We start from the raw sequence: 72,089 nt of genomic DNA, 5'->3' as shown, positions 1-72,089 counted from the left end.
ACCTGGCATTCATCATAAACTTTCTTTGTCTGTTTTATTTTAATCTTTATATCTATGGCCATCCAAGGAAATCTAGGCTTGGATGCCTTTCCTTTCACTTATCGGATGTGTGTCTCACTGGCAAGGCCAGCATTTATTGCCCACCCCTAACACCTCTTGAGAAGTTGCAGGTGAGATGCCTTCTTGAATACCACTGAGTAGCTTGCTGAGCTATTTCAGAGGGTATTTAAGAGTCAACCACATTATTGTGGGTCTGTTGTCCCAGATACACCAGACCAAGTAAGCAAGGCAGATTTCCTTCCCTAAAGAGCACTTGTGAACCAGTTGGGTTTTATAGTACAATACAATAGTTTCAGGGTCACCATTAATGATACCAGCTTTATTTTTTATTCCAGAATTAATTAATTAAATTTAAATTCTCCAATTGCTGAGGTGGAATTTGACCTCATGTCTCTGGATCATTTATCCAGGTATCTTGATTATTTGCCCCATAACATGACAAGTATATTAATGTACCCTATTTATCCACTGTAACTCCATATTCCTTGATACCATTACCTAACAAAAACTTATTAATCGCAATCTTGAAATGCTTGAGTGATCTAGCATCTACAGCCTCCTGGGGGAAGAGAGTCCCAGATTTCCGCTTCCCTTTATGTGAATAATTTTTCTTGATTTCAGTCCTAAATGGCTTAGCTCTAATTTTAATATTATCCCCCTTTTTGTGGCCTCCCTCACCAGAGGAAATAGTTTCTCTGTATCTATCTCATCAAATCCCTCTATCTCTTTAAGTCAGATCGCCCTTCAAATGTCTAAACTCAAGATAATACAAAGTAAATTTATAAAACATGTCCTCAACTCTAAGCCCTGGTATTATTCTGGTGAATTGCCAAGGCCGATATATCTTTCCTTAGGTTGGTATCCAAAACTGAATGCAATGCTTCAGCTGGGGTGTGACAAAAGCTCTGTATAACAGAAAAATTGGCCCAGATCTTCCGAGCATTGGATTGTCATCGTGCATGAAATTTCCCCGAATCAATGTTGCCGCGCATTTCTTCCAGGACCTTCCAAGCCCAGCTTTCACAGAAATGTGCAGTGCAGTGCCAATTGGGGAACTCCGTCAGCATGGAGTAGAGTCAGGGGAAAGACAGGACACACCCCATTTTTGCAGCACTAGCTGCCATGTAGCAAGTTTAAAGGTCCAGTTTGAATATTAGTGAATCGATGTGTGAATGGGTGAGTGGATGAGTGAGTGAATGGGAAGGTGGGTAGGGGGTAGGTGGGTAAGTGGGTAGGGAGTAGATTGGTGAGGTGGGTAGTTGGGTGAGGTGGGTAAGTGGGTGAGGGGTAAGTGGGGGAGTTGGTAGGTGGGTGAGTTGGATTGGTGATTGAGGTGGGTATTTGGGTGAGGTAGGTAGGTGGTTGAGGTGATTAAGTGGGTGAGGTGGGTAGGCAGGTGAGGTGGGTGAGTTGAACAGGTGGGCAGTTTGGGCAGGTGGGCGAGGTGGACTGGTGGGGTAAATTGATAGGTGGTTAAAAGGATAAGTGGGTATTTGGGTCAGGAGGCCAGTCAGGTTGGGTTGGGGGTGTAGTATGGTCGGGTCGGGGGGTAGTTAGGTATTTGGGAGGTAGTCGGGGGGGTCGGGGGGTGAGTTGGTGGAGCAGGAGGGTGTTTGAGGAGTCAGTTGTGTAGTTATCCAGGTGTTAAACTAGGTTATAATCTGTCTAACATTTCCTGGGTAACTATCCAGGTATATCCCGTGGAACTGTCCCAAGTTTCTGACTCTGATTCAGAGTTGGAGATATTTTTGGAGCGTCCTGGGAAGCAGGGGAATTGCCCATTGGAAGTTTAAAATTTCCAGGCAATGCCTACGAAAGTCCGCATGTCGGGGTTTCTGCAGAGTCCCGATGTCGGGGTTTCTGCAGAGTCCCGATGTCGGGGTTTCCGCAGAGTCCCGATGCATATTGTCCGTCGTACGTCCAGTCTAACAATCCAGAGACCTAATTTTCCTGACTATTGTCAGGAAACAATGATCCATGGGGACACTAGAAGGTGCGCTCACTTCTCACAATAACAATAAAATCAATTTCCACTAATTACTATCAGAAAGAGAACAATCTGCTAGTGAGTCAATATTATGATTAACTTTACTTCTTAGCTTTCTGCTCTCACTTCCTTTCCACTCTGTTCTCTCTTTGTTTTAGTTGTTCTCCATGGTTTGCCTTTGGTCTTATCACTGCTACCTCTCACTATTTGTTCTTCTTTCTCTGCCTGTACTTGCTTTTCGCTGCTCCCTTCACTCTGAATCATATTATTCTGCCTTGTGTTGCTCGTCTCCTTGGTCTGCCTGCTCCATTCATCTTGTTTTAATTGCTCTGCCTGATTTGCATTGTGCTTTGGTACTTTGTCTTCAATGTCTTCTCCCCTTGCTAAATTCCATAAAACATAGATCACCACAAAAACATATGAAATGGCAAAAGGCACCTACTATTAATATTTTATCAGGAAAGAAAGAAAATAATGTACATGTGCATACTTCCTTACCCAAAAATGGAACTTTCTGTTGCAATGGTTTTTCAGTAATGATTTTACTTCAACACAATGAGCAACATCACACATGCATTATATAATTTATGTTAGTTAATTTATGCAGCCTAATGCCACTTTCTGTAGTATTCTGCATCATACTCAATGGATACTAAATAGGATGTTTTCCCTTGGCTGGGAGATGGTGGGCAGGACGGTGGGGAAGAGATGTGGGGGAGGTGGGGCAGTGTGGTCCAGAACCAGGGAACACAGTCTCGGAATAAAAGGCAGGCCATTTAAGACTGAGATGAGGAGGAATTTCTTCACTCAGAGGGTGGTAAATCTTTGGAATTCTCTGCCCCAGAGGGCTGTGGAGGCTTAGTTGTTGAGTATGTTCAATTCTGAGATCGATAGATTTCTACATGTTAAAAACATTAAGGGATTTGAGGATTGTGCAGGAAAATGGTGTTGAGGTAGAAGATCAACCATGATCTCATTGAATGATGGAGTGGGCTCAAAGGGCTGGACGGCCTACTCCTGCTCCTATTTCTTATGTTCTTATAATCACTTAATTGTGTGCTTCATTTGAGTTAGTTTCTTAAGAAGACATGGCATGCCTCTTCCCAACCTCTCTGAAGCATCCACAACTCTAGCCTCCGTGTGCTAATAGCTTTTCAACATAGTGAAATGCTTTTGACTCCTCCAGCTTCCCCTTCAGTTAAACACTCAGTGTGATCTAATTTCTCTCCTGTTACCTTAGATCAGAGTTTAATTGTTCCCAGAGGCTCAGAGCTGTGCTTTAGAATTTACTAGCTGGGGACTGGGATGGAAAGGAGTGCTCAATTATATAATCTCAAACATAGATCAAAGCATCACTTAACATGGACGAGCTCTCCCCTATCAGCCATGACCTGACTACATCATGTAAAGGAAACTAGTAAATTATTGTCCTGACTTCTAACCTTCAGAAGCATTACTCAAAAGTACTGAATTAAAAGAAGCTGAGAGAAAACCTGTTTGGTCATGTGGAGAAAAGGAGAAAGCGGAGCAGAACAGTCAAGGTTTCTGTTGTCGTGAAGAGTGCTTACAGCAGAGAGGATTGCAATTCTCAGTCCTATCATACAGGGGATATAGATAGAAAGGAAGAAGAGGCTGCTGCATATCTACTTTTGAAAATGGAAAAGACTGAATTTGTTCCTTAACTTGACAAACAACGTGAGCTAGCACTAGTTAACTGAATATACAGCAACCTCAAAACACAAGCTAATGGTTCTAGAACAAGCACAAGCAAAGAGGTCAGAAAGAGAGCTATGGATGGCCAGTGGGGTCAAGGCAAAGCAAACTGGAGCAGAACTAAAAAAGAGGATAAAATAAATCAACAGTCAAAAACGGCAGAGAAGATGCTCCTCCGATCCCACAAGAAGTAAACTTTAGACCTCATCTGCCATAGACATCTCCTCCCCAATCATGAGGCCTTTGGGGATTGGCCGTTGATCCCTTTGTTTGCCTGCAGTTGGCTGGCCATTTTGCATAGCCTTTTGCTGATTTTCCATTTGGAATGGATAGGTGTGGTACAGTGAGGTACCCTGTCCCTTTAAGAGACTGCAAGTGTACTGATCATCTGACAGCACTGATGAATCAGTGTACAACACGGGCAACTGGGAGCTGTAAGTCTAGTTCTGGAAGTTTCTGAGTGAGCATGTATGATCTGGTGCTCTGCCCTATGTCTCAATAAACCATCACTGTTTATTCTTACATCAGTCTCTCCCTGTTATTGATTGCAAGCAACAATTGGTGAGAACATAGAAAGGTGTGTAGTTAGAGTTTGGTTGGCCAACGAACTCATTTACCCAAGGCATAAAAATAGGAAGTAGACCAGCAGAGTTTAAATAAGACCTGAAATAATGCATATCTCATTTTTGGATCAGTGGGTGAGTTTCTAACTCATGCTGATGTTCACTCGCTGAAAACTAGTCTGGAGTTAAAATCATTTCTCAAGCCCTGTCTACTCCTAAGTAACTAATGGACCTCATGTCTTCTGAAGCCAATGGAATGCTACAGGCATTCTACCATTGTGATTGACCTGTTTGTGATTATTGTGGGCTGCATTATCCGGTTTCCAATTTAACACTGGGTTGGTGCTAATGCAAGGCGGCAAACCAATATCCTGCATATAATAATACTCATTATCTTGCACTCTCAATTTTCAGTAGAGAACAATGGCACTTCATTGACTGAAGCCAGTGTTAGCCCCCTCCTTCTTAAGCTATCTACCTGGCTGTCATTTTCCTGTTCTTTTCCTCTACTTTTTAATAGCCTTTTTCTCAAATGCTTATCCAAATCCTTTTTCAATGATTTGATTGATTTAACTTTAAAAACCCCTTACCATAAGGAATTCGATATTCTGAAGGCCCTGAAAAATTCCTGCCAGCTACTCCCTTCATGATCCTATTACCTATCTTGAGTTGATGCCCTGATACTGATCCATTGCCAGTGGTAATAATCTTTCACTCTATGTCTGCTCAAAATCTTTCAGAATTTTGAACACATAATTTCTTCCTCCCCACAAAAGACCCATCTCAGGTATAATTAAATACAGTCCTGCTTTATCTCTCATTCCAGCATCCCAGTTAGAGCTTGTAGAACAATAGCATCATTCTCACCTATCCCACTCCCTTTTGGGATGCTCCATTTGGGGGGGATCTGGTAAGCTCCCATGAACTAGTCAAGCTGGCAGCTGCTGACGTTCTATTGAGTATCCACCACCACTGGGACTTCAAGCTACTACCAGTTAGTTGTAAAACCAGCATGTTAATAACATCTGTTCAACCAGATCAATTGTCTCACTCCTAATGGATGAGACTACAGTCAGAGATAATCCCTTTTAACAGAGGACTTGTGTTACATGAACCCCACGTACTGGCCTGTCTGCCATATTCTACTCTACAATCCCCTTCCTTATTTAACTTGGTCTCAGCTGTTGGAAACTAAGGTGTTTCTTCCAAGTGCAGCACCAGTAATTTGTGCACAGGCAAATCATTAGGCCAGCCAGCCAACCTCAGGGGGCTGTGAACACCGAGGGGATCACTGCTGCTGATAAATCTAGTCGTGAAGCGATGGCAAATTAGCTCAAGGAGTGTGTTATACGATCCAACCGTCCAAGCATCTTGTTAACCTACCAGACAGCTGGCTGCTTGACAAACAATTGTACAACCAGTTAACATTTATTCCAAAGAAACATCCCCCACAGAGATGTCAGCAGAACCACTTTGATATAAATTGGCAGTTTCCATTTTCATTGGCTTTATTTGGGTTATACTGTACCTCTGACAAACAAAAAAGGCAACTCCTAACTAAACTGCTACTGACACATATTAAACAGTTGCCTTCAGATCTGAGACCTTGAGCTCAACACCAGAGCTTTGAAATGAAATGGTCTAACATCTCAACGTTATTCTCTAAACTGAAACTCAATGGCGGTTGACATGTTATTACAATGAGCAAGACAGTGACACTGGTGGGCTGCTAAACACAAGCGCAGAGTTTATTATATTGCTGGTGGTGTTACAGGAACACTCAGTCCGGGTGCAGGGCCAAACTGACACATTCCACATGACTCAGTGACCTAACAGTTAACTTGCAATGTGTTGAGGAACTGAGCCACATTCCATCAGTTTCATTATTATATCAATTCCCATAACTCAATAATTTTAGGGCTTTTTAAATGTAAAATAACCATTTATGTAATAATATAATAAGCGCATTAGTCCCATGTAACTCCTCTATCACATTTTGTATCTCTGGTATTTCATCATGTAATGATGCACATCAATACACATTACAACTGTCAGGCTATTGTGAGAGCAGAGCTCTTTGTATTAATGTAATAGTTTGTAAGATTAACTGATCTACATTCCTCCTCCTTCTTTAGGTACCATGCCCTAAGAGGGTGTTGGCGACCATGGACTTTCATTTGATTGGTCCATGATTGTGCTTGGCAAAGTACTGCAGCGGGTTGCTGTTGCATCCTGCATATGGTTGACCAGGAAACTCTTCCACTCTTACCGCCTGCCATCAGGCATTTCAGAAGGATTTACAGGCTGATGATCAAGCTATTTGATCACATTATGAACACACCTTCCGTGGCCTTCAAGTCTTGAAGTGGGACTTGAACTGGCATTTCTGGCCCAAAACTGGGACGCTACCAATGCGCCAAAAGACCTTCACAATCTACGTTATAACTTCCTTTGGTGGATATCATTGAATGTTGCATCAATGCAACCGGAATATTCCTGAAAATATCCTCACAATGCCAGTGGGTGGATGGCATGAGTGAACTGGCTTGCTACTTTCTATTTCTGAGGAAAGGCGGACTGATAACCATTTTAGAAATAGTGGTGGGATGGAGGAGAAATGGAAACTTTTGTACCGTGGAACTTAATAATGTTCCCCAGTGAAACAGGCAACGAAGGCCATTCCAACCATCATCCAGCCTTACCTTCACTCAAAACATCCAGCTGTTCCTTAAAATGATTCCAGGGCTTTTGCCTCCATAATTTTACCCAGAAATCCTTTTCATTTATTGCTCATTCTGTATGAAGGAAAACTTCATGGCATCAATCCTAAAATTGCCTTGCATGAATTTGAATCTATGCCTCAATGTCCTACTCTCACATTTTAACCTGAAATATTCTTTCACTTCTGCACTATTTCCTACTTTGTATGAGGTCCTCTCTTATGTTGGCGCTGTTTTTTTTTAAAAGGCAGATTTCTCATAAAGTAGTGAGTTCCAACATGCAAGTTGGACATTATAACATTGGAGACAGAGAAAGGCTGATTATGAATATAAAATGATCATACGTTTTCATGTTTCACTTCTGAAAGGCTAGTGAGTAAAGTGGAGTTTCCCTTTAACTGTGACTCTCTGTAATGCCATGAAAACAATCGCAGAAGCCCATCCCTTTAGCTGTGACTGTTTTACAGTTCCTCAAAAAGCTATAGGAGAAGCAAGTCAGGCAGATTACAGCACGCTTGTGACAGCTGGGGAAGTGTGCACTATCCCAGTGGGCTTTGCTGTCTGTCTTAGCCGCGTTAGCACCACAGCTGCGGATCATGCAGTCTCGGGAAAGGTGTGGGTGAGATTCGATAATTAATGTGCAGCCTTGGTCGTCAGCACAGATTGTTGCTGGCCTTCTGAATCACCACATCGTGTTGTCGCTGAAACAGTGGCGACACGTTACAAAGCCAAACTTTCAGGGGCGGAGGGGAGTTATTTTTTGGAAAAAGCACAGTTCACATTGTTAGAACCCCTCAAGACACTTAAAATTAGATAGGGGAAGAAAAATGTGTCCTGTGCATAAAACTACATTCATTACCCAAGTTCCACCCTGAAGGTTCTGTAGCTGCAACAAAGGGAACATTAATCACTTTACACCCTCTTTCAATCCTGTTCTGCATACAAATTGCTGGAACAAAAAAATGCAATTCTCATTATAATGTTATGATTTCTACTTCCTCTAATTATTTTTTCCAGGCTGTCACTAGTATGAAATGTTCCCCTGTGCAGTCATTTCCTTAACCCACAACAATGTAGGTCGAGTCTTTCAGCCTGCAGGCAGATGATTGACCTCTTCCACATGCTCCCTAGGTCCTGTAAACTCTATCTTGGTTAATACTGGTATTGGAACCTGTGGAATGTGACTGAGGAGAGAGGTGACCTGTGAACTTTTCCTGCCGTTTTTGTCATTTTCTATGGATTGAAAATCTCACATCTATTTTCTACCAACATTCAATAGATTCATGATCAGTTGCTCAAAACAGTTATTCATGAGAAGGAGACATTTTTTAAATCACATTTTATAATTTTTATTCTGTTTGCACCACTATAATGCTCAGATTCCCACCCCTGCACCGCCCCACCCCCATTCGTCTACCCACCCCAGCTCACATTGTGTAACATCTTGTGACTGTTGGCAGAGGGAATAATACCAACTGCCCTTTGAAATTTTAATAGCCTGGGTCTCCCAGGACAAAACTACCTTGCCAATTAAAATTGGGAAGTACAGTCTTTGAAATCCCTATTTCCCCAATTTTGACCTTTTGTGGATCCCCTCCCCTTTGTGCCTCAGGTTTCCCAGGCTGCAATCTCTGAAATTCCTTCAATTTTTCTTTCCTCCTTTAAAGACCCACCTTAAAGCCCACCTCTAGTGACTATTCTTTTCAGGACCCCTTCTAACATCTCCACCTTTGGCTCTGTGAAGTTGTTGTTGTTTTGGGTTTCTTGAGCTGAAATTAAAAGTCAGCATTCTGCAAAACAGCAGCCTTGTAAACCTTCTGCCGCAGTTTGAAATGAGCCAGAAACTATCCTGCAAAACCAAAATAAATGTTTTGTAAAACAGTTACTCAAAGTCACAAATAGCTATGCCAGCGATGCTGGTCGGCAGGTGTTGCTAGTCACACAGGTTTGCGAGGGTTTTCTCACATACGGCAAATTTTCTTATCTGCCTGTTGTGTCCTTATATTGCTCCAAGAGAGGTGTTGAACTTGATCTAACGGGACAATGGTGGTCACGAACATCACCACCTCAGTAACCAGCCTGAGGGGGATGCCAGTATTAAAAACAGATGAGGCTAGACACAAGATGGTAGGGTGACAATATTAGTCTACTACACAGGGAACATTGTGCCTCTCAGTTGAGCTTCACCATTTAAGGTTACTGGCAAACCAACATTTTAAAATTGTCAGTTGAAAGAGTTCCCCAACAAAATGTACCAAACATTCAACACTGCCTTCTGCGCTTATCACAGGCAGCTCATATTCAGCTGCATTCAACAAAGCTGTATGTTCAAAACAGCTGCCTGCATCCAACACTCCAGTCAGTGGTCGGAGGACCACAGCTGGCCTGCAACAAATACAAGACTGTTGCTGCACCTCAAAGACACGCATTCACCCATGCTGCTGTATTGCTACTTGCACCCAATGCAACACAACTAAATGTAATTGGCACATTATACTATTGTCCACATGGGTCTTGCACTCAATACTCTGATGTTCTTGCCTGTAATTAGTGCATCAAAGAATATACTCATTATATTCTATAATCTATAATTACAATGCTTCCTGCCATACCATACACCTTAATGAATTTTACAGTGCTCTGCACTCGACACTGTTCCCTACGTTAGTCGCAATGCACAGACACATGCAACTTCACATTCACTTGCATCAAACCATTTCCAAACTGAAAATGGTTTCATCTGTGTGCAGGGATCCTTGTACTCACCATTGTACATTGTACAAGGTGATTTTGCATGTAATTGATTGCCTTCAGGTTTCTAAAAAAATATCAGACAATTTCTAGTGACAGCTTTAGGCCCTTTTAGTTTATCAACTGGTTTCCAGGAAAGCTATTCTAAAGTGACCTCTACATATGCCATTCCACAATTTATATTGGCACCTGGGACCAGTACAAGCCCAATGGTGGCTGATTCAACAACTGGAAACCTGTTCACATGCCTGGAAATTGATGTGGCACCAGATGTTCCCATGTGTCCCTGTGATTATATCATGATCTGAGCATCCATGAATCCTTACATTTATATGGTGCCTTTCTCACTCCTATGGCATCCCAAAGTGCTTCAGGAAATACTTCTGAAATGTCCTGTAATATTGCACAGAGCAAAATTCCACAAACATCTGAGGCACCAGCTCAACTTACTTAGTGAGCCAGCAGAGAAGAAAATGCAGCAGATTGCAAGACCTACAAACAGTGAATTTATAATTCCATCCATTTTCTAGGACTCTGATTGTTCCTTTATGGGAGTGTAGAAGAATCTGCAGTCTTCGGCCTCCATCAAAGCAAGAACCCCTCATGAATTACAAAACTATATCATAATTACAAAGGGAAACCATGCTGGTGCATTGAACACACTCATGTCAGTAACATAATGCGCAATCTTAGGGATTATGCATAACAGAAGTGTTGGCATAGTGGAACAATGCACTGCATTACTGAATGAGCGTAAATGGATTTGCATCTCTAATTTCATTTATTATATAAAAAAGGACATGCATGTGACTGGCATAGGGGTGGTGGGGAAAATGCCAGGGGCTTCCACACAGTGCCGGAGGAGAAACAAAGGGACCGTTTATTTTTGACAGTGAAATGCACATGTTGAGTGCCATTGGCAGAGGATTACCACCAGTTTACCTGTGTAGACACTCTCTTGACAGGTGAAGGATGTCTCACAACGAGACTGGGAGATAGAAAATAAAATACAGAAAAAATAAGATGCCAAGAAACAGACAGATTTTTGATAAAGGCAATATTTGACCCTACAGAGTTATTGCATTACATTTATTACTGATTACCAAGCAATGCTGTGTAACGTATGTAATACAGGCATTAGGGTAACAAACAGATGTTAACAAAGCTGTCAGACTTAACGATGAATAATGATGTCTTCACACAGATGAATTCCACCCTATTGTGAGAGACTACATTAGAAGGATTATGTCAATTGACTGCTAAGATTAGGCAAGCACTTTGAAGCAGGACCTGCTTCAAAACACACATCAAATCTGAGTGTTGACCATTCAGTCACTATCAAGAGAGAGGACTTTGCCCTGGAGCTCCACAGGTGTAGAGATGGGCCGTGAGGCCTTACTTTGGGGTGAAAAATGCATTTGTGGCTTTTTCAAATACTTTGCATAACTTTCAATGAATAAATCCTGAGACAATGTCACTTTTCACCGAGGGGGTGATTTTGAAGGTCCAGCAGTGTTTGCAATTCATTCACTGTTAACTTTTAAAGAGTACAGGAAACTAATATAAAAGCAAAAAACTGTGGATGCTGGAAATCCGAAACAAAAACAAAAATACCTGGAAAATCTCAGCAGGTCTGACAGCATCTGCGGAGAGGAATACATTTAACGTTTCGAGTCCATATGACTCTTCACCAGCATATTAGTGTACCAACGTGTTGTGTCACAAAACGTTAGATTACACTTTCTATTTTGGAGCTGGCATGCAGATATCAGCTGTATTCTGGAGCTAAGGTGAGAAGATCAATGGAGAAATCATTCAATCAGTTAATCATATCTCCAATGCCCAAATGCAGTACAGCACAAGTAGAGATGGAAAAAATACCTAGAAAAGACAGAAAAGAGTGAGATGGAATATATAAAGGGGGAAAATGTCAATAAATAAATAAATCCATGCTTTGGAGCTTTTTTTTAACTTTCATTGGATGTGGATGTCACTGTCAAGGCCAGCATTTGTTGCCTATCCTTAATTGCCCTTGAACTGAGTGACTTGCTAGGCTATTTCAGAGGGCAGTTAAGAGTCAACCATATTACTGTGGGTCTGGAGTCGCATGTGTGCCAGGCCAGGTAAGGATGGCAGATTTCCTTCTTTAAAGGACATTAGTGAACCAGATGGGTTTACAACAATAGTTTCATGATCACTATTGCTGAGACTAACTTTCAATTCCATTTTAAAATAAATTTAAATTAAAATAAAATAAAATTGGATTTGAACCCATGCCCCAGAGGATTAGCCTGGGCCTCTGAATTATCAGTCTTGTGACTAAACCATTACACCACCATCTCCCATAAGATAAAAGCAAAATATTGCAGATGCTAGAAATATGAAAAAAAAACCCAGGAAATGCTGGAAAACTCAGCAGGTCTGACAGTATCTGTGGAGAGAGAAACAGAATTAATGTTTTGAGTCCTCTCTGAAGAAGTCATGCGGACTCGAAATGTTAGCTCTGTTTCTCTCTCCACATATTCTGTCAGACCTGCTGAGTTTTTCCAACATTTCCTGGTTTTATTCCACCATTTCCCCTAATGTTTTACTAAGCTTGAATTTAGAATACTTTAATTGCAAGTTATCGTTTCAGGATGATGACAGTGAACAGAGACTAATCCAGGTTCAGGACATCAACGTTAAAACAATGGAGCTAACCATGTAGGACAATTCACAGCAGTAAACTCACTCACATCCTGCCACTGTACATTGCTGAATCTTCTTCAAATATTTTGAACCACTTGAGCGCTGACTCATTGTTTTCACACATTGTCACCATCCCAAGGTTGTAGAATTCTATTAGCAAACGTTAAAGATACACTTGTATTTTTTTATATAAAACACAACACCAAATGATTTCAATTCTGACAGCCCTCTCCCACCTTGAAAACATATTTACAATTGTGACTTTATTGGGGAAAGAACGTCCAAGAATTAAAATAATTTGTCTTATATTGTACACAGGACTGCAATCTTAGCCTGTGCACTGAATAACTTAGCAGAAGTGGTCATTGCAAATAGGTTGATGGGGGGAAGCTTAACCAAAATAAACCAGAAATGATTACATCAGAATGTTCTCCACATTGGAATCAGAATGATAGGCAGTGTCTGGTTTTGGTGTAGCTTGGGCTGGCTAGACCCAATTGTGCTAGGAACATCAATGACTATTGTACTTACTCAGATATAGGCTGTGATTTCTAATGTAAAAAGGTGGGGGGCAGGGGAAATCACCTAAAGTTGGGCAGTGTGGCTTACACAAAAGGGGCAACTTGAGCTCGAAGGTACCTTCCCTGTCCCAGTCAGAAGTTAGTGGTTTCAAATTCAGTACAATACAGGGGATTGCTGCATTGTTGGGTGTGCCATCTTTCACATGCTACATTAAACTGGGGTCTCATCTGAGATAAAAACAAAAAACTGCGGATGCTGGAAATCCAAAACAAAAACAGAATTACCTGGAAAAACTCAGCAGATCTGGCAGCATCAGCGGAGAAGAAAAGAGTTGACGTTTCGAGTCCTCATGACCCTTCAACAGAACTGATTGAATATTAAATATTAGTCTACTGCATTCGTTGCTCCCAATGCGGTCTCCTCTACATTGGAGAGACCAAACATAAACTGGGCGACCGCTTTGCAGAACACCTGCAGTCTGTCCGCAAGAAAGACCCAAACCTCCCTGTCGCTTGCCATTTTAACACTCCACCCTGCTCTCTTGCCCACATGTCTGTCCTTGGCTTGCTGAATTGTTCCAGTGAAGCCCAACGCAAACTGGAGGAACAGCACCTCATCTTCCGACTAGGCACTTTACAGCCTTCCGGACTGAATATAGAATTCAACAACTTTAGATCTTGAACTCCCTCCTCCATCCCCACCGCCTTTCTGTTTCTTCCCCCTTCCTTTTGTTTTTTCCAATAATTTATATAGATTTTTCTTTTCCCACCTATTTCCATTATTTTTAAATCTTGTATGCCCTGCTAGTCTTTCCACCCCACCCCGACTAGAGCTGTATCTTGAGTGCCCTGCCATCCATTCTTAATTAGCACATACATTTAGATAATATCACCACCTTCAACACTTCTTTGTTCCTTTGTCTGTGACATCTTTTGATTATCTGCTCCTATCACTGCTTGCCTGTCCCTACAACCACACCCCCCCCCACTTCTCTCCCCCCACCTTAAACCAGCTTATATTTCACCCCTCTTCTAATATTCAATCAGTTCTGTTGAAGGGTCATGAGGACTCGAAACGTCAACTCTCTTCTTCTCCGCCAACGCTGCCAGACCTGCTGAGTTTTTCCAGGTAATTCTGTTCTTGTTTTGGGGTCTTATCTGACTGTTCAGATGGACATAATAAATCCCATGGCATTGTTCTCCCTGATCGATATTTATCCTTCAACCACTAAAACATATTAGTGTGTAGTTGATTTTGGTGTTTTCTGTGGGACTTTGATGTATGAAAATCAGCTGGAGAGGATGTAGACAGAGAGGCACATTATAATAAATTCTGGTGCTAACTCTCAATCTAACATTTTGGGAGGTGATTCAGGATACCAGGAAAGGCCATTACCAAAATCCTTACAACAGCAGACCCACTGGGAGCCTGAAATAAAAACAGAAAATGCTGGAAACACTCAGTAGTTCAGGCAGCCTTTGTGGGAGAAGAGACAAATATTACTGTTTCAGGTCTTATAATTCCTCAGAACTTCCAGGTTCCATCATAAGGCCATTACCAATTTTGATGTCCCCTCAATTCAAATGTCTTCTGTCTGGCGATTTTGTTTACAGGGGTGTAAGATCCACTTCTGATTCTAGCACATTCTTGTACAGTTATTTGCTATCAGCAAGAAGATACATGTCTCACAAGTAATACCTTATTCTTCCCACTACGAACCTGGGGGTTATGCACACTTGGGACAAATGGGGGTCAGGGGATGTGAAGTCTGGACTTAATTTAGAACTGTGAAATTATTAGGAAATTTAGATCCCCGTTCTGGAGACCTACACAAGTCCTCTTTCACAAACCACACAATGCAGAATGAATTGATACCAATGAGAAGACATAACTTCACTGGTCCCCCATTGCACAGGAAGGATTAGTAAACCCAAAATATATCTCAGAAGGGGATGGGAAGATCCTATACAACAAAATTCAGGTGTGCTGCCTCTGAACCTACATTCGGCAAGATGTTCAATGAATACAAATATGCACAATAAACCCAGTTGTGAATGCAGTGTTGAGAATATATGACAGAAGTGTGCAAACCTGGGCACAAATTTGCTTGTGGAGGAGGGGAAGACTTAAAAAAAAATTTGCTCTGGCCAGCTCTTCAGCAGCAGTAAGAGCAGCAATGTCATGAGAACACCAACTTTGTCTCCAAGCTACAAACCATCCTGACCTGGCTATGTTGTCACTACTCTGCATGGTCACTGGGTAAAAATCCTAGAATTACCTACCTTACACCATTATGAGAGCATCATCATCGCAAGAAATGTGACGGTTCAAGAAGAAGAATCATCATCTTTCAGGGCAATTAGGAATGGGCAAAAATACAACCCTACCAACATCATTCACAACCACAAACAAATCAAGGAAAAAAAACATATTTATGCTCAGGCAGCTCATTTGTTAATGCATTTCTTGTTTCAACTTATTTGTAAGGTCTGGATTTTGAAATTAAATTGTGGTGGACAGAGGATGGTTGGATTTAAGAGAGGAGAAAGCTGCCTTCTATAGCCTATGAGGTGAAGCTGGCAGTTATGGCATACTTGCCTACACAATTGTGTGCTGGCCACCTGAGGTAGTAGGTGGATGTTCCTGTATATATTTAGCAATTTTAAGAAAATGAGCCGGAAAGGGAAAATAAAATTCCCATTATTCATGTACCAACATCAATCTTCTTCAAGCTAAGGTTGTCCATTACATTAGTCACTCGCCTCATGTGGCTAATTGAGAATTTAACTGTGGATTAGTGAATAAAATGACTAACAGATACTTTGTTGGGCATCTGACTTCAAGATTCATTTGCAGGGCCAGATCTGGTGGATTTAGCATCTTAGCCATGAGACAACACCTACAATAATGCAGCACTCCTTAGTACTGCACTCAAGAATCAGCCTCGATTATGTGTTCAAGTCCTGCAGTGGAGCATGAACCCAATGATCTTCTGACCTTGAGGCAAACATGTTACTAATGAATCAGGGCTTAAAGAGGCATGGATGAAGGTTTCTGAACCAGACGAGCTGAGTTCGGGGTGAAGATAGGCAATGTTTTGGAGGAGAACGTTGGCAATCTTTGTTAAATCATAAATCTAACTGTGTGAGAAGCTCCACGAAATATCCACAATATCTACATTTCCAAAAGGCCCTTAATAAGGTACCACCACAGACCAATAAATAAGGTCAGAGAATGTGGATTCCGGGGACAATTAATAGAATTGATAGGTAGTTGGCTGAGAAACAAAAAAACAAAAGCAGAGAGTAGGCGTAAAGGGCAACTATTCAGAGTGGCAGAAGGTGGGAAGTAGGGTCCTACAAGGATTGGTGCTGAGACCACTGTTGTTCACAATTTATATGAGCAATTTAGAGTTTGGAATTAAAAACACAGCTTCTAGGTTTGGGAACAACACCAAATTTAGAGAGATAATCAACAATGAGGATTATTGCAACAAATTATAAGAAGACATTAATAATCTTGAAGATTGCGTTTCTAACTGGTAAAAGTATTTCAAATAGCTAATTGTGAGGTATTACATTTTGGTAAGAAGAGAGGTCATATATTACTTGGAAATTAAGAATCTAAATGGGGTAGAGGAGCAAAGATATTTGGAAGTACAATTACACAAATTAATAAAAGGTCAATAAGGCATAAAAAGGAAAATCAAACACGAGGTCTTATTTTTAGAGTGACAGAGCAGAATCACAGAATCACACAGTGCAGAAGAGGCCCTTTGGCCCATCGAGTCTGCACCGACACATAAGAAACGCTTGACCTACCGACCTAATCCCATTTACCAGCACTTGGCCCATAGCCTTGAATGTTATGACGTGCCAAGTGCTCATCCAGATACTTTTTAAAGGAACAAAAACAAAAATAGCTGGAAAAGCTCAGCAGGTCTGACAGCATCTGTTAACACAGTTAACGTTTCGAATCCGAATGACTCTTCATCAGAACTAAAGAAATATAGAAATATGGTGAAATATAAGCTGGTTGAGAGGGGTGGTACAGGTAGAGCTGGATAGAGGGCCAGTGATAGGCGGAGGCAAAGAAGAGATTGCCAAAGTTGTCATAGACAAAAGGACAAAGGGGTGTTGACGGTGGTGATATTATCTAAGAAATGTGCTAATGGTGACATTAAGGGTAGAAAGCAGGACAAACAAGTGGCAGATGGCCCTATTGGGGGTGGGGTGGGGGGAAGGGGTCGAAATGGGCTAAAAGGTGGAGGTAAAACGATAGATCGAAATAAATTTAAAAATAGGTGGGAAAAGAAAAATATATATAAAAAATATAAATTATTGGAAAAAGGGGGATCGGAAAGGGGGTGGGGATGGAGGAGAGAGTTCATGATCTGAAGTTGTTAAACTCAATGTTAAGTTCGGAAGGCTGTAGGGTGCCTAGTCGGAAGATGAGGTGCTGTTCCTTCAGTTTGCGTTGAGCTTCACTGGAACATTGCAGCAGGCCAAGGATGGAAATGTGGGCTTGAGAGCAGGGTGGTAAGTTGAAATGGCAAGTGACAGGGAGGTCTGGGTCATGCTTGCGGACAGACTGAAGGTGTTCCGCAAAGCGGTGACCCAGTCTGCATTTGGTCTCTCCAATGTAGAGGAGACCACATTGGGAGCAGTGAATGCAGTAGACTAAGTTGAGGGAAGTGCAAGTGAAATGCTGCTTTTCTTGAAAGGAGTTTTTGGGCCCTTGGACGGTGAGGAGGGGGAAACGTAAAGGGGCAGGTGTAACACCTTCTGCGGTTGCATGGGAAGGTGCCGTGGGAGGGGGTAGAGGTGTAGAGGGTGATAGAGGAGTGGACCAGTATGTCCCTGAGGGAACGATCCCTGTGGAATGCCGCCGGGGGGTTGGGTGGGGGGGGTGGGGTAAAGGGAAGATGTGTTTGGTGGTGGCATCATGCTGGAGTTGGCAGAAATGGCGGAGGATGATCCTTTGAATGTGGAGGCTGGTGGGGTGATAAGTGAGGACAAGGGGGACCCCATCATGGTTCTGGGAGGGAGAGGAAGGAGTGAGGGCGGATGGGCGGGAGATGGGCCAGACATGGTTGAGGGCCCTGTCAACCACCATGGATGGAAAACCTCGGTTAAGGAAGAAGGAAGACATGTCAGAGGAAATGCTTTGGAAAGTGGCATCATCAGAACAGATGCAACGGAGGCGAAGGAACTGAGAGAATGGAATGGAGTCCTTACAGGAAGTGGGGTGTGAGGAGCTGTAGTCGAGGTAGCTGTGAGAGTTGGTAGGCTTGTAATGAATATTGGTGGACAGTCTATCACCAGAAATTGAAACAGAGAGGTCAAGGAAGGGGAGGGAAGTGTCAGAGGAAAGATCCTTTTTAAAGGATGTGAGGCAACCGGTTTCCACCACCCTCCCAGGCAATGCATTCCAGACTGTCACCACCCTCTGGGTAAAAAAGTTTTTCCTCACATCCCCACTAAACCTCCTGCCCCTCACCTTGAACTGATGTCCCCCCGTGACTGACCCTCAACTAAGGGGAACAGCTGCTCCCTATCTACCCTGTCTATGCCCCTCATAATCTTGTACACCTCAATCAGGTCACCCCTCAGTCTTCTCTGCTCCAACGAAAACAACCCGTCCATCCAACCTCTCTTCATAACTTAAATGTTTCATCCCAGGCAACATCCTGGTGAATCTCCTCTGCACCCACTCCAGTGCAATCACATCCTTCCTATAATGTGGCGACTAGAACTGCACACAGTACTCCAGCTGTGGCCTCACCAAAGTTCTATACAACTCCAACATGACCTCCCTACTTTTGTAATCTATGCCTCGATTGATAAAGGCAAGTGTCCCATATGCCTTTTTCATCACCCACTAACATGCCCCTCTGCCTTCAGAGATCTATGGACACACATGCCAAGGTCCCTTTGTTCCTCAGAACTTCCTAGTGTCATGCTGTTTGTTGAATACTTCCTTGTCAATTTACTCCTTCCAAAGAGCAGTTATGAGATGTGACAGAATTTAAAAGTAAGGAAGTGATGCTAAACTTGAATTCAACCCTGGTTAGGCCACTCTGCATGTAGTTCTGTCTGCTATTTTACTAAAAGGATATAGAGACACTGGGAATGGTGCAAGCAAGATTTACAAGGATGATACCAGAACTGTGAGGTTATATGTATCTGGAGAGGATGACACATCTGGGTGTCTTTTCTCTTGAAAAATAGGTTGAGTATGATCTAATTGAGGCCTTTAAAATTATGAAAGGTTTTGATGGAGTAGACAGAAAGAATTTTTCCACTTGTAGGAAAGCAAAACCAGAGCCCATTAATGTAAGAATTCTTTCACCAGAGAGTGGTGAGAAGGAACTCATGACCACAGGGATTAGTTGAGGAGATGCATTTAAGGGGAATCTGTGCATGCATATGAGAGAGAAGGGAATAGCTGATAGAGTTAGATGATGAAGGACGGGAGGAGGCTTGAGTAGAGCATAAATGCTGGCTTGGACTAGTTGGACTGAGTGACCTGCTTCTATGCTGTTTGTTCAGTGTAATTCTATGTAAGCCCTTCCAATACATCAGTCGTGGAGGATGCATACTTCAGCTGTATCCGCTCTATTGAAGCCAGAGGCATGAATTTGCTGCTATACTGCTGAAGAACTGGGAATGCGCGGTGATTAATCTTGCTTAATCAGGTAGCTTTTGTGCTGACAGACAGAAACAGAGGGCTTGGTGGTGTCAAACATTCTGCTATATCAAATACAAAATCTGCAACTGTCTTCCGATCCATTTAGAGTGTCTTTCACATCAGACACCTCAAAGCACTTGGCAAAATGAATTACTTTTGATGTAACATGACTTTTTATTGAGGTGAAGTGCTAAGGTTCGGGATAGCTATTGAATCTTCATTTGATTGCACCTTCAGGAGTCAGGAAGAAATTTTAGAGCTTTGTCTTCTTGGAGGTTTCACCTGTGGGTAGTTAGTTGCTTCCATTCAGGGATCAGGTGGTTTGGGTGGAATCCAGGACCAGTCAGGCTCTGCATGGCCAAATGGTCATGCCTTTTCCATACATTTTATGTTTTGATGAATCGTTTTGATTTCAGTCACAGGCAATAAGTTAGAATGAATTGAGTAGAAATGTGTTTGGGCATGTGTTCATTTTACTCTGCACTGGCTTCCTACAGTCAAAGAGGTAATAACACTGGTGGCCTGATTCAACAGCTGACTTCAGATATGTTAACAGCCTTCCAAATGTGTAAGTTGTGAATTATGCACAAAACATGGAATTAGGGCAATACCAACTACATTTGTAGGGACTATTGTATATTTTATATATCTTGGATTTATGCAGGGATGACACTAATCTCTATGTGTGTAACACATTTTATTCACAGTGCTTTAAAATGCCTGCTCCATGCTACAGCGCTGGCTCCCAAATCTTTCTACAGCTTTGTTTACTTTTCCTGAGTCCACAACCAGGCTTAAACAAGCTAGCACAGTGACATCAATAGTAAACGGACTCACATAATCAAACACAGAACAATTGAAAACTATGGGGATTATTTAATCACTAGATCTTTTTCACCTTTCCTCTATAAAAGGTGCAAAATCTTGGTGGGCTATTGCTCCACAGGTCCTGACAGGCTTCTAGTATCTTACCCAACTTCATGTTACCTCAGACTATTGGACCAGGGGCTGGGAACATGGTCAAAACTGATTCTCTCCTTACATGGTGCCTGAATGCTTGCACATCCCCCAAACAGTCATTCCTTAGTGTTCAGGAGCAGGAAATCTCTCCAGCCCAGGGCTATGAAGCTAATTGTATCTCAGTATCATACTAGAAAATGCAATTCCCTAACTAACCATCAGCAGAGTTCAGAGCGTCTAAAGGTTTGGCTTCAGTAAATGGTGCCATTGAATGTCAGCCTGTTGCTCAGTCAGTAGCACTCTGAGTTCCAGAGTTCTATGTTCAAGTACCTCTCAAAGTCTTGAGTACAAAAAATCATGGGTGACAGTACAGTACAGAGGGAGTGCTGCACTGTCAGAGGTGCTGTCTTTCAGATGGGATGATAAAATGAAGCCCCATCTGCCTGCTCAGGTGAATGTAAAAGATCTCATAGCACTATTTCAGAGCAGGGAGGTTGTGCCCCAGCCAATATTTATCCCTCAATCAACATCAGAAAAACAGATTATCTGGTCATTATTGTTATACTCCTGATAGATAGTTGGTGAAGGGAGAAACCAAAGCCAGTCTTTGCTTGTAATAGATTTCTTCACAGAGTGAAACATTACAGGCATATATCTCCTCACTCCACCCCTCTGGGTGTAGGTGTCTCTTTATATGTGCTCAAGTAACCATCCAATCAATGCCCTTCATTTGTATGTAATTAACCTCAATTGATATAATTAACAATCATAACACTGATGTTTGTGGGAGCTTGCTGGGTGAAAATTGGCTACCATGCTTTCTACATTACAACAGCAATGACATTTCAAAAGTATTTCATTGGCTATTTAGCACCTTGAGAAATCCGGTGGTAATGAAAAGCGCTATAGAAATGCAAATATTTTTTTCCCCTATGTGAAAAGGTGTTACAAGGGCTTTTATAATCTGAAGTTGAGTACCTTTCTCTCTCAACTTGAGTCTGTTTAATTTATGCTATTGGCTAACTAATTCCATGATTGCAGACACATTATTTCACTGTTCAGAACAGCAACAACGCTGGCTCATAGTGATTGCTGAGATCAGTATCGGTGCAAGCGCTAATTTTCCAGTCAAAATATTTGTTGCAAATTTGTGTTTGGAAATGAGCATCAGTAAGTTTCCTCTGGACCAGATGACAGCAATTACCTCAGAACTTCAGCCCAGTATTGGAGGATTGCAAGAGCACTGTTGCCAATATATGTTAGCGGACACTGGAACTATCCAAATCACATTCTGTGTGACACTGGCAGGAAAGATGAGAGCACAAACATTTTAGATTTTCCCTTTCGAACCCTAAGCTGAAGTCCCTTAGTTAGGCAGATGCTAAAAGATTTCAAATGCCAGGATAGTATGGTACTATGACACATAGGAGCTATGGGCCAACACCTATGATTCATCATCCACTGAGTTCCAGATCTCAGCTGCACTACTGTGGAGAGGCACTGAACATAACAAAGCTGAAAATGTGTAACAACACATTAACATTTGCCTGTTATTAGCAATCTACAGAGTTAAAATTCTGGCTGGTGAAAGTGGAACCTAAGCAAGTGGGGGCTGGAAAGTAACAAGTTCTGAGAATTTGCGAGAGCTTCATTTAGTCACCAATCTCATGCAAATTGCGCCATAATGGACCAGTGAAATTCTGGAGTTTATACCATATATGTGCAACATATTCAACACATCCATTTACAATGAGCTATAAAAGGCCCCTCAAGTTGTGGTGTGCAAAGAAGGGATTTATTAAAGCAGGATTGCTCCATCATTTTGTTACTACTGCAATTTGTGGGAATTAATTTCAATTCTCCCCTCATCTACTTTGAAGAAAGGGGTAACAGAGACAAAGAAAAAGATTCCAGGCCTGTCCAGCTTTTCAAGACCTCAAGTTTACAGTTTGCTTCAGTCCCAATTATAAATTTGGGCTTGCATACTTCCAATCCATGTTGACAAATTCTGTGAGAGTGAATGGGAGGGGTATTATTGGAGTTGTCCTTCGGAACAATAATGCCAGAATGAACCGCTACAACAAACCTGCCTGGTCCATAATTATCCCTCAACCAACACCCCTAAGGCAGATTTTCTGGTCATTATCAAATGATTATTTGTGAAAACTTTCTGTGAGCAAATTGATGCAACAGTGATTAACCTTCACTGACTGTAAACTTACTGAGGTCATGACAGGTACTACATAAATGCAAGATTTTCTTTATTTCTTTACTGACAAGATAGAAAAAGATCTTGTAACTAGGCCAGAAGTTCCAAGCTCCTGTTGATAAAGTGTATGAAAGAGAGAGAGAGAGAGCGAGAAAGAGGGATCATAAGATTTGCCATATTTATTCTACTTATGGAACTACAATACCCCCTGTCACTTGACAACCAGGTAAATGAGTGGAAAACAAAAACAGAATTACCTGGAAAAACTCAGCAGGTCTGGCAGCATCGGCGGAGAAGAAAAGAGTTGACGTTTCGAGTCCTCATGACCCTTCGACAGAACTTGAGTTCGAGTCCAAGAAAGAGTTGAATATAAGCTGGTTTAAGGTGTGTGTGTATGGAGGGGGGGGGGTGCAGAAGAGAGAGAGAGAAGTGGAGGGGGTTGGTGTGGTTGTAGGGACAAACCAAGCCCCCTCCACACCAACCCCCTCCATTTCTCTCCCCCCCCCACACACACACACACGCCTTAAACCAGCTTATATTTCAACTCTTTCTTGGACTCGAACTCAAGTTCTGCCGAAGGGTCATGAGGCCTCGAAACGTCAACTCTTTTCTTCTCCGCCGATGCTGCCAGACCTGCTGAGTTTTTCCAGGTAATTCTGTTTTTGTTCTGAATTTCCAGCATCCGCAGTTTTTTTGTTTTTATCTAGGTAAATGAGTGGAATGTACAGAAATTTTATGCCATTTAAATCACCAAGTACAAATTCTGAGCTAGTGCTGTTGATTGGGTTGAGCATCACTGAAGAACACTAATGTTTGAAAGGGGCAGGGATGAGATGCTCATGAGGCTTCTTGATCCTGAATTTTGACACTGAGAACCCAATCAGTTCATCAGGCACAAAGTATAATGAACAAACACATGTTCAATGTCCTGCCCACTGAAAAGTCAAAGAAAGAAACATTCCACAGAGCAGAGCTATTCCAAGTTGTTGTTCAGCAAGAACTACAAATCCAGCTTATAGGATCTTGGCTAAAGTTGGGGGGAGGTGGGGGAGTGGTTGGGGGGTGCAGGAGAGGGGCAACAGGTGAGAAGTGAAATCACTTTGAGTGGAGTTCCCACTTTCATGTCCCACTTTGCCATCATCCCTCTCCATAGCCAGCACCAAATCACCATGATGCTGCTGTAGACCAGCTTGCTAGACATCAGTGACATATTCAGCTTCTGCGTCCAGCAAGCTAAGCTTGGAGAAGATTACTCCTTGCCAATGCAGGGACTCTCCATAGCTGTCCCTGCCTGAGTGTCTGATCATGCTCATTTGTGAGTTGGAAATCTGCAGGAGAGATCCCAAATAAAAGTCTAAATAGACCTAAAGTGTGAATAGTCAGGATGGGGAGGGATTGTCTTAAACCACAAATGTAGGTGAATCAGCAAATGTACTCACACTCCCTGGCTTGGTTAAGTAATTAAACTGCTTCCTTAACTGCATCCAAGACATAGGCACAATGCTTCTGTGCTCACCACCTCAGCTACCTCCAACAAGGCTTTCTTGGTGAAAGTCACAGGTTTCTTCATACTTTCTGGGGAAATATACATCTCCCCTGGTCCTGAACCATACCCAGCGGTAATTCCAATTGCTTATCATTGAATCTGGGTGCTGATCTAGCTATATTCACAGCATCCATCATGAACACCTCCTGGCTTCTCCAATTTCCAGTTGTATATTGTCCCTTTAAATAACATTGGGACTGTGGCATGCAGGTGTGTATCGTGCCCCCTGCACAACTTAAAATTGTGAAACTCAGAAGTCAAAATTTATTGATTCAATTTAATTGTGATGGGAGAATTTATACTGATTAACGAGCTTATTAGTTGTATCAGAACAGTTAAAAGATCACTAATACAGTTATTATTGCTGCTATTGTTTTTGTAACCCTAATGAAATTGCATTCTCAGATCCCACACTTCAAAAAGACCCATTTCCACAATTTTAATGACAATTTATTAAATTTGAATTAAAAAAAAAGACATTTCACCCATTTTCCAGATTAAATTAAGGAACTATCTCATGCATAAAATCAGTAAGCAGATGTGTAACTTCTCATCAATAAATAGATGGATTTAAACAGTACAACAAATAACATAATTCTGTCCAGAGATAGACATAGGGAATTTGTATGCACATATCACTAGGATCTGTCAGTATGTCTTCACAGTATATCATACTACGCCTTTATGTTACAGAAAAAAATCCTACTATTTACCAGTAAATCAATGAAATCGTTTCAATTTAAATCAAAGACCCAGTTAAATCCATGATGAAGGTAACCATTTGAACTTCAAATTCAAGGGCGGAAACCATTCAGGCTCTCCAAATATCGTCCCTATAAAATTCTTGATAGAAATTCAATACTCCTCCAGTACCCTATGACTCTGTAGTTACTTATTTCCTCCAAAATGAGTTGGATTCCCACTTCCCCATGATGATTCTCCCCCTGTGATCAGGAACTAACCACAGGAGAGTCACAGGAGCAAACTTCCATCCTACATGCTGTAGCACAGAGTGCTGGCACAGTAACTTGCTATGCCATAACGATGCCAACAACAATTAGTTGTGGTACTAATCTCACAATCTGCAGAGCACGCTGTGCTGCTTGACAGGCCAGAGTGTGAGAGCACATAAATATCATGTGACTGTAAAATTATCAATGTCACAGCTTTGTGTGCTCAACAAGGAGAAATACTCTAGGAGGCTGGAGGGGTAACGACTCAGCAGTGCATTCTACCTGTGGGCAGACAATACATGCTGTGGATTTGTCAAACTCACATTTTGGAAGTGGATGCCTCCCCTATAGAAGCACCCAAATGTATGGGGAAATTTGTTTTCTCCCCATTCTATATGAACATACAAGTATATATACAAAACACACAATGTGCTCATGAGAAATTATAATGATGCCTATTAATGCATAGCAGTTTTGTTGTGTCAACTGATCAGTCAAAGAGTTTTTGTTTAAATGGATGACATAGATCATAAACCCAGTGCAATGTTAAAACAAATTGTTCTTGGGATATGGGCAAGACTAGCAAAGCATTACTTATTGCAGGTCCCTAATTGCCTTGAGGGCACAAATAGTCAACTAAGTAGCGTGGGACTGAACTCACCTGTAGGCCAGACTAGGAGAGGGTGAAGGTTTACCTCTTGAAGTAAGTTAGTAAATCAAATGGGTTTTTACAACAATCCAACAATTTTTATAACCATTTTACCTGGTGTCATCCCACAAGTTATGATATTTGTTGGACTCAATGTCCCAACTTGCCAAGGTGGTATCTGGCTTTAACCTCTGGGCTGCCAGTCCAGTATCAAATCTCCTTTTATGCCAATATTGTGTCTCTGAGGATGAACTCTTCAAGGGCTAGTCACAACATACATTATGTAGTTGTTTGTTCAGCAATCTGAGAGTTAATATGCTGTCCCAAGGGACAATGTAGTGGTAGTGTCTGTTAGAGTTAAATATAGCACCAAAGAATGGTGTGATGCAGGACCATGCCTGAAATCCTTACACAGAGCTATCAATCCTCGCTGCCCCTAGACATTGATCATGTATGGAAAGACCTCACTAGGGAAAGAATAGAAAAATCTTACCCTAGATAAAGATAGATAAATAATGCTGCACACACAAAGTAAAAAAAAACTGCTAGCACCATGATTGCAACAGGGTAAAGATTACTTACAGCGTAATTATGCAGAGTTCCTGTTTACTTAGGAGGGAAAGAGTTAAAATGCTGCTTTTTAAAAAATGGTGCGTTTGAGCCAAACATTTTGCACTGTTGTATACATCGCTTGCAAAGCTTCCTTTTCATAATGGCATGCCACCATCCTTCAATTTCAAGTCAGTCATACAATGATTCTTTTGCTTCTCAGCCAGGGCTGGAGTAATAGTTTTGCTTCTTTTACAAAAGCCTGACTAATTAAGTTGTGTTGTGTCTCTGCGTCTGCAATCAAAAAGCAGGTAATTATTCGTCGGATCCAATTTCACATCCCTTCAATGCATCTTACTCATAACAGAACCATAATTAGTAGATCATGGGCATATGGGATAGAAGAGTGTCGAAGCCACAAACCCTCACTTGAATTTATACACCATCTGTCTGCAATATAGCGCAAAATGTAATTGCTAATCCATCTCTGAACTAATGTTCTCATTATCCCACCACGAGACAGTGCAATCATCACAACAAGTGTAAAATTTGTACTAAAATGCTAGCTGGAGTTGTAATGGACTAGAAAATCTGTCTACTGTGAAAGGCAATTCACACTCTTGAGTTAAACACTTACTTTTGTTCAGTTTCTGTTCTATGATTCTCTGTCCTTACACTATTGCTGTTCAATAACTTCAGCTCTTAATTATAAGCAGTTTTGGTATTAGGGATAGGATTAAAGTAAGGGTTAGTGTTGGCATTAAGATCAGTGTCAGGTATGGGTGCACTGTCACAGTGATGAGGAAAAACCGGCTATTATAATAATGGCTTTGTACAGTTGCTATACTAGTTCTATCCTTTGTGTTATTTGTGATCTCCCACTTTGCATCCCTAGCCCCAATGTACCCTCTTATTGTTACAAAACATAAAAATATAACCCATTGCTGATTTCTGTAAATGTAACACAAACAGCATCCTGACCACTGATTTATTGAAAGATGGATTGCACTCTGACATTTTGGAGAATGCCCAAATGAATCATGTAACTTCAACATCAGTCAGCAGGACATGCCATTTAATAAAGCCAGTTTCAATAATAGCAGTTCTTCCAGCAATTAAAATACTTGATATCTGCATGGTGCCACAGTCATTTGATACAAAACTGAAGAAACACAGAAAAGCAAGTCTGGTTAGCACCCCTGACTTATGTCTTGATGTGATCTTTTTAACAGATTCTTTTCTACTGATCAGGAGAAAGATTGCCAGTGCTGGGAAGGAGCATTTGCTGTACATTTTTATAACCATTATCAGCATCAACAATTCCTTGATTTTCTATAGCACTAGGTAAAATGCAATATGTTCCTTTATCTTTGCAGATTATGCATAAACTGGTGAGGAATTCAGGCAGTAGATACAGGGTAAAATTCCTCCATTATCACATCAAATACTTCCAGCAGTGTACGATATGCCAGAAACTATCCTCCATCACTTCAGGGATTTGCATATGTTAGGAAATTTTACCAACTTGACATCTTTGAATATTCCATATACTCCCAGCTGGATAGTAAGTGAATGCACTTGCCACCACGATTGTCTAAAGTACCTTAATACTCAACAGTCCAAATATAGCACCCCTGTAATAAATCTGAGAGGTCTAAGCTAATGACATCCTAAATGACAATTTTTGTGCATCTAAAATAGAGCTATTAGAATCAGAATGACTAAGCACACTTCCTGCTGACCATTGCAATTACTGTGTCACGTTTCAGCATCGCACAGTAACTCATTCAAACTTCTGTGTAATGCCTTCCATTGGCTATTTCACATTAATCAAACTGCAACAAATCACAAGTGAACAGACAGATATGTTATCAGCAAGTAATAAGCAGTATTAAAGATGCCAACTGTGAAGTTAAAAAAAAAATGTCTATGAATCACATGTAGGCAGTTAGCATTAGATACTGATAAGAGAAAAGCTGAGCCATAATGCTTTCTCATTTTTAAAATCTCACACGCATATTTTCCCGATTGCACTACAGTCATCACACTTTGTCATGGATGCAAAGCTTAAACAAAAGCAAGATATCACTTAAATCTGTTTCTCCTCACTTGCAGTCTGAAACTTACAAGCACTTTCTTAAATGCACAGTTCCCTTATCCAACAACAGATAAAGGCGATTGTTAAATGAACACATCCTCAGGGTCAATTAGACTTTATAGTCTCGAAGAAACACAGCTCCACTATGGCTGCAAAATAATTAATTGTGCATTGCAAGATGTAGAATTCCTATATTCCTTAAATGTTATCATCTAATTTCCTAAAAGGGATTCATTAGTTTCAAAAGAAACAGTGAAATCGGATTAAGCTAAAATGTTATTTTTCAGCCCCACTTCTCACCCTAAGACTTTATAAAAACAAAGACTCATGTTGTGGTGACTGGCACATGATGGAGTCACTCAGGCTAAGGTGTCTGTGCGAGCTGCTTTCCAGATAGATGGCTGTAACCTCTTACTGTTCACATCAAGGATATCACAATGTGGTTATTCATCCCCAAGAATTTTTCTGATGTATATTTGTGTGCAGGATGCAGGTGGAAAATTTAGTGTAATATACAATATATTGAACATTCCCTAAATGTGATATACAAGTAATATTTCTTATATGAAACATGTATAGTTGAGTCTCACATTTATAAAATTCCAGATTATCTAATATGTTTCAGTGTAAATAGGTCAGTTCTCTTTCATTGACAAAAAAAATAAAAGGGGAACCTTTGCTGGCTGTGAGAAGGAATTTTAATTGCTTAATTTTCATTGCCATAAAGCAACATAAACGAGTAATTGATGTTTAGCAATGCAAACAATGTAAGTAGGTACCTTCAAGTGTCTAGAAACCAAAGCTCTCAGTAACTAACTCATGTAGATGCTAAAGGCAGTTTGTAACTTTCCAGCAAACTGCCAGCAGCAGTGCCCATGAACAGGCAGAAAGGTTTAATTTGAAAATCTTCCAGACAGCACCAAATATGGTTTCACCAAACTAGAAAGGAAGATCAGACTGACTCCCAAAGCAATGGTGTCTGCTCCTATTTTATTTAGTAAGATAGGCAGGTTGGAATCAGGAGGTGCTGAGGAAAATGAAATTATGTTGCTACTTACACTAAAAATAATAGGATTGCAGATCTGCGTTGGCCGATTTGCTCAATTTGATATTAATTAGAACGCTGTAATCGGGCAACTTGGTCTTTAAAGAACAGGAACAAAGAAAGTAATGTTGTGAAACATTGCCTGAAGGCAGGAGCCTTCACATTCAAGATCCCTTACTGCCTTGGTGAGCGATTTCATAAATGGAAAATTCAATGTGACCTTATTGTCTAGGACTAGTTTCCTCACTTAAAATTGCCCTTATCTGATCCTTGGCTGTACAGAGGCCTATCCCATAAACCATCAGAAACCAAAAAAGCAGATTCAAACCTGATTGTGGAAATTACCTGCCATGCTTATTAACAGAACAACAGAGCATTGATACATTATGGGCATGGCTTATCCTTTCCATCTCTGGTATTGGATTAAACAACAAACATGTTCCTTTGTTTCACTATATTTTGTGTCACTGTGAAGCCATTGTGTGTTGTCTTTTAACTTTCTTCCAGTTAAATTTGAAGATAAAGATCTGTAAATGAACATTTGAAATTAGAAAACTGCTCATAATGGCAAAAACTGTACATGAGTAACAGCTGGTGGGCAGAAGGCAACTGACATTTATCTAGTGCCTTTAATATAACACTCCAAACTCCTCCATGAACATCTTGCGTTCTGTTCTGTCCCACTGTGAGGGCGGCAGGCCTCCAGAGGTGTGGACACAATGGTACAAAGTCAATGGGGTCAGGGGTGGAGGGGGAAAGAGAAAGATTGTCACTGCAAGTCCTAACATCACCACCGGACTCCATGAAGTCTCATGGCTTTGGGTAAAACATGGGCAAGGAAACCTTCTGAAGGTTACACCCACCGCCCTCCCTGAGCCAATGAAACAGTAGTCATCTACATCACTTGAAGAAAGCACAGAGGTAGCAAAGGCAAAGATTGTACTCTAGATAGTGGACTTAAATGGCTATCACCAAGAGTGGCTCAGTAGTACTGACTGAACTGGTGAAGTCCAGAAAGACACGGCTGTCAGATTGGGCTTGCGACAGGTGGTGAAAGAACCAACAAGAAATACTCTACTTGACCTGGTGCCAACCAATCTACCTGTCACAGATGCATCTGTCTATGACAGCTTTGGTTGGAGTGGCCACCAGAAAATTTCCATGCAGGCAAAGTCCCATCTTCAGACAGAGGATACCCTTCATTGTGTCATGTGGCACTACCACCATGCTATGTGAAAATAATAAGGATTAAATCTAGCCACTCAAATGGGCACTTGTGTGGACCTATGGGTGATCGACAGCAGGAGAATTGTTTGCCACCATAATCTGTAATCTCATTTCCCAGAATATCCCTCTTTCCTGTCATGAAGCTATTAATGTATATAATATTATTGGAAAATATTTTTCTTTTAAAATAGAGGTTTAATCCATGGGTGTGTCTTAATTGGATTAAAGCTAGCTGGTATGGATGCTTTGATGTGTGCTAGTTTTGAGATGTAAACAGAGAGGTAGAGCATATTTGCATTTTTTTGAATAGCGCATTCAAGAAGTGGGGCAAATTCTGGCACCTAGAGAGCATATACCAAGCAATATGTTTATATTACTAATAAAATTGGTACTATGAAAGAGGTTTTATTCTTAAAAGGTGGATTTCAAAGAGGCTGGTGATACAATGAGAATTTACATTCAATCAGCTGTGCTAGGTATAACAAGACGACTGTTTTGTGTGTGCCAGAGGCAATGTGAGATCAAAAGCAGCTGCAAGCCTCCAACTGTCTCCACAGGAACCAAAGTAAAAAGAAGCTCATTTTGAATTCATAAGGTGAAATGCTTTGCCTGGTGTCTGGTTAAATCTATGGGTTGCTATTGCCTTAATGGAGATTAGTTTGGGAATTTGTTAAAAGTTATGATCGTAGTAATTTGTAGCCATGTGTATATATTTAACTTGTGTAAATTAATAAAATGTTTCATTTAGCTTAATATAAAACCTCTCGAGAACTGGTGGTATGATTCCTGAATTTAGAGTTGCATCTCAGACATAATACTTAAAATTATAAGTTATGATAGTTGTTTAAAGTTTCTCTCCGGGATTAAAAAAAAAAAAATTCAGCTTTACCAACTGCTCGGTTATAATACTCCTTTATCACTGAAAAGTCAGATGACCAACCCAGGAGTGCTGTGTTTGGCAGCAGTAGAGAGCTTCAGTTGGAGATTGGTGACTGAGGAAGTTTAAGGGTTAAATTAAGGGTTAAATTCTATCTAAGGTCTAGTCTTTCTTTAATTTAGCAATTAACTAAAAGTTGTTGTTAGGGTTGGAAGGTGAGTTTTAGTCCAGCCTTAAAACAGGGCTCATACAGGTTCTGCTTGCAACTGTAATTAGTTAATTAGATAACTAGCTTAATCAGATTCTCAGAGGCTAGGTTCAGAGAGTATAAAAGTAGGCTATCTTATAGGGCTGACTTTGTCTGTATTGGAGTGCTGTTTTGGCTGCAATAGAGATTGGTGAAAGAAGGAGTTTAAGGGATAAATTTTATCTAAAGTCTTTCTTTAATTTAGCAATTAGCCAAAATTTGCTGTTAGGGTTGGAAGAAAATGAATTTTAGGCCAGAGAGGAGAGGCCAGCGAAAGTGGCATAAAAGGGCGTGAAAAACAGAGGCTGAGACCAGAGAGAAGAGACGTGCCCTCAGGACCTTCGGGCGGTGGAGTTCGAAGTGACATCATGATTGAAAAAAACAATGGGACACAGCGGAGGCAGCTGATTGGTAAGTAGGGTCAGGTGAGTACTTCTACTTCTACTTTTTCTACTAATTAAACTACTGCAGTCCATTAGCTTAAACAAAATAAGGCGAGGACTTTGGACTGTAGTGGGAGTGTTTGGAGTGGAATAAGGCCCCTAGCGTAGTTATTATTATTTAAAGGGAGTAACTAACGAGCTTAATCTAAAGGGAGGTCATGGCAGCAGTGATGTGCTTCACCTGTGCTATGTGGAAAGTCATGGATGCTTCCAGTGTCCCTGGCGACCATGTGTGTAGGAAGTGTGTCCAGCTGCAGCTACTGGCTAACCGCATTTCGGAGCTGGAGCTGCAGGTGGATTCACTGTGGATTATCCACAATGCTGAGATTGTCGTGGACATCATGTTCAATGGGGTGGTCACACTGCAGGTAAAGACTGAACAGGCAGAAAGGGGATGGGTGACCACCAGGCAGAGTAGAGGAAGCCAGATAGCGCAGGAGTCCCCTGTGGCTATCGCCCTTTCTATTTTGGATACTGTTGGGGGAGACAACTTCTCAAGGGAGAGCAGCAGCAGCCAAGTCCATGGCACCATGGGTGGCTCTGCTGCACAGATTGGGAGAAAGAAGAGTGACAGGGCTATAGTGATAGGGGATTCAATAGTAAGGGGAACGGACAGGCATTTCTGCAGCCGCAAAAGAGAGTCCAGGATGGTATGTTTTCTCCCTGGTGCCAGGGTCAAGGATGTCTCGGAGATGCTGCAGGGCAAACTGAATGGGGAGGGTGAACAGCCAGTGGTCATAGTACATATTGGTACCAACAATATAGGTAAAAAAAGGGATGAGGTCCTACAAGCTGAATATAGGGAGCTAGGGCATAAATTAAAAAGTAGGACCTCAAAAGTAGTAAGCTCAGGATTACTACCAGTGGCACTTGCTAGCAAGAGTAGAAATAACAGGATATATCAGATGAATATGTGGCTGAAGAAATGGTGTAGGGGGAGGGATTCAGGTTCCTGGGACATTGGGATTGGTTCTGGGGAAGGTGGGACAGTACAAACAGGATGGGATGCATCTGGGCAGGACCAGGACTAATATCCTTGGTTTGCTAGTGCTGTTGGGGAGGGTGCAAACTAGAATGGCAGGGGGATGGGAACCTGAGTAGGGAGACAGATGAAGGGGAAACAAGGATAGAAGCAAAAGACAGAAAAATAAGAAGCAAAAGTAGAAGGCAGAAAAAACAAGGGTGAAAAACAAATGGGGTCACAGTGAAAAATAAAGCTAAGATGATTAACAAGGTTAAAAAGACAAGTCTAAAGGCATTGTATCTTAATGCACAGAGAATTTGCAATAAGGTAGATGATTTAACAGTGTAAATAGATATAAACAGTTATGATACAGTTACAATTACGGAGACATGGCTGCAGGGTGACCAAGGATGGGAATTGAACAACCAGGGGTATTCAATATTTCGGAAGGACAGACAAATAGATAAAGGAGGTGGGATGGCATTGTTAGTAAAAGAGGAATCAATGCAACAATGAGGAAGGATATTGGCTCGGAAAATCATGATGTGGAATCTGTTTGGGTGGAGATAAGAAACACCAAGGGGCGGAAAACATTGGTGGGGGTTGCCTATAGGCCCGCAAACAGTAATGGAGATGTAAGGAAAGGCATTAAACAGGAAAATAGAGATGCATGCAATAAGGGTACAACTGTGACTTGAATCTACATATAGATTGGACAAACCAAACTAGCAATAATACTGTATAGGTGGATTTCCTGGAGTGTGTACATGATGGTTTTTTAGACCAATATGTTAAGGAACCAACTGGAGAGCAGGCTATCCTAGACTCGATATTGTGCAATGAGAAAGGATTAATTAACAATCTTGTTCCTCCCTTGGGGAAGAGTGACCATAAAATGATAGAATTGTTCATTAAGATGGAGAGCGAAGAAGATCAATCCAAAACTAGGGTCCTGAATATAAATAAAGGGAACTATGAGGGTATGAGGCATGAGTTGGCAATGATGGATTGGGGAACCTGACTAAAAGGGTTGACAGTGGATAGGCAATGGCTAATATTTAAGGAACGTATGCATGAATTACAACAATTATTCATTCCTGTCTGGTGCAAAAATAAAACAGGAAAGGTGGCTCAACCATGGCTTATAAAAGAAATTAGGGAGAGTACTAGGTCCAAAGAGGAGACATATAAAATTGCCAGAAAAAGCTGAGGATTGGGAGCCATTTAGAATTCAGAAAAAGTGGACAAAAAGATTGATCAAGAAGGGGAAAATGGCGTATGAGAGTAAACTTACAGGGAACATAAAAACTGACTGTAAAAGCTTCTATAAATATGTGAAGAGAAAAAGATTAGCAAAGTAGGTCCCTTATAGTCAGAAACAGGGGAAATTATAATGGGGAACAAAGAAATGGCAGAAGAATTGAACACCTATTTTGGTCCTGGTTTCATAAAAGAGGACACAAATAATTTCCCAGAAATGTTAGGGAACCAAGGGCCTAGTGAGAGGGAGGAATTGAAAAAAATCAGTATTAGTTAAAAAATGGTGCTAGAGAAATTAATGGGGTTAAAGGCTGAAAAATCCCCAGGGCCTTATAATCTACATCCCAGGGTACTAAAGGAAGTGGCCCTGGAAATATTGGATACATTGGTGGTCATCTTCCAAAATTAGTAGACCCTGGAGCAGTTCCCACAGATTGGAGGGTGGCAAATGTAAACTCACTATTTAAAAAAGGAGGGAGAGAAAAAACAGAGAATTACAGACCAGTTAGCCTAACATCAGTAGTGGGGAAAATGCTACAGTCTATTATAAAAGACATGGTAACAGAACACTTGGAAAGCATTAACAGGATTAGACAAAGTCACCATGGGTTTATGAAAGGGAAATCACGCTTAACTAATCTACTGGAGCTTTTTGAGGATGTACCTAGTAGAATAGATATGGGAGAACCAGTGGATATGGTGTATTTGGAGGCTAGTAGGCAAAAATAAAGCGCATGGGATCGGGGATAATATACAGGCATGGATTGAGAATTGGTTGACAGACCGGAAACAGAGAATGGGAATAAATGGGTCTTTTTCCACGTGGCAGGCGGTGACGAATGGTGTACCGCAAGGATCAGTGCTTGGACTCCAGCTATTCATGATATATATAAATGACTTGGATGAGGGAACCAAATGCAATATTTCCAAGTTTGCTGACGACACAAAACTGGGCGGAGTTATGAGTTGTGAGGAGGATGCAAGGAGGCTTCAGGGTGATTTAGACAAGTTGTGTGTGTGGGCAAACACATGGCAGATGCAGTATAATGTGGATAAATGTGAAGTAATACGCTTTGGTGTGAAAAACAGAAAGGCAGAGTATTATTTAAATGGTGATATATTGGGAAATGTGGATATACAAAGGGATCTGGGTGTCCTTGTACACCAGTCAATGAAAGTAAACAGGCAGTTGCAGTAAGCAATTAGGAAGGCAAATGGTATGTTGGCCTTCATTGCAAGAGGATTTGAGTTCAGAAGTAGAGATGTCTTACTGCAGTTATACAAGGCCTTGGTGAGACCACATCTAGAGTATTGCATGCAGTTTTGGTCTCCCTACTTAAGAAAGGATATATCTGCCATAGAGGGAGTGCAGCAAAGGTTCCTTACGTTGATGCCGGGGATGGCAGGACTGTTGTATGAGGAAATATTGGTTCCACTGGGCCTGTATTCACTAGAGTTTAGAAAAATGAGAGGGGATCTGATTGGAATGTATAAAATTCTAACAGGGCTAGACAGGCTAGATGCAGGGAGGATGTTTCTCCTGGCTGGGGAGTCTAGAACCAGGGGCCACAGTCTCAGGATACAGGGCAGGCCATTTAGGACTGAGATGAGGTTGGTCAACCTGTGGAATTCTCCACCACAGAAGGTTGTGGAGGCCAGGTCACTGAATATATTAAAAAAAGAAATTGATAATTTTTTTGGATATTAGGGGCATCAAGGGGTAAGGAGAGAAAGTGGGAATATGGAATTGAGATAGAGGATCAGCCATGATCATATTGAATGGCAGAGCAGGCTTGAAGGGCCAAATGGCCTACTCCTGCTCCTAGTTTCTATGTTTAATAAGGAATGTAGAAGAACATGCCAGGAGCTCCACAAAAAGTTCCTGAAAATGAGGTGCCAACCTGGTGAAGCTACAAGATTACTTGCATAGACAGCAAAATCAACATTCTACAGGGAGAGGTATTTGCTGCATTCAATGGGTCCGGTCAAAGCTCTGCAGTCCTGAAACACCAAATCATGAATACTGGTGGACAATTGAGTGACTAACTAAAAGAGGAGGCTCCATAGACATCCTTACATTTCACTGGAGTGTAAAAGGTAAGGCTGAAACGTTTGCAACCTTTTCCAGCCAGATATGCCAACTGGATGTTCTTTCTTGGCTTCACTGAGATCCCCAATATCACAGGTGTCACAGATTGATCTTCAACTCATTCAATTGACTTCATGTAACATCATGAAATGGCTAAGTGCACTGGGCACAGCAACAACACCTTAGTTGCCACATTGAAGACAGGCCTTGTCACAGCCAAGCTGTTCCATACAGCTACAACACTGACATCTACCTGATGAATTGAAAATTGCCTGCGCAATTCACATAAAGTATGAGAAATCCAACACTCCTCATCACCTCCTATATGCCTACTGGCAATCAGTAGCAAAGTAATGGAGGATCCACCAACAGTGTTATCAAGCAGCACTTACCCATCAATAACCCACTCCCGATGCACAGTTTGGGTTCCACCAAGACCACTCTGCTCGAGAATGCATTACAGTCTTGATCCACACATGGATACAAAAGCTGAATTCCAGGGACGTTGTGAAAGTGACTGTCCTTAAGATCAAGACAGTACTTGACTGATTCTAACACCAAAGAGCCCTGGTAAATCTGAAGTCAATGGAAATGAAGGGAAAGCTCTCCTGGCTGGAGTCATAACTGGCACAAAGGAAGATGGTTGTGATTGTTGGAAGCCAATTATCTGAGCCCCAGGACATCATTGCAGGAGTTCCTCAGGGCAGTGTCCTAAGCTCAACTTTCAGCTATTTCATCAATGACCTTCCCTCCATCATAAGGTCAGATGTGGCACTGTTCACTGATAATGCATTGTTTTCAGCTCTATTTGCAATTCCTCAAGTAATTGAGCAGTCCATGGCCACATTCAGGAAGACTTGGATAACATCCAGGCTTGGGCTGAAAGTGGCAATAATATTCCTGCAAATGCGAAGTAGTGACCATCTTCAACAATGGAGAGTCAAATCGCTTGCCCTTGCTTGGATGGTTGCAGTTGCAACAACACTGCAGAAATGTGACAGCATCCATGACAAAACAATCCAATTGATCACAACTTCATTCATTAGCCTAAATATCCACCCTGTTCCAGCATTGGAATACCTTAGCTGCAGTGTGTACTATCTTGAGGATGCACTGCAGCAACTTGTCAAGGTGGCCTGAGCAGCATATGGCAAATCTGCAACACCCACCACCTAGAATGACAAAGGCAGCATGTACATGGAAACTTCACCACCTCCATCCAAGCCTGGGTACTTATATCACTGCTCCCTCATTGTCAGGAGGCAAAATCCTAGAACTCCCCATCAAACAGTTCTGTGCGAGCACCATCACTATACGATTGCAGCAATTCAAGAAGGCCCATAAAGCCTCTGAAGAGCAACTAGTCAGGGGCAACAAATATCTGTCTTGCCCAGGACACCCATGTCCAGAGAATTGGGACATTAGCAAATGTCCCAAACTACTTTGGGGTAGAAACTGACAAGCCATGACTCAGAGGATGAGGAAAGTGCGGGGGATTAAGTTGAGGCCATGGAAAGTTTTCCAAACTAGAATGAAGAATGGTAATTCAACATGTGTGTGGGGGTAGGCATAGGGAGGGGATGTGGGAATGGAAGTGGGTAAAGATTGGTGAAGATCAGGATGATGAGACATAGAATTTTGGGTTAGCTGCATTTTGAATCCAGGTAAGGTGGAACTTCTAGGCCAGTGAGGTCATTGGAGAAAACTGATGGTAACACAAATCCAGCTAAAGGTTTCAGGACAGCAGTCCAGGAGGGTTAAGAATAGAGGTAATGTACAGAATGTGGAAGTAAACAGTGCTGGTGATGATAGGACACAAATTTTATTAGTTTTTTTTTACAAAAGTTCACCAAAGCTCTTTCGATGGCACCTTCCAAACCCACTATCTCATATATCTAAAAGGATAAGGGCAGCAGATAGATGGGAACACCACCACCTGCAAGTTCCCCTCCAAGTCACTCACCATTCTGACTTGGAAATATATTGCTGCGCCTTCACTGTCGCTGTGCCAAAATCCTGGAACTCCCTTCCTAACAGCAATGTGGGTGTACCTACACCGCATGGACTGCAAGAAGGCAGCTCACCACCACCTTTTCAAGGGCAATTAGGGATGGGCAACAAAAATGCTGATCTAGCCAGTGATGCCCGTGTCCCGTTAAAGAATTTAAAAAAGACTCGAGCACAGTTGAGTAACAATCACACTAGTGCTTGTTACACACTATTAGGTTACCAAATACCACATAATACAATCTGTATCATCTCAAACAAAACAGAAACCAGGGTTGAGAATTTGCCACCCAGAAATAGATTTTTTTTATAGCACAAGGTGCAGCAGTACAAGCTTAGCCATCATGTGAGAAAATGTGATTTGTGATGTTTCACAGGTTTAAATATGCAGCAAAACTTTGTTTTAACCTTTATTTTTTAAACTATTGGCTGGTAGGCATCCAACTGTCGTCTGTGGAGCAGCCAGTTTTGAAAGTGGCTTAGCTGAAATAAACACCAATTTATTTCATCAGATGTCAAGGGTAGCATCATCAGCCCTTTAATCTGGTAAACTAAAACAAACACATAATAATGTAAAAGCAAAATACTGTGGATGCTGGAAATCTGAAATAAAAACAGAAAATGCTGGCAAAACTCATTAGGCCTGGCAGCATCTGTAGAGAGAAAGAGTTAACGTTACGAGTCCATATGACTTCTTCAGAGTTCATCGGTTCTCTTTCTCATGTCTGTCCTCTCATGTTATTTGGCCACTAACTTTTTATACCAGTTCTTCAGCAAATCTAATTCTAAAACTTGTAACAAGCATTGTTCCTTCTGCCAAACTTCAAAACATTGCGCCCATAGCGATAGAAAACCAGTTCCAAAAGTTGTGTTATAGGCAAGTGAGAGCTTCACTCAGGAAAGGTCTGTCTGTTCATTGATAACGGTGACTCGTGCACATCACATTTGCCCATTCATTGCTGAAAGAACTGACTGAGCCTTCGCGAGAAGGGGCGGGGCACGGAGGGTAGGCGCAGGCATAGGCTGTGAGAGTGAGCGCGTGCCATTCAAAGGCGGGGAAATAAATGAAGGCGCAGGCGTAGGCTGTGAAACTGAGCGCATGCCGCCCAAAGGGGGCAATGTATGAAGGCGCGGCTGGGCTGAGGCGTGACGTCACAAAGCGGAGGAGGAGCTAGCGGTGTGGCAGGCTGCATGATTGCCGTGCGCGGCTCGGGACACTGGGTAGCCGTCAATGTGCCGGCGCGAGCATGAGATACGCCGCGGCGTCCAGTGATCCCGGGAAAGGGTCAGTGTCAGCGCTCGGCTGGTCCCTCTCTCCCTGCTAATTACTCTCCCGCCCTTTTCCCCTCCCCCACCCTCTCCCCTCCTCCCGGCCATCACCACCTGACTCTTCATGTCTTTCAACGACCAGACCTGGTTCCCGACTCACCTGCGAGTGACGGTTATCGGTGCCCGCGATCTCCGGGCCAAGCGCAGGGACGGGCTGAACAACTGCTACACGGTGATCCGCCTGGGCAATGAGAAGTACATGACCTCGGTGAAGAGCGGGTCCCTGAGCCCCGAGTGGAAGGAGGAGTGCACCTTGCAGCTGCCCTTGGTCCTGGACAACTCGGACAGGTGGATGCTGCACCTGACCGTCAAGCACAACAACAGCCACCTGCCCGTGGACACCTTCCTGGGCCACGTGGCTCTGCCCATCGCCCAACTGTATGACAACAAGAGCAGGAGGAAGAACGAGTAAGGCTTCCATCCCACCATACTAAACTCAATCCTGCCTTTTTATGCAATTGCTCAGCTATTTAACTCTTCTGCCCCTGTACAGAGTTAACCACATTAGTTGCTTTTCCTTCAACAAAAATAGTATCTTTGTGCAGAGTTGCACAACGTGAAGACGAGATATGCAAGTGTGTTAATTTTGCTAGTATTATTAAGGGATCAGACCATCCCATCCATTTTTAACTCATCCAAATCATGGCTGCAACTCTTTGTACTACTTCACCCATCCACATACTGTTTCTCACCTTAGAACATTTGAAGCTGCATAGGATGAGATTATGCTTGTACCGAATTTCCCCTCTCACTTTATCTCTTTACTGAACTCACTGGGACCTTTTGTCTTTAGTATCTCAATGTTCTCTGGTCACCTGGTATTAACTGGGATGTTCATCCTGTTTGTTTTTACTGTGACTCTTGGAAAAAATAAGAGATTAAGAATTATTGGAAAATCTGGTCAATTTGAGGCACCATGAGTAAAACCGCTATTTTACCATAGTGATGGCTGTACAGCCATGCCTCTCACTAGCAGATGTGTATAATAATTTTGTATAGGTCAAACTGAAGCAGACATATATTTATGACCTAGGCCTTAGTGTACAGGGCATCATTCCAAAGTTTGCAGATGATACGAAACTTGGAAGCACTGTGAGAGGGATAGTGTAGAACTTCAAAAGGATAAAAGTTGGTGGAATGGGTGAACAAGTGGCAGATAAAATTTAATGCAAAGAACTGTGAAGTAATTCATTTTGTTAGGAAGAACGCAGAGAGACAATATAAAATAAAGGGTACAATTTTAAAGGAGGTGCATATGTGCTTAAGTCATTGAAGTTGGCAGAACAGGTTGAGAGTGTTAGTAATAAAGCATCCTAGGCTTTATTAATAGGGGTGTGTGATATAAAAGCAAGGGAGTTATGTTGAACATTTAGAGAACAGTGCTTTGGCCTCAAGCGGAGTCCTGGTGCCATACTTTAGGAAAGATCTGAAGGCTTTAGAGAGAGTGTGGAAAGAGTCACGAGAATAGTTCCATGGATGAGGAATTTTAGTTGTATAGCTAGATTGGAGAAATTGGGACTGTTTTCCTTGGAGAAGAGAAAGCTGAGAGGAGATTTGATAAAGATGTTCAAAACCATGAGGGGTGTGGACAGAGTAGATAGGGAAAAATGTTTCCATTGGTGGAAGGATCAAGAGCAAGAGAGCACAGGTTTAAGGTAATTTTCAGAAGAAGCAATGGTAACATGAGGAAAAACATTTTCACATAGCGAATGGTTACGATCTGGAACATGCTGCCTGAGTGTGGTGGAGGCAGATTCAACAAAGCTTTCAAGAGGGAGTTGGATTTTTTTCTGAAAAGGAAGAATGTGTAGGGCTATGGGGAAAAGGTAGGAAAGTGGCACTAGGTGAATTCTTCCAATGGAGAGCAGGCACAGACATGATGGGCTTTATGGTCTCCTTTTGTGCTGTAATGATTCTGTGATATTATTGTGAAAGGTGCATGAATCCCTTCAATGTTAACGTAGAATTTTGAAGGTAAAAATCAAATTGTGGGTTTAGTTTTAAACATAATGACTTATTTCTCAAGTCATTAGTACAGGAAGGTCACCTGCATATTGAAATTATCTTTACTCTAAAGATTTGGTATCTAAATTCCAGGACATAAGAGAGGACAAAGCAGGTATATGTGATTACAACAGTAGTAAACTATCCCTCCTCATCTTCCTGAACCTGTCTGCAGCCTTTGCCACAGTTAAGCATCCTCCAATGTGTCTCATCCATCTCCCAGCTGGGTGGGACGGTACTTGTCTGGTTCTGTTGTTGTGTATCTAGCCGTAGCCAGAGAATCACCTGCAGTGCTTCTCTTCCCACTCAGCACCGTTTTTTCTGGCGTTCCCCAACGATCGATTTTTGGCTCCTTCCTATTGCTCATCTGTCTGTTGTTGATTGGCAACATCAGTTTCCATGTACGTGTACGCTGAGGAAGCCCAGCTGTACCTCACCACCACCTCCCTCGATCCTTCCACTGTCACTAAATTGTCTGATTGCTTATCCGGCATCCAGTTCTGAGTGAGCAGCAATTTCCTCCAATTAAATATTGGAAAGATTGAAGCCATTGGCCTGAATATTTAGGTCAGCGGGCGGGCGTGATTGGCGGGCCCAGGATCGGCTGGGGAACAGATCACCGACTGTGATTGGCCCCCGACTGCGATTTCACTCTGGCTGGCCAATTAACAGCCAGCCAGTGTGAAACGTGCACTGAGAAGCTCAACGCTGCCAGGGTGGGAGCGGGAAGAGGGTAGATGCTGATGTCAATACAGGCGCAGGCCAACGCTGAGAGAGAGCTGCCTCAGGGAGCTGAAGACCTGAAAAATCAAAAATAGAAGTTTCAGAAGCTGAAAGAAGGTGTCCATATATCATAATAAATCACGTGAAAATTTAGCTACTGAAAATGCTGTCCACAAAAATTTATATTTTATTTCGTCACAGAAGCCTGACCCTGCCTATGGATGAAGTTTCATGAAAAATTTAAAGGCCACCTGGCCAATTTGCCCGTCGTCCAATCGTAAAGTTGGACGGACCATGAAAAATCAGAGTAAATTGCTTCGTTAATGGGCTTAATTGCCCTTTTGTCAGTGGACGCACCCCCGACTTTGGTGCACGCCCACTGAAATATTGTGCAATCGTGGGATGACGTCAGGGCGCTTGCCCTACATCATCTCGTGCGATTTCACGCCGGATCAGGTCAGGCGTGTGCCCGTCTGCCGAGCTAAAAATTCTGTCCATTGTTTTCAGTCCCCATCACAAACTCCACTTGTCTCCTTGGCAACTATCTGAAGCTGAACCAGATTACTTGCAAGGTTGGTGTTGTATTTGACCTTGAGATGAACTTTCGACCACATGTCCATGCTGTCACTAAGGCCGCCTATTTCCACTTCAGCATTATCATCCAACTGCACCCATGTCTCAGTTTATCTGCTGCTGGATCCCTCCATCCATGACTTTGTTATCTCTAGACTTGACTATTCCAACACACTCCTCACTGGCCAGTCCTCTTCCAGCATCCATTCGCTTGTGGTTATCTAAAATGCTGTTACCTATATCCTATTTGCACTAAATTCCATTTAACCATTTCCCTATGCATGCTGACTTACATCGGTTCCCAATTAAGCAAGACCTCAATTTTTTTAAATTTTCATCCTTTCAAATCCCTCCACGGTCTCAATTCTTGTCTGTAACCTTTTCCAACTCTACAGCCCTCCAATTCTGCACGTTCCCAAATTTAATCACTCTACCATCTGTGTCCGTTTCTTCAGCTGACAACACCCTAAACTCTGGAATTCCCTCCCTAAACCTCATCACTTCTCTGTTAATTCCCTCCTTTAATACTGCTTAAAACCTGTCTCTTTGACTAAGATTTTGGTCATCAGCCCTAAAAGCTCCTAGGTAGCTCAGTGTTGAGCTATTTTTGATAATACTCGAATGAAGGGCCTTGCAAAGCTTTACAACGTAAAAGGTGTTATATAAATGTGGGATGGTGGGTTGGATGGTGTTGGGGAGTGGGGGTACATGGGCAGAAAATAGGCATGACTTATGCTTAGCCATCCACCAAATTCCTAGCACTGCCTTGCTGAAAGAGTGGAGGAGAAGCATACCTGGCAAGTTCTTGGACGACACCTGGTATTCCACCAATTACGCTGTCGTTAGGCCCAATGAAACTATTCCCAGTTGACAACTGGTGTAAGTTTAATTGGGAGCCTAGTATGTGTTCAAGACAAGGCATTTGATTCTGGACGAGATCAGTTATCTTAAGGAAAAATTGCCATTCTTCCGCGGGCTTTCCCAGGTTTCAGGCCAAGTCAGAATGGCACTCAGCCAATCTGACTTCTGGTCGGCACAACAGTGTGGGTGCCATTCTGATTGGGAATCTCACCCTTGTGTCGCTGACCATGGGAAACTGGGAGGTCTCTTCTGTTGCATGGTGAAGCAAGGATCCTAGAATCCCATGCCTTGGCCATAGTAACTATCTTTATATTTCAGGTTTTTACCCTCTGCTTAATTTCCTATATTTCAAATGTTATTGCAAGTTTCTGGTTATTCAGTGATGCATGACTACAGACTGTTTAATGAAACAGATTTCCTACTGCAGCATGAAGGGAGTGCCTATATTTTCAAACAGGATAACAATTATTGTGAGGCTGCTAGTGCTCCTGATCATAAAACTTAGCAACCATCAATTTACAGTTTTGTTCTGAATGGCCTCCTCCTGTGTCATATTATTTTAGACGTCAGATGAGAATTACTTAGTCTATTACAGCATGAATTTCCAGCTACATCAGGGTAAAGAATATTAAGCAGCTCCTTTTTATTCAGCAGGGTAAAGGCTACAATGTGTTAATGCAGATTTCTTTACTTAGCAGGGTAGAACAAAGGGTTAAATTTTATCAGATTGCATACTGTCACATTCTCATTGTTTGCACTACAATCATCATACCTATAGTGGAAAAGTACAATTTAAAGGGATTGATTTGGGATTATCAGGACAGTGCTACTGTGTCATGACAGACAACGTGGAGAATGCTCCTGATGGTTTTTTGAGTGATGATTGTTGTTTTTAATGAGTTGGTTATTTGATTATATGGAAATATAATTGCATAATTAGAATTGTATAATTAATGATGAGTAGAGAGGAAAGTAGCTGTGACTCAATTTGTAAATTACTCAATTTGTAAATTACTCAATCCAATGTACAAGCCCAGCCCTCGGAATAATGAATATAATCATATAACCTATATATCTTCCAGTTTGAATGTTACTTTGGTTCAATAAAGCAGCTGTAGTTATATACCAGGCTGAATGTGTGGACTGAGTGTGTGGAGTCTACATCAATATGTTAGAAATTTGCATCTAAAGTAATAGTAGCTATCTTTTCTCTTTACAGAACCTGACTGACCCAGTTCTGATCAAGGGCGCATATCTGAAATATTAAGTTGTCTTTTCTCTATACAGCCTCCTTGACTGACATCCTGTTTTTATTTCCGATTTATAGTTTTCAAAGTATATTTAAAGTATTTTTGTATTAATGGATTTTTTGTAGCACTATACATTGGCCTCGATTAGATCCCTCACTGTAGCTGATCTTGAAGCATATTTGCAATACTGTCTTTTAGCCTGCATTTGGGGACTTGAATCTGGGTTCAAAGTTGAGGCAACAACACTCCACGAGAGGCTCCAACACAATACTATATCTGTATGTACAGCACAATGTAGTATGATGTTATACTGTCTGTACTGGTGCAGTAATATGCAGCACAATTTTTATCATAAAACCCTGAGAAATTTTCTAAACAATATTCAGCTCCAGGACTCTTCAATTAAGAATCATGGCTGATTCATTAATTTTATATACAGTCACTTTGAAAACATGCTATGATTCCATGAATTTCAAAATGTAAGACAGTACTTAGCATGGAGCTACATACCATAATTAAAATTTGTAACTTGATAGCCTTTACTTCCTAAGAATGAACTTTGCATTTTTTTGTAGGGCAAGAAATTCATTCTCAAGCACTAGGCAGATTTACCTTGTATCCCTGAGGCCAACCTGTGCCACCTGCTTGGCCCATGCGAAGCATGTCACTGAGGGGAGTGCAGGCAGTTGCATTGCCTGTTTGCTTCTCAAGATGTGGAAATGGCACTATCCTGATGCCATACAGCCCAACCTGCTGATATGCCATTATTGTCCAATAAGAAAAATGAAGCAGCAAAATGGGCCCTGCAGTAGCAGTTATTTAAAGGACCAGGCTTCCTGATTGTAGTAAGTTACATTTATGGATATTTTCCCCACTGGAAAGTGTCTGGAAGTACTCAGTGTTTTGCTAGAATACCTCCTCACAGGATGGTGGAGGAGTAGATGACTTGTCCACACAAAGGCTGCAAAATATATGGGGTCTGTAGCTGTAGTGCCTCTGGGTCTGCAGTATGACAGGAAGTTGGAACTCAGACTCCAGAGAATAGAAGCTTTGAGCCATTCCTCTGCCAAGTTGGAACCGGGCTCCTCCATGCTCCTTGACAGTGACAAGAGGCTGCCTGGTAGATCAGCCAATGCACCCAACATCTTGGTGTGCATCCTATCAAGGTTCTAAGTGTTCTTTGTCTACCACCTTGCCCTCTGGTGAGCTGGCAAATGAACCATTCTTTACCCTTGGGCTGCTTGCAGCCTGCTTGTGCCTTTTGACTCACCATGTTCTGATCTCAGCTCTATACTAGCCTTCAACGTAAGTGCCAGTGTGTAAGCAAATGGCTGCATGCATCACGTTAAATGACAGGGCTTCTTCATTATTGTGTGTACCTGTGCTCTGCCTTTTTCCTTGGGCTGCTTTGGTTGTGCGAGCAGCAATCCTTCATGTCTGAAAGCTGGAACTCAAGAAAGTTTGGTGAGGGAAGGGGTGTGGTGTTTCATCAAGTTTAATTTAACCTTCTTACTCTTGTACTCTAAGCCCCTGTTAATAAAGCCTAGCTTGCGGTATGCTTTATTAACAGTGCTCTCAATCTGTCTTGCCACCTTCAATGACCTATACACAGGCCCTCTGCTCTTACAACCCCTTTAGAATTGTTCCTTTATTTTATATTGTCTCTCCGTGTTCTTCCTACCAAAATGAATCACTTGGCTCTTCTCTGCATTGAATTTCATATGCCACCTGTCTGTCCATTCCATCAATTTGTCTATGTCCTTATAAAGTTCTACACTATCCTCCTCACAGTTCACAATGCTTCCAAGTTTGGTGTCATCCACAAATTTTGAAATTGTGCCCTGTACACCAAGGTCTAGGTCATCAATATATATCAGGAAGAGCAAGAACAAGAACACCTACCCCTGGGGAACTCCCCTACAAACCTTTCTCCAATTCGAAAAACATCTAATCATTCACCACTAGGTGCATTAACCAGGCCCCTTTTCAAATTAGAAAGATCTGCAGGTGGGCTCCAGCAACGGAATCCCCATTCGCTCCCTATCATTAAGTTGTGGACAGTAGAGGTGGATTGAGCATGTGGGTATGCTATTGGTATTCATATGTACAGGCTAATTTCTCAACCAAGTCCGTCATAATCCATCACACTGTAAGGTGTTCTTGGTGTCGCTGCACATGTTGCAAATCTGGCCCATACCCCACTCTTGAAGTGGGGTGGTCACCTGAGCCATCTTCCCTTTATCTGGAGATTGAAAATGGACTCTGTCCAGAGGGACATGATTTACAAATTTCTAGATAAAGGGAGGAAAAACATTCCCAATGTCACCTTCATCCTGGTGTCTACCTTTTTATACAGCTGCATCAAGATGTGTGTAGACACTACGCAAACACCAAGTGTCACTATGGGCTGAGATTCTATCTGTCCTAGGTGTTGCAAAGGATGGGTCTGGCCAGGTTGCTGCAGAACTCTCCATTCATCTGGATCGTGCTGTACCACCTGTCCTTTGTGGAAAAGTTTGTACAGAAAAACACCTTTGATCACAAGTTCACCAGGCAGGATCCGCATCTAACACTCTCGAGGTCCTCCAAGAAAAGGAGTTGGTGGATCCTCTCATTGCCAGAACTTGCAAACAAGCACCACAATGTAGCTTAACTGTTGGTGAGATGGGCCCTTCCCGTCATATCTTTCTTGTACATCTGGAGTCTCAGCACCACCACATGCTATCCCCTAGGTGGCTGCAGTGGGGAAGAGACTGTCATTCACCTTCTGGACTGTGCCTTTGCAAAGAGAGCCTGGAAAGAGGTGCAGTGGTTTTGTTATGATTAACTCTGAGCAGCTCTGTAAGGCAGGGCTCTATGCTGTACGGGCTGTTCCCAGGAATGCACACTAAGACAAACATCAATTGCTGCTGGAGGACCACAAACTCTGTGAAAGGTGCTCTTTGGCCTGCCTGAAACTGGTTGGGTTTCCAGTATAAAGAGTTGTCCACGAGTGTGTGTTGCAAATGGGCATGCTCCTTGGTCCAGTACTACATGTTGAGGGATGCACCGAAGCTTGGGCAGCCACTGCAAGGGCTCAATGAAGAAAGGCTACTATCTAAGGTACTTCCAGCATAGATCACTGAGGGGCTGCAATCCATGCAGCAGAGAATGTTTGACATGAAATGTATGTTGTAAATATAACATGTAAATGTAGTGAGGCACGTCAGAGTGCCATGTACTGTATTGAAAGAAACTGAACTGTATTGCATTTTATGTAATTGTCAAGTTTGTGATGTACCTTTATAAATTTTATTTTTGGAAAAAAAAGTCCAGCACAGAACACAGTAAAAGTGTTTCCCCACAGATGTTAGTGAAATATTTGTGTGCGAAGTGAATGTGGACATTTACGTATGTTCTACCAGTAGAACGACTGGGTTTACCTTCTTTTGTTAAGTATATATTGAAATTGTCATAACTTTGAGTGAGACTTCAGTGTTTTCCTTTTAACGTGCTCTTTGTAGATGGTATGATCTCCAGTCAAAACCAAATAAAATGGCAAAGAACAGAGGTCAGCTACAACTTGCGTTTGAGTTCCTACGTGACAATATGACAGCAAGTTCATATGAGCTATTCAAAAGAAGACCTCAGTCTGTGTTTGATAAGTTTAAGGACAAAGTAACTTCCTTAAAATATGGAATGACTCATGAGATTTTACCATCTGAAAAACCCAGCACTGTGAGTAAACAACTATTTATTTTCTCACTGTGTGTATTCAAGCTGAGGGGAATGGAGTTGGCATTTTGTTGTAGTTAGGTTTAAGAGAAGTAATGAAATCCTACCACAGAGCAACTTCCTTGAAATTTGGAGCTGACATTCTTCAGGCTTCCTGTGCACTGAGATGATAGGAAAATATCCATTTTTTATAAGTCTTTTATTTATATTTTCCACTTCATCTATAAGTGCAAGAATCATGCTTCTTGCGACTAGGAAGCCAAGCTAGTCTCAACCATGTTACCCTTTCTGGCAAAAAGAGTTCAGGCCACAATTTGTCCCTGTGGCCTGGGTGAGGGAAGAATGAATCTGCATGGTACTTTCTTGTCTGAAGTTGGTCATGCTTTCTTCTTCCAGCCAGGAATTATAGATTATGCTTCCTGTTGTCATTGAGGGGAGTGCATCAAGGTTCCCTGTTTTAGAAGGGAGAGTCTGGGATAAATGAGCATAAATCCAAAAGGCAAAGTGCCACTGCAGGCAATATCTGTTTCAGCTTTGGCAGTTCAGGGTGAATAAATTTATTGAAATTACAATTAATATTGTTCCAGGCAAACAGGAACTACTTTGGGGCTCCTCAGTGGCACCATGATAAGTTCTGATCTCTCTTTTTATTTCTTTGTGTGGTTATTTTTTCCTGCCCAAATTCCTGCAGCTTGAATGCAGTTTCTTAAATGGTGGGCCAGATATCCTACATCTTCCCATGTTTCTGCCAGCGGTGGTGTCAAATTTGCTGGAAGAAAAGTCCACAATATCAGAAGTATTGGGGCCTGTGATCATTTCTGATGTGTGTTCCAGAAATATACTGACACCATTTAATACAAAATGTTTTGGGAAAGGATACACGAAAATCACTTGCATTTCACACATTCAGGCGTGTGATTTTCAACAGAGTTACAGTCCTCCTAGCCTTTCACAGATGAAACATTGAAGCAGATGATTGATTAATTTTGACAGCCATTTATTTTTCTTCCTTATTTCTGTTAGTAATGGGTACTTTAATGTGGACTATTCTGCATGCTGATTGATGTTTCTGTTCTGTGATTTGGACTATGACAGACAGCTTTACTATTGGTCTGCCTTGTCCAAGCCATTTTGTTTTCTACTGCGAAGGGTAGGAACATCTTTTCTATGATGGGAATCTATTTGCTTAGAGGTTAAGGGATAAGAAAGGAACTGTTAGAAATTTATTCCATACTGCCAAACGGTGAAAATGAGATAGAGGAAGAAATATGGAGATAAATTAAGAAAATGTACAGAATTAACAGTGCCATAAATGGTAGATTGATTTCATTCATGACTAAGATGTTAATGCCCACCAAGGACAAATATCTCCATTGAAAGGCCTATATTCAGGGCTTCTTGCTGGAACCTGTGAGAACTTGCGCAAAGGGCACTTGCTGAGGCCTTGTTCCCACCTCTCTCATTTTCTGCACTGAAGGTTAAGCTGAACTAATACTTATAACAAAAACATTCAGTTGGATTAAATTAAACAAAAATTACATCATGCATTCTTGTGCACACCTTGATCACTGTGTGATCAGTGATTTCCATTCAGTCAATGCACTGGTCATTATAGACTTCCAGGAGCCTGTTGGATATCAGTATTCCAGAGCTCAGAGCAAACAGCTGAAGAGACTGTACCCAGAAATATTCTACCTTTATGCTGAAAAGTTAGTTTGAAGAATTAGCAGAACCACCATGAGGCTTCCAACCTGTTTATCCTGTACACTGAGTGGCTGGTGAAATACCAGGGTAGTGCAAACAAGATCTCAGCAGTGCCTTACATTCCCACAGTCTCTAACAAGAAGCCCTGAATATAGGCCTTTCAGTAAGAAAAACAAGCTGCTTGGACAAGGCAGACCATTGTAGTAAAGCTGTCTGTCATTGTCCAAATCCTAGTTGTCGATGGTCACTAACGTAGATCTTGTCCCAAGTTGCAGGGGTGGGATCATATTGCTAATCAGGCTGGACATGTCAGAGGTGCTGTGCCCCTACTCCAGAGGTACACTGAGGCCAGCTAAAGGCCTAAATAAGTAGATTATATAACATTTACTTTAGCTTCTAAGAGCAAGCTGACATTTTTGAAGCAGTGGATTTTTTTGTCTCTTCCCCGCCCCCCCGGCCCCTCCACCATAACCACCGCGCTATCATTCCTGAAGATTATTATTTTACCTGGGTACTGTTCCAGTTTGTGACTCTGTCTGTGGCTGCATATCTGGTCATAGAAGGTGCTACTTGACAGTCACAGGAGTTTGTATACAGTGTTCCTTACTGGAAAACCATCAGAAAATGAACCCTGGCTGAGTTTTCCTCTGGCTAGCCCAGCGGCATGAAGTTAACTGCACCTCCCCACTACCTTTTAAGCTGAGATCAGCTAACCAAGGACGTACCTCAAATTGAACTTTGGACCTTCCAGATTGTGTGGGCCAGTTAGGTGCTGCCATTCCCAGCTGAGCCCTGGAGGTGGGGGAGTGGGTGTTTGGGTAATGTAGGGCATTTTTCCTTTGTACCTCCAGTGAAGTATTCATTATTTCAGATTATAATATTTAGTCCCTATTCTTGTCAATAGAAAGTAACGTGAGAATGTACAAGATTGGAAAATGCTGTTAGCCCATTTGGCAGCTTCTCAAATTGTTAAACTAATCTTGTATTTTATTGATCAGAGCTTGAAGCATCACAAAAATGGAAAAATGTCAAAATCACACAGCTATGGTAAGGAACCTAATGTAATTCAGTCTATTGTTCTGTTTCTTCATGTCCAAATGTTTAGGGTGAACCTAAAAATAAGACTGAGCTGCAACTATGGGGTAGTGGTAGTTTGAGATTGAAGGAGAAACTTCTTAGTGAGCAGATTGTTTCTGCTGGTGAGATGCTGGCGTGGATTAGGAAATTCGGCATTAACAGTCCTGCTCACTGTTAACAGAAACCCGCCACTGATATTGCTTGACACCCATATAGATTGCTTTCATACCTTTTCTTCGACAGATCAATTTTAATATTCAAATAATGCCTTAAATTATTTCCATCATTTAAAATGGTGTTCTGCATTGTGTGCTCAGCCAATCATCCCCATCTTCTGAGCCTAAAAGGAATAACTTCATAAAAGAACTCTTATGGAGATAGAGGTTTGTTGAACATTTTTTTCTCCTTTGGGTTTTTACAGATGTGTGAAAAGACCTTAAAAAGTGCAATTATAAAAACTTTTGCTGCAATTTGATGAGAAACATGCTGCTTAACAGTGTTCTACAGTACCCCAACTATAGTATTTTGTAGCTGAAGAGATATAAAATGAATGAAGACATATCAAGGAGGTCAGTTGCCATGAGAGTTTAATAGCTTGCACTTATCATTATCCAAGCAACCAAATCTACAGGCCTGGGCACATCTATGGCCCATTACTCAAGAAAATTGCCACTGTCAGATCATCATGAAGCAAGTTGCACAACTGTCCCTTCTACTGCAAGGAAACCTACACCATCACGATAACGCAGTAGTTTTTATGCTTCTGCCTTCTAATTTAATGTAAAACTGTAGCATCAGTCATTCTGCTTCCCACACAAGTATCAAATAGTGACTGATGTATTGATCAGAATGGCCAAAATGTTCCCATTGAATAATGATAGTTTCATGTACCACTGAATTTAGCCACATTGCTGTATTTTTAAAGTAGAGGAATTGTTAATGGCAGGCATATTTCCTAAGCAGCAAGTTCTTGTTCTTTCTCTGCTGTCATTCTCATTCTCAAGCTAATAACTGAAATCTTTGGGATGCATGTAACTGGTTTTGTATTTGGAAATGATAAGAAGGACACTGCTTGTTCCAAGTGGTGGCTGAAATATCCTCTGCTCTCAAACTTTGTACACCAAGGATGACATCAGAGGTCACACGACTATGGCTTTCTACATTTCACAAATGCATTCTCCAAACATTTCCTTTTTCATAAAAAGAGAAAAAAAAACAACCTGCATACTGTACACTATCATTTGCAGTTGTAAGTCAGGCACATACATGGTCTATGGGGAGGATTTTCTCCCTGTTGGGTGGGCCATTCGGGAGCAGGCGTGGGGCTGATCACCGCCCGCAATCGGCTCTGCGCAGTCATTTTATGTGGGCAGGCTAATTAAGGCCCGCCCAGTGTGAAATGCGGCTCCCGAGGATAGCAGGAGTGGGCGGGTGGCGGTGGGAGTGCAATGACCGCTGGGTCCAGTGGCAACCCAGCAGCCTGTTCAAATCGAGCACAGGCAGCTTTGCAAAGGCTGTTCATCATGGCCAACAGAAGGGCTACCCAGAGCGCTGCTGGAGAGCAGCCAAGGCAGGAGGGTTGGGCAGTGGGGCCAAAAGAGTACAGCATGCCCCTTAGTTTTCTTATGAGTGCCTAGTTGCCACCCTGGAGGAGGTAGCAGCACAGAGGGAGGTCCTCGTTGCTAGGGACGGGAAGAGGACGCACCCCTCACCTGACCACTCGTGCCTGAGAGGAGATGGAGACATAGCTCTCATGACGTGTGACGCATGTGGGTCGAGTGCCGCAAGCAATTCAATGACCTCTTGTACTCGGGAAGGGTGAATACCATGTTCGCAGAGGTCACTTAACACAGCAGGTAGGCTTCCCCTCCCCACAACTCTGACTGCAGTTAGAGCATTGAATCATCCACAACATATTTCCCTTGCTGGTTGGGCCAGCAGATATTGCCCATGTCTAGTTCACCCTGAGAGGGCAGTGCTGAGATGGGTTCTACACACGCAACCTGTGTTATACTGACACCCAGAGTACTGTTTTGGGGGCAACCTCAAGGATCTGCATCTAGGCGCAGTGCTGGAACTGCAAAACATGTCAAAGTCAGGCTGCTGACATGCTGGGAGTGGAGCTTCCAGGTGGCAGGGCACCAATCCATCTGCTGTCTTTGTACTTGTGCGTCCTTGCTTTGCAAGGTTAGACCGTGTAGTGGCAAATGTGATGGAGGCAGCATGTGGGCAAGGGGGTGGTCAGCCCTGGCTTCTTGGTGCGAGTATGCGGCAGCTGCGGGGTGACGGATCACTGGAGCTCTGCAATGTCCCACTCAGGTTGGGGTGGCAGGGATGTGATGGGAATCCAGGTACAGGGTGGACTAATCAGTGCACCTCTCTGCTTTTTCAGGAGAAGACTGCACACAATGCCGCCAAGCCGATGCGGACTAGCGGAGGCCAGACCCAGTTGGCCATAATCACCAGATACGAGCAGGAGGCGATGGATCTGGAGAGGCGCCATGCGCCCAGGTCCACCGGTGGCGGTGAGGCTGGGTTGCCACAGGGATGTAAGATTGCCGTGCACTGAGGTCACCATGTGTTCCCAGCAGCCATGTCACTGCTGAATGTTCAGTGATTGAAGCTTGCAACATGGGATGACCATTGATTATGGAAGGATGAGTGCATACTGATCCGGGGGACAGGCATGCACATTGACATTTTCTCCACTTGAGCTAATCAAATGTTCTTCCTTTCAGCGTCACCGGAGCAGGGCCGGGAGGAGGAGGCAGAGGGGCCACCTCTGACACCTGAGGGCCCTGAACAAATGGAATCACCAGTGTCACACCATCTCTGCCAAGCAGGTACCAGTGCAGATATTAGCACCTTGGTGGGAATTAGAGCGTTGGCTAGTGTCCCGGGGCACAGCGGTGAGGGCGCTTCACACTCGCTTGAGATGCGGGCGGAGACAGAGTGCATTTGGAGGAAGCTGGGGACCAGGCTGCTCAGTTGGTGGCTGATGATGTGCCTCTGGAGTCGTCTGTGAGGCAGCAGATGCTGGAGGTCCAGCAGGGTATGCGGGAGGATCTGGCGGAGATACATGAGGCAATGCATGGCATGGTGACTGTGCTGGAAGAATCCACACAGAGCATCACTGATGCAGTGAGCCTCAAGGCCAAGCACCATGCTTCCTCCATGGAGAGGGTGGCGAGTCTCGCGCAGAGGCTCCTCCAGAAGAACAATCAGGACCTCCTGGGGATGCGCTCAGACCTGCAAGCCCTCACAGTGGCATTGACCTCAGCTGGTCAGTGCCTGTGTGGGAGATGGATTGGGCACCAAGTCTCCCAGCTCAGTGCCCATTCATCATTGGTGAGCAGGAAGGTCCAAAGTGACCTCATGTCGGCGCAGGAGCTGCCTGTCGTCTCTATGGGCTCCTCTCAGGGCGCTTTGGATGAGGGTAGCAGCTGTTCTGCCCCTCTGCCAGTGACTGAGATCCGATGAGGCTGCAGCAACTGGGGAGATGCCAGCCGTGGAACTGGCTGCTCCCTCCCAGGCGGGGCCATCAAAGGCTCCACGGGCCAGAGGACACCTGCCAAGGTTATTGAGGTCAACAGGACAGCACAGTGAGCAGGCTGTCTCAGATGCCAGTGCCAGCAAGGGGGGAGTACTTAGACGTAGCACCCGGAAATGTAAACTTAAGGCACACCACAGGCTTCTCACTGATGGTTTTATGTTGCCCTGCTATTAGCTGATGACAAGTTGGTGTGATGAGTAACACCTTTGCATTCATTTTATTTTCTGCTCCATTTTGTTAATTCATTAAATTTTGATATGTGAGCATGGCTCAGGGTGATTCCTTACTTCTGCAGGTGGACGGGAACCCATGATGTTATGAGTGACTTGTTTGTCATTGTTTGTTATTGACAAGGCACATAGCTAATGTTCCTACCCAGGCAGATTTTGCTCTTAGATATCGAGTATGGAGCCTGCAGTCCTGGCTTGTGTTGGAGGTCCATCTGTGGTGGGTTTGTTGGATTAAAGCCTCCCGGGTGTCCCTGCCTCCCTGGAGGATGCCTGGGTCAGTGTCTACCCCCTCAGCGTTCTGTGTGTGCTCATCCTCGGACTCACTATTGGATTCATCGTTTGCAGCCAGAGCGACTGCATCAATATCTTCATCCTCCACTACATCTCCCCTTTCTAGCGCCAGATTGTGGAGAGCGCAGCATGCAATTACCGTCAGCGACACACGATCTGGGGGGTATTGGCATGCGCCCCCGAATGGTCCAGGCATCGGAAGCGCATCTTGAGAAGACTGATGGTTCTCTCCGCCACAGCCCTTGTGGAGGCATGGCTCCTTTGTAACACTGCTCAGCCTCTGTTCTTGGATAGCAGAGGGGTGTTATGAGCTACCTTTTGAGGTGATAGCCCTTGTCGCCCAGCAGCCATCCATCCAGCTGGGCTGGAGCACCAAAAACCCTCGACACCTGGGAGTGTCTGAGGATGTAATCATCATGGGAGCTGCCTGGGTACCTTGCACAGACTTGTAGAATCTGCATCTTGTGATCACACACGGGCAGCCGTGACCTTCAATGCCACTGGCATGGGGTGCCCACGAACACAGTTGGTGCAGATCCCAGGGCCTATCATCTGACAGATAGAGGTCACTGTCTCCCTTGAGGGAGGGAGTCTCCCTTCGGCACTGCACCTCAGACGTATTGAGGTAGCTGCTTCACCATCTGTAAACCCTGGCAGCAGTATAGTGGCGTCCTCTGTGGCCCCTTCCGCCTTGGACTTCCTGTTGGCCCTGCACCCCTTTTGCCTGCACCTCTCCTCCCAAAGGTGGCTCCCCTGGAGGCTGAATGTGCACTCCTGGCCTCCTCCCCCTTCTGGCCCTCCCTTCCTCCTCAGAGGAGGTGCTTCCAGTGGAGAGCACAACTCCCATTCCGAGGCTGAGGGAAGGCTTCCTGAAACCAGCAAGGCCCCAGAAATGATGTTCACTCCAGAGTCCTGACCTGAAGCCTGTTACCCCTGTCCAAGCAGCTGTGAAGAGTTTTGAAGTATTCCTGCTCTCACAGGCAAGTATCAGTAACTTTAAGCATTAAATGTCTGACAAATAAAGGGTCATGGCCCCACACACCCCTGTTATCCCGCTCATGGATGAGGTTTATAAAAATGTGACCTGCCCTTTGCACCCGTGCGATGACCTGAAGGTTGCACAGGCCCTGAAAAATTGGTGTTAGTTGCTGCCTCAAGGGACTTAAATGGCCTGTTAATTAATGACGGGCACGCATCGGAGATCAACGCGTGCCCGCCCTCTGAAATATTGTGATGGCGCACGGTGATGCAGGATGCTCGCCTGACATCACACATCATTTTGCACATTGGTTTGTGGGGCCAAACCCTGCATGCCGACGAGAAAATTCTGGCCCATATGTTCATTCTAGTCTGACCCACTTTCATCTGTCCCTACACACGCATTGCACACAATCTTTAAAGTGTTCAGGTCTCCTAATGGTACACGTACTGGTTGTTATTGGCTGTTCGCCTGTCATCAGCTGGGTTGGTGTTGCCACTCTGGGGAATGTCACTGCTGTGGTGAGTGTTGCTGCTGTGATAATTGCTGCTGCTGATCCGTTACCTTTGTTGGGGGTCCCAGAGGCCATTCAATTCCTTGTGCAGTTAATGAACTCACATCTTCCTCATCAGCTGTCTGTTGTGAAGGAGCAGCTTCTCCAGTTTTATGTATATGTCTGCAGATACAATGATAAATCTGATCATTCATTTTCACATATGATTGAGGTGATAACTTCCCTACATAGATCCCTAGTTGCCAAGTGGGCTGACTTTTGTTCAGCGTGTTGAATGTTTGCATTTTGACTGGCTCTCTAATTGTCAACTCTGCTGATGATTTAGCAACTTTATCAAAGTGAAATTTTGCTTTCTGGTGTTTCACTTTGATTTTGTCATTCACTCCTGGCTTCAGTAGATTCTTGGATATTGGAAGAGCAGTTTGGGTGCGCCATGACATTAGTCCCTTAACTGGACTGCTTTCCATATCTTTAGTAGATTTGTTTCTCCATTCTAGCATTGCCTTGTACACATCTGTGCTGATATACTCTTATTTTTTGATGATCCATTTAGCAATTTTCACAGCTGCCTCAGCCTGTCCATTTGGTTGGGAATAGTGTGGAGATGATGTGTAGTGCTAAATTTCCCAATCAATTATGAAGCGCCTGAATTCTCCACTTCTGATCTGTGGGCCATTGTCATTCATCACAATGTCAGGAATGCCCTAGCGACTGAAGTATGCTTTCAGGCATTCTACAATCTCACTGGTTGACGATGATGTCAGCATGTCTGACTCCCAGTAATCAGTCAATGGTGACGAGATGATCAATTCCAGTGAAAGTGGAGAGACCTACTCTAAGTTTCATCCGTGGTCTGTCTGTGATGTCATGAGTAGCTTGTTAGCTGCTTAGCTTGATATTCATTACAAGCACCGCACTGGTTGATATGGCCCTTGACCTCATTGAGCACTTCTCTTGCCTTGTTCAAACCAGAATCGATTCCTTGATGGCTTGCATGGATGTGCTTCATTATCGTTTTCTCATCTCCTTGGGGTTGATAACACTAGTTCCTTTGTACACGGTACCATTTTGGACAATCGCTTCAGCTTTGTATGTACAATACCCTTTTATAGCAACATGGTGAAGTGACTTTTAAATTTTAGCTGATCTCTGTAAACCATGTCAACCTTCACAGGTGGCAGAAATTTTAAAAACCAAGTCTTACACCTTTTGGCATTGAGGAGTTAATTTATTACATATTTCTGCAAACAAAGTAACATCCTTTACAGATGCTTTGGAGTGGATAGAAGTAGTTTGAGAAGGATGCTTTGAAGAGGCTTGTGGTCAGACTCTGCATCATTTTGTCTCTCCCAAACAGGTACTGATTAAAATCCTCACAAGCAAAGACAATAACTGGGCACTCATTCTCAATCTGTGCATAGTGTTGTTCAGCTTGTGTTAACTCTGGATGCAAACACAACTGCTTGCCCTTCCTGTTTGAAGGTTGCTACAAGTCCTGCCTCGCTAACATCATGGTTAACTTCATCGTTAACATTGTAGTACCTGAGCAGTAGTGTTGTCATCACTAATTTGATGTGAGTGAAACTTACTTCGTGTTCTATGCCCCAATAGCTTTGCTTGCATAGAGGTTCACACTCTGATGACAAATTGGGCAAGAACTTTGCTAGGTAGTGTACAAATCCAACAAATTGTTGCACCGCCTTAACATCTGTTGTTTGCCGTATTTCTGCTACAGCTTGCACAGGGCAAACTCCTTTCGCCTATGTACTTGACTTCAGTCATCTTCGATTTAGGCTTTTTCTTGTTCAGTTTCAGGTTCATTTGGCAAGCTCTCTCTAACGGTCTCACTAGATTCTGATTATGGTCTGTGATGGCTTCTTTCATCATATCACCACATCCATAGACTAGCAGATAATCCACAGTCACTTCCATTCTTGAAGATCATTGACTATTTCATGCTATCTGCATTGATATTCCTCTGGAGCAGTAGAAATGCCAAAAGGCATGCGCAACCATCTGTAACTCCCAAATTATGTCCAGAACGTAGTCAGAAAACTGCTGCTTTCACTCTGTGATATGCATCCAACCCATTATCAAATGAGTGCATGCCACTCTGTGGCAATTTGTGTTGCTATTGAGACTGGAAGAATTTCCAAATTTATTTTAAAATCTGCTTTCATTGCCATAGTAACAGATACCGGAATAATCAAAGCCATACTGACTTACTCAGTGACCAATGTCCTATGCATAATTGCAGACTGAAGTTTTAATTATTCTGTTGTTTTTTTTTTTTACAGCAGCTGACTCTCTTACAGCTATCAAAATCCACTTGATTTCAGCTGCACACTCCTGACACCATGTTCTAAGGGGTAGATGAAATGGCCTCTGCTCTCAAGCCTTTGGAGGTCACATGACTATGACAAGCAACAATGCACAAAGGCACTTCACCAAACATTGGGTGCTTTGAAATACTCTTTGTCCTTGACCACTGGCATCATATGCAGGCTACTATTCTAGGCTTACAATGATAGGAAAAAAGCCAAATGTTAGAATAGCTGTCTGACAGAACTTGTGTCACAGGATACTGACTGTGATGTTTCTCTCTGCAAATACCTTGAATGTGTACTTTCCTCCCAAATCCATATTTCTGGGAGCTCACATCTCAATTCCTCCAATCAGGTTTTCAGACTTGCAACAGTACCGAAATGGCTCTCAAAGTAACAAATGAAATCAGGTGGAATTTACTTGAGTTGATTGAGGTCCTGCAACCTGGTTGGAGAACCTGTGGGAGCCCAGTGTCATCTTTCTACGAGAAACCCAATGCTATTGGCAGTGCAATCAGACACTTATCTGGGCGGTGTCAGATCTCCCAGTGGAACAAGTCCCCAATAGGATGGAAATCCCGACTCTGAGAGCTGCAGGACAATCAGATGTTGGCAGCTCTCCATTACCAGCAACACCACTGGACACTGCTAGTAATACAGTGAGGCCTTTACCAGGGATCATCGCTGGATCCCTGGAGAGAGATAACAGGCAGGATGGGAGTTGAGAGGAAGGTTTGTCAATGAAGCGGTTAGCGGTGTTGGATGGAAGGCGAGGGGGGTTGCTTTCTGTAGCTACCCCCCTTCCCAATGCTAGGTCCCTCGATTAGTCCTTGAGTGCCTATGAACAAGGGACCCCTCCCTCTGGTAGGCCACTCCAAACCCTGGGTTTGCTGGATGACACTCTGAGGCACAGGAGATTTGTGCAAGTCCAAACAAATCTTTGAACTACCATTAAATCTCAGTGGGATTGGGGAATAATTGCTCTCAAATAACTCATTAATGAGCTTAATTGACATCCAGCTGCCAGCAGGTGGGTTTCCCATGCCTGGCCCTTCATACAAGTGGAACACTTTTCCTATCGCTGAGAGTCAGACACATCTTGTCCACTGTAGCTCCATTAAATTGCACCCATTCTATGTGACTGTGACAAGCTAAATTTTCCCTGCACATCCATCTCAACCTCTCTGGAGCCTTTGAAACGGTTGACTACACAATTCTTGCCTCTCCACAATTCTCCTCCAATGCCTCACCACTATCGTCCAACTGGGTAGGACTGCACTCTTTTGGTTCCCTTTTAGTTATTCATTACCACATGCAGTGGCTTCTCTTCTGGTCACGCACAGTGATCTCTGGTGTCTGCCAAGGATCAATCCTTGGCCCCGTCCTATTTCATCTAAATTCTGTCCCTTGGTGACATCATTCGAAAATGCAGCTTCAGTTTCCATATGTACACACTACTTCATCACTCAAGTTCTTGCTAAGCTGCATGGATACCTACGCAAGAAACCCTGCCACCCATTAAATTCTGCCCCCTCTCTGTGTCCATTCGGTATTTGGGAAAGAAAAAAACTGAAAACCTTCAATGTAAAATCAAATAAGGAATTCAGAAGAAACTTCTTTACCCAGAAAGTGGTGAAAATGTGAAATTCACAATTCATTACCATAGGAACATAGAAACATAAGAAAAAGGAAAATAAACCTCGGCCTGCTCCACTATTTAAAATGGTTATTGCTGATCCTTGGTATCAACTTCACTTTCCTACCTGCTCCCCATATTCCTTGATTCCCTGAGACACCAAAAATCTGTCCATCTCAGCCTTAAATATATTCAACGATGTAGCATCCACAACCCCCTGGGGTAAAGAATTCCAAAGATTCACAATCATTTGAATGAGGAATTTCTCCTCATCTCAGCCCTAAATGATTGATCCCTTACCCTGAGACTGTGCCCTGTGTTCTAGATTGTCCAGCCAGGAGAAACAACCTCAGTGTCTACTCTATTAAGCTCCTTCAGAAACTTGTATGTTTTCAACAAGATCACTTCTCATTCTTCTAGACTCCAGAGTTTTTACATTCAAGTTGCTTAGCCTCTCAACCTCTCATCCCAGGAACCAATCTAGTAAACCTTCACTGCACTAGTTCCAATGCCAATATGTTCTCCCTTCAATGTGGCTGGAATTTTATGGCTCGGGTATGGGATGGCAGGTGGTGGGGGGAAGGGTGGGATGCTGTAAAATTAGGTGCCAGGTCAATGGTGTTCATCTGTGCCTGCTGCAATTTTACTTGCAACAGAGGAGACTTTGGCCAGCCTGAGAGTCATTTGAGGTCCTTGTGTGGCCAATTAATGACCACTTATAGGCCTCCTCCCACTGCTGCTGGGATTTTATCAGTGGCAGGGAGGGCAGTGACAAAGTGACAAGGCTCGCCAGGAGAAACGTAGCAGACTAGTGGCCAGGCAAGGGGGGGGATGGGCTTCTCTTCAGCTTTCCCCTCCCCACAGTATTCCCCCCACCCTGCCTGATGAGACCTACCAGCTTCAGTGGTGTTGTTGGGACGAGAGTTGCCGGCCCTCTGATAGGCCGACGGCTATCCAAGGTGGGACTTCCTCCCCCATGGAAGCAGAAGAGCTGGCTCAAGGCGGCTAAAGCCTGAATGCCAGCGGAGGCAGGGTTACCCCCAACTTTTATATTGGGGTCGCAGACCCCGGCACTTGCATAAAATTCAATCCATGGAGTCCAAAACTGCACACAGTATTCAGATGAGGTGTCACCAGAGATCTCTTTATTCTTGTACTCTAATCCTTGCAATAAAGGGGCAACATGTCCTTTGCCTTACAGAAGAACATAAAAAAATAGGAGCAGGAGTAGACCATTCAGCCCCTCGAGCCTGCTTCACCATTCAGTAAGATCATGGCTGATCATTTTTTGTTTTGATTTCCACGTTCTCATCTAACCCTGATAACCTTTGATTCTCTTGCCTTGCAAGAATCTATCTACCTCTGCCTTAAAAAATATTCAAAGACTTCGCCTCCACCACCTTCTGAGGCAGAGCATTCCAAAGTGTCTCAACCCTCTGAGAAAAAAATTCTCCTCATCTCTGTCCAAAAAGGGCCACCCCTAATTTTAAAATAGTGCCCCCTAGTCCTGGACTGATGTCCACCTTGTCAAGGCCATTCAGGATCTTATATACATCAATCAAGCCACCTCGCACTCTTCTAAACTCCAGTGGAAATAAGTCCAGTCTGTCCAACCTTTCCTCATAAGATAACCCACTGGGGAGAATTTTCTTCCCGTTGGGGGGGTTGTGTGGGCGCAGGTGTGCATGCAGCCAATTGTTGCCCACGATCGGCTGGGCGCTGCCATTTTATGTGGGTGGGCCAATTCAGGCCCGGGAAGTGTGCTGCACACCCAGAAGTGCTGAGCGCTCCCAGTGCAGGTAATGAGGGGATGCCTGAATCGGGGCCTGCGCTCTTTCGCATGCAGAAATCTCCCCGAGGCACAGAGTTGCCTCAGGGAGATTAGTTTAAGTTTAAAAAATTTTAATAAAGGAGATTTAAAAAAAAACATTTCGAGCATGTCCCCTCATGTGAAACTGTCACATGAGCTGGGACATTTCTATGAATTTTATTTAGAAATTTTTCAAACCTTTAAAAATCTTCATGAAACCTCATCCCACCCGTGGATGAGGTTCCATGAGAATTGTAAAGGCTGCCTGGGCTTTTCGCCTGCCCACCAATCTTAAGGTTGGATGGGCAGCTCTGTTTATTGTTTTAATTAATAGTTAACTGGCCTTAATAAGTCTGACAGTTTGGTAGGCACGCAGCTGACTCGGGTGCGAGCCTGCTGAACTGAACATCTGAATGAAACGCAATGACGTCAGGACGCACGCCCGACATCACCGTGTGTCATTTTACGCCTCGGGGAGCGGGGGTGGAGCCCAGTCATTCCAGGTATCAATCTGGTAAATCTCCTTTGAACCGCCTCCAATGCATTTACATCCTTTCTTAAATAAGGAGACTAAAACTGCACACAGTATTAAAGGTGCAGTCTCACCAATGCCTTGTACAACTGAAGCATAACATCCTTACTTTTATGTTTGGCTAATTGATTACTGTGCCTGCATGCTAACTTTCTGTAATAACAAAATACTGTGGATGCTAGAGATCTGAAATAAAAACAAAGTAGTGCAAATACTCAGCAGATCTGGTAGCATCTGTGGAGAGAGAAATAGAGTTAATGTTTCAAGTCCAATATGACTCTTCATTGGAACTTTGTATTAATTGTACGAGTATACCCAAGTCCTTTTGAAAATTAACATTTTGAAGTTTCATGCCTTTTAAAATATATTTAGCTTTTCTATTCTTATTACCAAAATAAATAACCTCACACTTGCCCATATTATTTGCCATCTGCCACCTTGTTGCCCACTCACTTGATGTGTCTATACCTCTTTGTAACCCATGACACAGAGGCTGCAATTGCCAGATTTTACTATGTAACTTTCTATCCTCTAAGTTGTTAATAAACACGGTCAACAGCTGAGGTCCCATCGCAGATCCTTGTGGGACACCACTAGTCACATCTTAACGATTAGAATACCTATATTCCCCTATCACTCAACCAATGTCCTAACCAGGTCAATAATTTATTTTCAATTCCATGGGTTTCAACAGTCTCTTACGAGGGGCCTTAATACTATGTTTCTAATACTTTTTTATATGCAGACCACTTTTGGCAGAGCAAAAGACTCCGTGGACCATCTACCCCACCTGCTTTCACTTGCCACTACAAAGAAACTCATCAGAATTCATGGGAACTATAAATATTTAGCTGCTTTTTTGCTACTAAATGTAATAAATTTACGTACATTAATCTTTTAAATTAGATATAAGTAAATTAATTAATGCCAAAAACAAAACAATAGACATTTTCATATTATAAACATTAATACCACAAGATAACACATTTGTTTGAAACATTCTGATAGATTATAAAATGATCACTATGGGCAGGATTTTCCTGTTGGAGGGTGGGGCCCGCTCGCCAACGCGTAAAATAACGTGCGGTGACTTCGGTCGGAACTCCCGACGTCACCGTGCCCCATTTAAATTTTGAGGTAGGCGGCGGCTCAGCAAAATCAGTTGTGCGCCTGCCGACCTGTCAATGGCCAATTGAGGCCATTGACAGAGTCATTGAAGTAATTAATGGACCTGCCCATTCAACCTTAAGGTTGGCAGGTAGGCCAGGAGCCCTGGTGGGCTTCAGAAAAAGCATGAAACCTCATCCACGGGCGGGATGAAAAATAGAAAAAAAAAATTTCCCTGACATGTATCCTCATGTGACTGTGTCAAATGAGGATACATGTCAGGGAAATTTTTTTTTTCTATTTTTAATGTTTTTGACAGTAAAGATGATCTCCCTGAAGCAGCACTTAGCCTCAGGGAGATTAGTGCACCCTTTCATGCACATGCACGAAAGAGCGCACACTTGGGTTTAGGGATTCCCCCCGCCTGCACAGGGAGTGCATAGTGCTTCCGTGTGGACGTCATGCTGGGTGGGTCTTAATTGCCCGCCCACGTAAAATGGCACGCCCCCGATCGGAATGCGCCTGTGCGTGCCCGCACTTCCACTTTTACCCCAACAGGGGGAAAATCCTGCCCCATAAATTTTTTTGAGAAGTTAATAACTTACATCTATATTAAACAAAATCACCAGTAACATAAATCTTGCTTATAAAGGTGTACTTCTGTTACTCATGCTTATCATGACTCATACTGTCTACATGGGAACTGGTCTGGTTTTTTAACGTCACACAAGTGGTGGGAATGAGGGCTCTGGCCTGTTTCCTTGTATGGCCTTGGTTTGCATTTTTGGATCTGCCCACGAACCATCTGGAGGACCCTCATACACCACACTTTGAAAACCACTGCTTTAAAAAATGTCTTCTGAAAGTCAACATAAAGAACATCCATAGACATTTCACTACTTTAGACACCTGTTCAAAAAATTCAATCAGGTTTGTTAGTCATGACCTACTGTTTACAAGTTCATGCTGGCTCTCTCTGATCAGTTGAAAATTTCCAAGGCGTTCTGTCACCCTGTGCTTATAGTCTCTTGTAATTTCCTGACAACAGATGTTAGGCTAAATAGTCTATAATTTCCTTGTTTTACTCTCACCTTTCTTAAAAAGCAGAGGAACATGCACAATTTTCCAATCTAAAAAGGAAAAGTTTCTAAATCAAGAAAACTTTGGAAGATTATAGTTAGGGCATCTGCAATGTTAACCTACTTCCTTTAGAATCTTGGGATAGATGGGTATGATCAGAATTATGAGGGTTTCCTTGGGGCCTTAACAAATGTTTACATACTTGGTCTGCTAAATAGTATTGAAAGGCATCTTTATTTTGGCAGCTTTCTTAAGGTATTCCTCTTCTTCCACCTCAGTTCCCACGTGTGATTTGTGCACAGAACAGTGACTGAAGCCAGCACCTCTTTCCAGGCATGCTGAACTGCAATTTTTAGGGAGGATGCCATGAATGACTGTACAATTAGTAAAGGCTGAAATTCAAGCTTGAAGTACTTAAAAACTTGGCCAATGCGCGAATAATTTTTGTCTTTATTTTGTTGTAGCCAAGCCTCTTAAATTTGAACAATAACACTTTAACACAATAACACTGCCAGACCTGCTGAGTTTTTCCAGGTAATTCTGTTTTTGTTTTTGTTTAAGGAATACTGCCAAACAATTTCCTGTCTCCATCCGTTACTCTTTGGTGATCTAATATAACCTGGCGCAATATGGAGCTCACACAATATGGATCTCAAATACCTGAAAGACAATTCAACAACAAATGGACAACACTTAACCCATTTTGTTACTCGAGACCAGAAAATTTCCTGGGATGTTCCAATGAAAATTCCTTGTTTCATCTAGCAGGTTGCAATGAGCAATGGGTCTTTTGTTTCTCCAGGCTGAATTTTCACCCCCATCAGGGGCGTTGTGTGAGAGTGAGTGTGAACCTGATCGGCACCCCCGATCAGGTGCATGTTGCCATTTTATGTGGGCAGGCCAATTAAGGCCTGCCCAGTGTGATGCACACCTGGAAGCGCTGTGGGCAAGGGGGGATTCCCTGAGTTGGAGCCCGCACTCTTTCGCGCATGTTTAAGCTCTGAAAAACTTAAGAAAAAAATTTAAGGACACGTTCCCTCATGTGAAACTGTCACATGACCTGGGACATGTCCATTAATTTTTTCAAAAAGTTTTATTTTATTAATAAACCCTTCATGAGACCTCATCCCGCCCATGGATGAGGTTTCATGAAAAATATGAAGGCCGTCTGGGCTTTTCGCCTGCCTGCCAACCTTAAGGTTGGACGGGCAGCATTCTTAACAACTTTAATTACTTTCTTAATGGCCTTAATAGGCCTTTGACAGTTCGGCAGGTGCTCAGCCAATGTGGCTGCGCACCCGCCAAACTGATAATCTAAATGACGCGTGGTGACATCGGGACGTCCGCCCGACATCACCTCGCGTCATTTTACGCATCGACGAGCAGGCCCTGCCCCCGCTCACCGACCGGAAAATTCTTCCCTCTATTTTGCTGTATTTTGAACCTGGAAGAGATTATTTCACTGAGGTGGAATATCAGCAGACTGACCTCTCAGATTTTGGCCATATTAAAATGCCAAATAATGGTCAGATGCTTCCTCCAGAGGAAGAAAGTAACATTTGAAGAGCAGCAGTCCTCACTCTAATTGCCCTTGTTAACATCAGCAGAGGCTTGGGAGCATGTTTCCAAGCTCCCTTCCCAGCTGGAGAAACCGAATGGTATGAAAATGTTCATGGTAAGAAAATCAAATTATTCCTCCTTAAGCACAAGTTGACAAGATGCCTTGTGCTACTTTGAAACTCTTATGGCTCCACTCAAACCCATAAAAGTTGTTTTTAAATATTTGGGATGGAGATCTTGGCATTTGTCAATGCTGTCCGCATGAACCCCTAGAATAGGGTAGTATTTTAAGTGTTTTATATTTAAACATCTTTTGTTTTCACTACACAGTAGCACAAATGGACTCCAGGGCTGAAACTATTCCAACATTTAATCAACCAGAGATGGACAAGCAAACTGGAGCTGAGGTTCTCTCTCACCTTTTCCACAGTTTCCACAAAAACTCTGGAGATGATGAACACCCTAAGATGCATTTAAATAAGATAGATGCCCTTGCAGAAAATGAAAGCCAAATTAAGCCAGACAAAATGACAGCTCTGAAACTGGAGGAAGCAACTGTTCTAAAGCTAAATCCTAACAACATTGACCGTAACATTTTACCAGAATGTGCAGCTGATGCACATGAGCTACAACAGGAAACTGGCAGACCCTATGTTTCAGCTTATAACTCTCCATTGGAACCTAAAAGTCCCCACCGCATTGATGATATCCCAAGGTTAACATCTTTTGTAATAGCTGGTCTGGGTCGGGATGTTTCATTCAAGGAATGGAAAGCAAATCCTCCAACTTGTTGCACTCATTGTTTTCGTCAGGTTAACTCAAGAAGCAGGTGACAGCTTTAACTTTGAACATACCATACTGCACACTATTCAAGTCACTTTGGGATCTACAGCATGCTTGTGAAAGAACACCTGCATGAACCTTTCTTTAGATGTGTTCAATAAAGTGAAGGCGTGCCCATGTCTGTCTCTTTTTCTAGTATAGTCATATGACAATATTGAAAAATTTGATGCAAATGGTGAGATCAGTGCAAATCTAGGATAGCAAAGCACACTTGAGTCTGAAATCAATCCAAAGTTGGCACAGTTTGGGCTCTGACTTAAGTTTATTTGGAATTTGTTAGCTTTTCTTAAAGGGGATCCTCAGGACCATCTGCTGCCTTAAAATGTGAAAAATGTTGCTTACTCACAAAATCTTCTGCCAAATGTTCTAAACTGCATGCTGTTGGGTCTTTGGAGAAAGCCAGCTCTCAGTTTTGCGTGTTTTCACAATTAAGAGGGAGTGATACTGCTGTCTTCAGCAATGCATTTTGGTAAATGGTATATCAGTGTCACTCATCAAAAATTAATAATTTTTGTGCCCAATACCTGGTGAAAAATTGAAAAACAGCAACTGCAACACAATCTGCGATGTTGATGACATCCTACCTATAATTTTCTCCTTGTTCTGAAAGTTCAGAATCGCACATCAGCAGAGTGATGATTAGTAGTAGAGTGGAGGCTTCTGTCACACAAGATGTACATGTGAAAAACCATTACCATTCTCAAAACTTTCCAAAATGAGCACAGAAAAATTCATATAACTGATGTTTCCATTGCTTGATAATAGATGCACATGGTGAGGTGATAGTGACTGCACTTGACATCAAAGCATTTGGCCGTGTTTGGCATCGAGGAACCCTAGCAAAATTGAAGTCAATGGGAATTGGGGAAACATCTCCACTGGATGGAGTCATTCTTAACACAAAGGATGGTGGTTGTAGTTAATGGTGGCCAATCAACTCAGCCCCAGGATATCACTGCAAGAGTTCCTCAGGGCAGTGTCCTAGGCCCTTCTTTCTTCAGTTGCTTCAACAATGAGCTATCTTCCATCATATGGTCAGAATTGGGGATGTCCACTGATGTTTGCAGTTTTCAGTACCATTTGCAACTTCTCAGATACTGATGTAGTCTGTGCCTACATGCAGCAAAACCTGGACAGTATTCAGGCTTTGGCTGATGAGTGGCAAATAATATTTGTATTACCCCTGACCAGAAACTTAGTTATATAAATATTGTGGCAGCTACAATAGCAGGTCAGAGGTTGGGAATTCTGCAGTGAGAAACTCACCTCCTGATTCCCCAGAATCTGTCCATTAATAAGGCACAAGTTGGGATGTGATGAAATACTCCACTTGCCTGGATATGTGTGGCTCCAACAACATTCAAGGAGCTCAACACCAACCAGGACAAAGCTGGCTTGATTGGCACACCATCCGTCACCTTAACCATTTACTCCCTCCACCTCCAACTCACAGCAGCAGTAGTGTGTGTTATCTGCAAGATGCATTGTAGCAACTCACCAAGGCTCCTTCAGCAGCACCTTCCAAAGCAGCAACCTGAACCACCTAGATGGACTAATGTAGCAGATGCATGGGAACACCACTACCTGCAAGTTCTCCTCCAAGTCACTCACCATCCTAACTTGGAACTATAAAACCATTCCTTCACTGTCACTGGGTCAAAATCCTGGAGCTCCCTTCCTAACAGCATTGTGAGTGTGCCTACACCACATGGACTGCAGTGGTTCAAGAAGGCAGCTCACTACCATCTTCTCGAAGACAATTCGGGACGGGCAACAATTTTGCCAGTGCCACTCACTTCCTAAAATGAATAAAAAAAAGCATACTCTTCCCATTGAATTAAGCCAGAAAAATGATTGTGGGTTGGTAAGGGCCAAAGCTTAGAGACCTCCAAGTATGTAAAGAGAGACTGATGGCACTTAACCAATCAAAATCATGCAGCTGTCTGGGTATGGAGCAATATTAATCCTAGTGGGAAGAATCCCAGCAAATGGCAGGTGTTATGACCATAGCCGGTGTTAATTGCTGCGCAAACCAAATCCCAGAGGGAAACTTGGCTTACGGGCCACAACAATTTTTTTTGTATTCTGATAATGAGAAGGCATACTGACGTCAGCAGTAAGAGGTCCAGTAATACTTCTGGGTTTTTAAAAGTTAATAAAATTTATACTTTTAAAAAGAAAAGAAAACTTAAGCACACAGGATTACAGTTACACAATTTTGGTTTGGTCTTACAAAACATTCCCACAAAGCTCTCTACTTGGTCAAACTTACAAGTAAACACTTTTCAGGCAACACTCTATATATATTTAAATATGAAATCCAGTAATATTACACAAGGCAAACTGCTGCGGCTTCAATAAAGGTGTACCACATGATCTTTACCCTCTTCCACTCCACAGGGGAATTTGCTTCAGCCCAAGATTTCTTAACAGCTCCAACCATTTCCAGCTTAACAGCCATCTCTAGCTCAATAGTTAAATTCAGTTATCCACAGTAACTATACCCTTTTCCCTTTCATCTTTTTATTGTTCTCACACACCACTTTGAAACTCAAACCCTTCCAAATATAAGATCTTTCATCTTTCCATCGTGTCTTTACTTTTGAGTCAATAAAATCATATCCCCACTACTTGTTAACCTATGAACTCCTGTAAGGTCCAAACATTTTTCTTGTAACCTCTGACTCCCCATTGATATTCAAAAGACCTCCCAATTTATCTAATAATGCAAATTATTAGATATAACCTATTTACTTGTGCCTTAACTTAACACCTCTTATCCTTGTCATGTTTCCAAACCCCCAGACAACCTGACTCCTATCAAACTCTTGCCCAGCTTAGTGAAATCTCACACACACACAGACATCCAGTCTTCTTTACCAGAATAACACAATATACCCTAAAATATTAAAAAACACAGTTTCTCACACAGGTTCTATCAACGAGTCAAGTTTTCTCCTTGATCATCAACATTGTACCAGAGAATTGGGTATGTGCATAACAGAGTCTGCCACAGAGATTTAATTCTGTTAATTCACCATTAACTAGGCTTTGAAGCCAACTCAACCCAGAGAACCTGGGATAGTGCCTCCTTGCTTCCAATGAAGGATGGTCATGGACTGGAAGATCTTTTTTAAAAAAGGAACTTAAAATATAGCAAACACAATCTTTCTACAGAACATGTCTGGCACATTCAATTGTGAACAATAGAATGAGTTTAGTCTCCTAACAAAGAATCTCGAAAATAATTCTGATCTTTCCCCATACAAATAAGGTGAGCAAAACACCTGAGTATGTTTGCATCACAGCATGTATTTTACTCTAAAGTTTGCTGATCCTACACCACTTTATTATTACTTTTGACTGTTACCTTAATTTTAATATCAATGGAATTACATAATAATTACTGGAACCCAGGTCCTCACCAATTCACAGCCATTTCTGCTGGTTTCTAAGTAGCAAGCCTAGGAGAAGACTGTGTGTTGTTTCTTGCTTTGAATAGTGTGTTAAGAAGTACTTGATAACTACCTGCATTTGAAGTGCCTTTTTTGTACATGAAAGAAAGAGATTTGTGCTTA

General features: G+C 42.6%; 1 protein-coding gene across 2 annotated transcripts; it reads left to right on the top strand.

Annotated features, from left to right (window-relative positions):
• The first annotated feature begins 39,991 nt into the window (after nucleotides 1-39,991).
• LOC121281182 (rab11 family-interacting protein 2-like) lies at nucleotides 39,992-68,585 on the top strand. Of its 2 annotated transcripts, none has more exons than XM_041193939.1 (4): nucleotides 39,992-40,554; nucleotides 49,061-49,274; nucleotides 51,974-52,022; nucleotides 68,481-68,585. In XM_041193939.1, exons 1-4 carry the CDS (start codon nucleotides 40,211-40,213, stop codon nucleotides 68,483-68,485), a joined length of 612 nt encoding a protein of 203 aa, XP_041049873.1. In that variant the 5' UTR covers nucleotides 39,992-40,210; the 3' UTR covers nucleotides 68,486-68,585. The 2 variants fall into 2 exon arrangements, with proteins under 2 accessions (XP_041049873.1, XP_041049872.1); XM_041193938.1 differs by having other exon boundaries at nucleotides 67,999-68,552.
• Nucleotides 68,586-72,089: the final 3,504 nt, after the last annotated feature.

Source organism: Carcharodon carcharias, chromosome 8 (assembly GCF_017639515.1).
Source record: "Carcharodon carcharias isolate sCarCar2 chromosome 8, sCarCar2.pri, whole genome shotgun sequence".
In the NCBI taxonomy this organism is placed as follows: Eukaryota; Metazoa; Chordata; class Chondrichthyes; order Lamniformes; family Lamnidae; genus Carcharodon; species Carcharodon carcharias.
Note: the sequence above shows the minus strand (reverse complement) of the source record. Positions and strands in the feature narration are given on the sequence as shown.

Coding starts and splice junctions, on each gene's coding strand:
- LOC121281182 (XM_041193938.1), top strand. CDS start 40,211: ATGTCTTTCAACGACCAGACCTGGTTCCCGACTCACCTGCGAGTGACG. Junction 40,555..49,060: donor AAGAGCAGGAGGAAGAACGA/GTAAGGCTTCCA, acceptor TGCTCTTTGTAG/ATGGTATGATCTCCAGTCAA. Junction 52,023..67,998: donor GTCAAAATCACACAGCTATG/GTAAGGAACCTA, acceptor TTCACTACACAG/TAGCACAAATGGACTCCAGG.